At 45.1% G+C, this 69,480-nt stretch overlaps 6 protein-coding genes across 8 annotated transcripts; 5 read left to right on the top strand and 1 right to left on the bottom strand.

Annotated features, from left to right (window-relative positions):
* The first annotated feature begins 1,393 nt into the window (after positions 1-1,393).
* Positions 1,394-2,034, top strand: ly6d (lymphocyte antigen 6 family member D). Its single transcript, XM_056418014.1, has 3 exons — positions 1,394-1,439; positions 1,673-1,771; positions 1,886-2,034. Exons 1-3 carry the CDS (start codon positions 1,394-1,396, stop codon positions 2,032-2,034), a joined length of 294 nt encoding a protein of 97 aa, XP_056273989.1.
* Positions 2,035-3,805: 1,771 nt separating this feature from the next.
* Positions 3,806-4,566, top strand: LOC130197350 (lymphocyte antigen 6G-like). The gene is made up of 3 exons (XM_056419993.1): positions 3,806-3,887; positions 4,094-4,192; positions 4,300-4,566. Exons 1-3 carry the CDS (start codon positions 3,839-3,841, stop codon positions 4,446-4,448), a joined length of 297 nt encoding a protein of 98 aa, XP_056275968.1. The 5' UTR covers positions 3,806-3,838; the 3' UTR covers positions 4,449-4,566.
* Positions 4,567-12,190: 7,624 nt separating this feature from the next.
* Positions 12,191-12,989, top strand: LOC130197458 (lymphocyte antigen 6B-like). Its single transcript, XM_056420183.1, has 3 exons — positions 12,191-12,279; positions 12,520-12,618; positions 12,726-12,989. The coding sequence occupies exons 1-3, from the start codon at positions 12,231-12,233 to the stop codon at positions 12,893-12,895; spliced, it is 318 nt and encodes a 105-aa protein (XP_056276158.1). The 5' UTR covers positions 12,191-12,230; the 3' UTR covers positions 12,896-12,989.
* A 12,263-nt stretch (positions 12,990-25,252) lies between these two features.
* On the top strand, positions 25,253-26,075 carry LOC130197182 (lymphocyte antigen 6B-like). The gene is made up of 3 exons (XM_056419729.1): positions 25,253-25,357; positions 25,605-25,703; positions 25,811-26,075. The coding sequence occupies exons 1-3, from the start codon at positions 25,309-25,311 to the stop codon at positions 25,957-25,959; spliced, it is 297 nt and encodes a 98-aa protein (XP_056275704.1). The 5' UTR covers positions 25,253-25,308; the 3' UTR covers positions 25,960-26,075.
* Positions 26,076-33,343: 7,268 nt separating this feature from the next.
* LOC130197178 (myogenesis-regulating glycosidase-like) lies at positions 33,344-60,577 on the bottom strand. Of its 3 annotated transcripts, none has more exons than XM_056419725.1 (8): positions 60,533-60,577; positions 58,721-59,160; positions 57,586-58,117; positions 55,806-56,610; positions 55,594-55,712; positions 53,344-53,678; positions 35,329-35,417; positions 33,344-35,133 (listed from the first exon to the last, which is right to left on the bottom strand). In XM_056419725.1, exons 2-8 carry the CDS (start codon positions 58,996-58,998, stop codon positions 35,057-35,059), a joined length of 2,235 nt encoding a protein of 744 aa, XP_056275700.1. In that variant the 5' UTR covers positions 58,999-59,160; positions 60,533-60,577; the 3' UTR covers positions 33,344-35,056. The 3 variants fall into 3 exon arrangements, with proteins under 3 accessions (XP_056275700.1, XP_056275699.1, XP_056275701.1); XM_056419724.1 differs by lacking the exon at positions 60,533-60,577 and adding an exon at positions 59,298-59,591; XM_056419726.1 differs by lacking the exon at positions 60,533-60,577 and adding an exon at positions 59,298-59,590 and having other exon boundaries at positions 35,048-35,136.
* Positions 60,578-65,957: 5,380 nt separating this feature from the next.
* On the top strand, positions 65,958-69,223 carry LOC130196327 (izumo sperm-egg fusion protein 1). The gene is made up of 9 exons (XM_056418352.1): positions 65,958-66,159; positions 66,708-66,782; positions 66,914-66,997; positions 67,092-67,112; positions 67,408-67,497; positions 67,667-67,794; positions 67,917-68,067; positions 68,874-69,042; positions 69,163-69,223. The coding sequence occupies exons 1-9, from the start codon at positions 65,958-65,960 to the stop codon at positions 69,221-69,223; spliced, it is 981 nt and encodes a 326-aa protein (XP_056274327.1).
* Positions 69,224-69,480: the final 257 nt, after the last annotated feature.

Below are 69,480 nucleotides of genomic sequence, written 5' to 3'. Positions count from 1 at the left end.
GTGGTAGTTAGGGGCCAATCAAAAAGATATGTCAGAATGAATGGTAAAAAAATAAGCAAAGGAAGATATCTGTTAAATAATAAACCATTGGTTGAGAGTGCAGGATCTAGTGGACGAAATAGAAAAGAGGAGAGGGTTATGACAGGGATAAGGAACGGCCATACTGGTCTTAATAGTTCCCTCCATGTTCTTATCAAACATAATAATGGAAAGTGTGACTTCTGTGAAGAAGATGAAGCGGTGAACCATGTGTTGTTGTTCTGTCAGAGGTACGAGTCAGTGAGAGGTATTTTTAAAAAGGGGCTAAAAGAGATGGGAGAGGGAAATATAATTATTGTACAAAAGAAAAGCTTCAGTGAGGAATGTTGGAAAATTCTTCTGGAATATTTAGAGTCAACAAGACTCAAGACACAACCTGCATGCAGAGGGTTTGCTGAATGCGTGCACTTTGAGTGAACTTGGTTCATTTGTGTTTTGTTGTTTCTTGAAAGGCCAGCGCTGCAGACTGTTTTGCATTGATTTGTTTGAAGTTCATTTACATTTTTGTATAACTTTGATTTTTGTGTTTTGAAGGTATTCAACGTGATCGGCCAACCACTCAACAACAAACACATGAGGAACAAATAAACATTGAGTTCTGTTGTAAAGAGTTGTCCCGTGCGTATGGGGTTCATGTACCCGGACATTTCAAGTTGGCCAAGATGACAGTTGCTTTAAAAAAATGTTGCCAAAAATGTGATGCATAATATAAAGGGATAGCATTTTATTTTATTTTTTTAGCGATTTAAAAAAAAGAACATGACCCTAGGATTATTTATTTTTATTTCTAAAATGTAAAATATGGGTTAACATACCTCTTGAGTTGTGAAGCTTTTAACTGTCTTTAAAGAGGCGTTTGCTAAGAAGTGGCTCGTGAAGACTAAACCTCAATTCTAATTCATCGTTGGTGAGTGGAAATTCGTCTGCATTTAATCAATCCTTAATAATTAAGGCTGCAGTCAACCACACGGGAAGCAACTGAGAGATCTCTCTCTCTCTCACAATTTACTCACTTTCTCTAAAAAGTACTTTTACTTGTACGTGTAACTTTCTCATAATAAACAAGGAAAATATTGAACATAGGACAGCCACTGATTTCCAAAAAGCTTAAAATAAAAGCTTGACATTCTGATTGTGTGTCATCAGCAGGAGTTCTTTTCTTTTTTTCTTTTTTCTTTTTGACCACCTGTTTCATGGGATAATTTGCTCAGGCGGACGGGAGGGACCAGTTATGATACTGGTGGGTTGGGTTGGTCTATAAAGGACACGCTCTGGCAGAGGGGACATCTCGCTCCATCTCGCTTCATCTCACTCCATCTCGCTCCATCAATCCGTTTTCTTCTCTCTGTTCATGATGCATTTGTATGGAGCTCTGATCCTGTTTGTGACTGTGTCTGCAGGTAAGAACAGTCTCAGATGTGTGGGCCTTGGCTTGTAATGGGATGCGTTTGCTTTTATGTTGGGTGGGGTTCTTTTGTTATCTTTTTTCTTTTTCTTTTTTTAATGTATCATATTTCAAAGTTGCTTTGTTTGTTTTCCTGCTGGAATTGTTTCCAGTATGATTATATTAGATTGAGTGTTTAAAACGTGTGTGTGTGTGTGTGTGTGTTTTATATTCTGTATTTCTGTACAGCATGTGGACTGAGTTGCTACGTGTGTGCAGGCAAAACTTGCACTCTGAAGCGCACTTGTCCCACCGGCTATGACCGTTGTTCCACCTTCACAGTGAAGGGTGAGCGGTTCTTCCTGGGAAGAAAAAAAAACAAGCATTTCAAGTAGATTATCGGATGTGTGCTCGATGCCTCGTGGCTTCCATTGATGTTGAAACTGATTTTCTTTCCATCAGATGTCGTCACCAAGACCTGCATGAACAGCAAGACATGTGTTAAACCCATGAAGTGCTGTTCCACGGACTTGTGTAACAGCGCCATACCCACTGGGTCCAGCGTGCTCCTGCTGCTGGCGTCCTCAGCCATCATCACAGTCTTTCTGTGAGCCACCGGGGCGGCTACAGCGTAACAACATTCAGACCCAATGCGGGAGCCATTAGTTATATCTGTGTATTCTATGTTAGTGTGGAGCATATCTCAGGTTGACCATGGGTGGCAGTGTGTATTAGTGTGGCAGGTAGTTAATATTTTGGGCACAGATGCAGCTGACAGAGATAATGGTGCATGGGTAATGGGGAGATCGCACGCTTTTTACTGCAAGCAACACACAGTTGTATTGTCAGTAAATAAATGAAACCTCACACAAAAGGCTGGAATATCTCGTTAAAAGCATCTAAAGAACTGGTTCTTCTCCCGCACCCAGCCGAGTGGCCGAGGACAGAAATATGTCACTAGATACCCAATGCTTACAACTCAAAAAGAGGAAACAGTCTCAATATGTAAAAGCTGACCAATAAAAACACAATAAATGCTCGACCATTGAGTTGTTTCATTCTTCTGCATTTCACATCACTGTGTAGGCTACAGCTAAACAAATGGCTTTGTTATTAATCATTATAATGAAAATGTTAGCGCTAAAATAGGACACATTTTGAACAGTCGTGAGCAAATTAATACCTGACACGGTTAGATGTTGATTCTGAGGATTAGTGATCAGCACAACTTAAGATTCAGCACTTCCTGCTTTGAGTGCTGTAAAGTCACTTTTTACACTTAAGGTGCAAATATGCCTGCGAAAATATTCTTTTATCAGTCAAAAATAAAATGAGATTTTGCTTTATTTTTAGAGGTCGAAAAGGAATTAAAGAGCTGTGGCTTGTATATGGCACACTGATAATATCACAGCCCTTAATGAACTGAAAGCAATCTACAGATTACGTAAAAGGCCAATGTTTACAAAAGATAAATGTGAAATGATGAACGTTGGAAAATACTTCCGGAATACTTAGTCAACACATCTAATGAGTAGTATCTGCTAATTAATTTAATTTAAATTTGTATGTTTGTTTGTTTGGTTTTAGAGATTTGCTTTCCTTAAATCCACACTCCAGATGGGTGGGGGCCGTAAAAAGCAAAACAAGAAGAATGGAAGGTCTCTCTCAGCAGAGAGAACGAGGCAACAAAAGAAGCCACTAGTGCTGTCACAAGACTGTTGATAGTTCAGGATGGGAGTTTGAATTGTACACAACCAAGGAGCACACACCCAGCATGCACATGGGTTTGCTGTATGTGTTTGACTTTGGTGTTTTGTTTGAGTTGATTTGTGTTTTGTGCTTTCTTGAAAGGCCAGTGCTGCAGACTGTTTGCATTGATTTGTTTGAAGTTCATTTACATTTTTGTATAACTTTTGCTTTTTGTGTTTTGAAGTTTTTCAACGTGATCGGCCAACCACTCGACTAACAAATGAAGAACAAATAAATATTGAGAATGTGTTGTGAAAACTTGCAAAGAGTTGTCCTGTGTCCGTTGGGGTTCATGTACTCATGTCAAGTTGGACCAGACGGTTTTTTTTTTTTAAATGCCAACAATTATTTACTTTATTTTTATGGATTTGAAAAAAGATAATAATAATTAAGGCTGCAACTGAGACACCTCTCTCGCTCTCTCATCAATGTTAAAAATGTCAGTTGCTAAACAATCAACGTAATACTTTGCAGTGAACTTCTGATTTTTAAAACCCCAAAAGAGACGTCATCACCTGTTTCATGGGGAAATTTTCTCAGGCGAAAGGGAGGAACCCGGTTATGATCCTGGTGGGTGGAGTTGGACTATAAAGGGCACGCTCTGGCGGAGGGGACATCTCACTCCATCACGCAGTTCAATAAACATCAGTTTTCTTCTCTCTGTTCATGATGCATTTGTATGGAGCTCTGATCCTGTTTGTGACTGTGTCTGCAGGTAAGAACAGTTTCAGCTCATAATGGGATGCGTTTGCGTTCATGTTGGGTGGGGTTTTTAACTTTGATTGTTTTAATGTATCATTTAAAAATGGACGTTTCTGCTCAAGTTGCTTCTTCATTTTCCTGCTGGAATTGTTTCCAGTAAGATTAGATCAGATTGTGTGTTTAAAACGTGTGTGTGCGCGTGTTTTATATTCTGTACAGCATGTGGACTGAGTTGCTACAACTGTATAGGCAAAGGTTGCACTGACAAGATCACTTGTCCCAGCGGCTTTGACCGCTGTGCCACCGTCACAGTGAAGGGTGAGCGGTTCTTCCTGGGAAAAACAAGCATTTCAAGTAGATTATCGGATGTGTGCTCGATGCCTGGTGGCTTCCATTGATGTTGAAACTGATTTTCTTTCCATCAGATTTCGTCACCAAGTCCTGCATGATCAGCAACTTATGTGTTGACTTGATAAAGTGCTGTTCCACGGACTTGTGTAACAGCGCCATACCCACTGGATCCAGCGTGCTCCTGCTGCTGGCGTCCTCAGCCATCATCACAGTCTTTCTGTGAGCCACCGGGGCGGCTACAGCGTAACAATATTCATACCCAATGTGTACAACTCAAAAAGAGTAAACAAAGTCTCAATATGGAAAAACTGACTTAAATAAAAACACAATATATGCTCCACCATTGAGTTGTTTCATTCTCCTGCATTTCACATCACAAATAACTTTGTTATTAATGATTATAATGAACAAGTTAGCGCTAAAATAGGAAAAACTCTGAACAGTCATGAGCAAATGAATACATGAATACATGACAATGTTAGTGTTATGGTGCGGTGTGGAGGACCCAAACGCAGCCGGAGTTTTCACGATAAATCAGCTTTATTTCCAGGACAGGAACACGGACGAACACCGAACAGGAACAACAAGGACGATCCGACACCAGACAAACAGAAGGACACAGATTAAATACACAGGGGAACGAGACACAGGTGGAGACACAGGTGGAAACAATCAGGGCGTGGCTGGAAACAATCAGGAAAGAAACAGACAAGCACAGGGAGGGAAGTGCAGGGAAACAGGAAACGAGACAGGGACTTCAACATAAAACACACAGATCCTAACAGTTAGATGTTGATACTGAGGATTGGTGATCGGCACACCTTAAGATTCAGCACTTCAATGCTTTGAGTGCAGTAAAGTCACTTTTTACACTTATCAAAGTGCAACAAACTATAACATTTAAGGCAAAAGTATGTCTGCCGAAATATTATTTTATCATTAGTCAAAGACAAAATGAGATTTTGCTTTCTTTTTAGAAGTCGAACAGGAAATAAAGAAATGTGGCTTGTATATGGCACACTGATAATATCACAGTCCTTGTAGGTAAATAAACTGAAAGCAATCTACAGATTATGTAAAACGCCAATGTTTACAAAAGTTAAATGTGAAAGGGTCTAATATTTTAGTTGACTTTGTATCCAAGATATTTATATGTATTGTTTTTTTTATTTAAACACTGCTGAGCTTTGAGTCTGTTCCGTGATTCTGTTCCATGAGTCTGTTCCTTCCTCTACCTGGTTGTCACGATCCTAAAATTATAACTTCTATACAATACCTGCCATAAATATCATGATAGCCGATACCAGAATTCAACACAATACCATTGTGACAGGATTCCTGCTGTCACCCGTGGGTTTCCCCCCAGAGCACCAAGGATACTCCAACGAGGTTCTGTTCGATAACATTTATTTAATTCACACTCCAGCACAGCAGACCGCACGACGGCGCCTCTTCTCACTCTTCTCTCAAACTCCAGCTCTGCTGCACTTTTATGGCTGCAGCGTCGGCTGCTGACTGATCAACCAGAGCAGCTGACTGATGACCAGCCGGCCAGCAGCCGAGGGCAAATTGGCGACTCCACCCCCACAGCCGCCACAACCATAAATACCATGCTGGTATATTTATCTACAATAGTAATAAAATAAAAAACATTTTTTAAAGCCGAGAGATAAGAATTGGATGGTGAAAACTACAAAACAAAACAGTGAGAGGAACCTGGCAGATGATTCTGTCGTCAAGGTACATCTGTCCGTTGGAGGTTGGAAAAAAGAAGTTTCCAAAATGAAGAAAATTGTGATGGGGAGGAACAACTGTGATGTGACTGGACCAGAGTGGGGAGATTCTGATTTAGGAGAAAGTGATAATAGTATGGATACTAGCCAAAGTAGGCCTACTAAGGGAAGGAGTGTGACAGGAGGGGGTAATGTTGGTGCGACTAACACGAAGAGAGACAGTCACAGGAGTAGTAGAGATGGTGTTGGAGGATCAGAGGATCCAGACAATTCGGAGTTTTAAATCATTTTGAGTTTTGGAGAAGAGAGAGGGGTTTCTGCCATGAGCCCGGTGAAACTAACCACCGTATTAAAAAATCAGATTGGAGATATTCTCATGGCGAAAGTTTTGAAAGGCAGAAACTTGTTGATTGTAGAAATAAAGAGCAAAGAGAGCGAGCGGACAGGATTAAGGAAATAGGACGGTGCAAAGTAGTGAGCACAAGCCATATCCAAAAAGAAAGTACGTGGAGTAAGGGAGTGATTTGGGGGGTCTCGGTTGGAGTCACGATGGAGGAAATTAAAGAACTTTGAAAGGAGCCCGAAGGCTGCAGGTGACTCGAGTCGGTAAGGAAAGACAGTGATTACGTTGTGCTGGATTTTGAGGAGGAAGAACTTCCACAGAAAGTATCATTAGGCTACATAAGGTACACAGTGAAGGAGTTTATACCAAAGCCTATGAGGTGTTACAACTGTCAAAAATTCGGACATCCAGCTAAAGCATGTAAAGGCAGAAGGAGGTGTGCGAGGTGTGTAGAAGATCACGAGTACGGGCAATGGAGACATGAACACCCAAAGTGTTGTAACTGCGGGGGAGAACACAGCGTGGCTTACTATGGGTGTGAGGTGATGAAACGGGAGAGGGCAGTACAGCAGGTGAGGGTGCAGAATAAAATCACCTATGCAGAGGCAGTGAAGAGAGTGGGCCAGAGTGGAGGGACGGAGGGAAAGACTAAGGCAGTAAAACATTTCACAGGTGTCCTAGACCAGCCAAATGAGGGGGAAATAATGATAGATTTAAAAAAAGCTAGTCCCTTTCATAGCAGGGGTCGTGAATGCTACAATGGAGGTCAAATCCAAGATGGAGAGAATCCAGATAATTGTTAAAGCAGCAGTTAATAATTTAGATATCAGAGGATTAACGTGGGAGGAAGTAAGAAATGATCTCAGTATTCAAGCAAGTCAAGAGCAAGTAGGGGACGGATAGGTTTAAAACACAATGCTTTACCTACTACAATGGAATGCTGGGAGTTTGTTGGCTAATGGACAAGAAAAAAGAAGAAAAAAAATTCAATGTAATAAACCAGATGTCATATGCATACAGGAAACATGGTTAAGGCCAAATTTGGATTTCAGAATATTTGGATACACGTGTGTTAGGGGTGATAGGGAGGATGGTGTAGGAGGAGGATGTGCCACATTCATTAGTGAAGACATTACATTTAGAGAAGTAAAGATAGGAACTGAGCCAGAGTATGTAACAGTGGAGATCTGGGCCAGCGAAGAAAAAATAGTAATTAATTTATAAATCCTTGTAAAAAATTAGAGGTGAATAGATTGGCACAAATTGAAGGGATGGGTGGCAACAAGGTGGTGCTGTGTGGAGATTTTAATGCTCATAGCATACTATGGGGTGGAGTAAGAACAGATGCAAACGGAGAGGCAATAGAATTGTTACTAGAAGAAAATAATCGAGTGTTTAAATGATGGCAGAGGGCCTAGATTAGATGTCCACACGGGGAACACATCTGCACTAGATGTAACTATTGTATCAAAAAAATAGCAGTGATATGAGAGTGGGATATAGAGGACGAAACATCAGTGGGGTTGTGATCACTTCCCAATAAATTGTAAAGCGTCAATACAAAGGAGTAAAGAACAGAGACGGTAAGTGGGTATTTAGTAGGGCAAAGTGGGAACTTTTTGAATATATATGCGAGCGAGAAATGGATAAAATTGAAATAAATGAAGATATTGAGGAGATTGATACAAAAATGACATTTACAATATTGGAAGCAGCAAATCAAGCTATTGCTAAAAGTAAAAGGATGAAAGGTAAGACAGTCCCCTGGTGGACTGAGGAGTGTGGGAGAGGCGGAGAGCAGTAAAAGAAAGTGTTACGCCCCCTGGTGGCTCGAAGTGGGACGCAACATAAGGGCAGCAGGTTTGGTTAACTCTAAATCTGTCCTTCTGTACACATTACATCTATTGCATCTGTCCATCCTGGAGAGGGATCCTCCTCTGTTGCTCTCAGGTTTCTTCCCTTTTTTTCCCCCTGAAGGGTTATTTGGGAGTTTTTCCTGGTCCGATGTGAGGTTTTGGGGCAGGGATGTCTATGTGTACAGATTGTAAAGCACTCCGAGACAAATTTGTAATTTGTGAAATTGGGCTATACAAATAAACTGAATTGAATTGAATTAAATGAGGCTGCAGTCACAACAATTCAGGACACTAAAAGTGATAATTAACAAGAAGCAACACAGGGACCAACAAGGACCGTCAGTGGCACAAAAGAAAAGAACATAACAAAACCCACGCCCCCCCCTTGACAGGTGCTGTGCACCCAAAAGTACAGTGGGTGGTGCTCACTCTAACCTGGGGTAATAACAACAATTAAACCTACGTGTATGTAGTATGTAAACCACGGGGTATCTCACCTTTCCTCATTGACCCTGTGCGCTCAACAAAAAGGAATTAACAAAGACAAAACAAAAGTAGGCTGCTTACAAATGAAGCAGTAGAGTTTACCAAAAACCAAGCAATAAACAAAGCAGTATCAAAAACGAGCAGTCAGTGCTCACCACAGCTCAACAGCAACCAAAACCCGACCAACTGCTCCTCTGAACAAACACAGGACTGTTTAAAGGGGAATGGTTGATGGGTAATCAGGAACAGGTGTGATGATTTGATGACTGGAACCAGGTGTGCACGTCTGTGAAGTATGAGAATGACAACAGGAGGGGAAACAAAGCAACAACCAAAACACAATACAATACATGTAGACCAGTGTACGTAACAGAAAAGAACAAAGCTCTGAAGGTATTAAGAAGATCGCATAATTTCCAAAATGTAATAGAATACAAGCAAGCACAAGCAAAGGTTCGTAGAATCATTCGTAACGCAAAAAGGGAAAGCTGGCAGAATTATTGCAGCAGAATTGGAAGAGCAACACCTGTGGGAGAGATTTGGGGGATGATTAGAAGCATGAGAGGAACTAGGAAAGTGTGGCAGTATCCAGTGTTGAAGAGGGGGGAGGAAACAGCAGCATCAGATGGGGAGAGGGCAGAGATGATTGCAAAAGCACCAACAAAAATCCACAGCGCTGACAACCTGACAGTAAAAGGTAAGAGAGGACGGGAAAGGACACAATCAGCTCACCCCGATATTCTTGGAAAGAGAGACGATACTAGTAGTCCTAGTGATGCCCCATTTAGAAGAACTGATGCCCCATTTAGAAGAACTGAAAAGAGCAATAGAAAGAGGGGGGCTTGATTGCCAGGGAAGGATGACATTTGTTATATAATGCTTAAGCATTTAGGTAGTATAGCAATGATGAAATTGTTATTTTTTTACAAGAAGGTTTGACAAGTGGGGACACTACCTAGGTCTTGGAAAGAAGCTGTGATTATCCCAATCAGGAAACCAGGTAAAGCTTCATCAAACCCAATGTATTACAGACCCATAGCATTAACATCCCATAAAATAATGGAAAGAATGATTACAGATAGATTAGCATTTTATATGGAGTCCAGGGGAATGATATCACCTCATCAAAGTGGATTTCGGAAAGGTAGAAGTACTATGGACCCAATTATTTGTTTAGAAACAGAAATCAGAAAGGCCTAGGTGAATAAGGAGTCAGTGATGGCTGTGTTCTTTGATTCAAGTCAGTTTTTTTTTGTTTTCACCCTTTATATTCCAAGTATAGAAGGTCATAGGAAATTAAAAAATTCGAGGCCAGCGACAATTGCAGCAGACTAAAAGAAAAAGAAAAGAATAAGATCCACACACAAAAAAACACAAAAAAAAAAAAGTATTAACAATATATATAAAACACAATAATAGAATAATACATACATCAAATATATATAATATATATATATATAAAATATAACACTTTTTGAGACTATATATATATATATATATATATAATATATATATATACATATAATATATATATAAACAATGTAATAAAATATACACCATGGCCATAGATATTCACAGAATATGTTCTGGTGTATATGTGGACAAGGCTTATGATATGGTTTGGAGGGAAGGGCTATTGATTAAATTAAATATGATAGGAATAGGGGGGAGAACATATAATTGGATTAAAGATTTTTTGGTGAACAGGTTTATTCAAGTCAGAATTGGGGCAGCACTATTCTAGACGATACCTGGTAGAGAATGGTACACCACAGGGTGGTGTCATTAGTCCGATACTGGTCTCCATCATGATAAATGATGTTTTCCTTCAAGTCCAGGATGATATTGGCCGATCTCTATTTGCCGATGATGGAGCACTGTGGAAGAGGGGGAAGAACATAAACCATATTAAAGGTAAAGTACAAGAGGCTGTGAAAGTGGTAGAAAGATGGTCTTATTCATGGGGATTAAAATTTTCTGTGGGGAAAACTAAAACAATCATGTTTACTAGGAAAAGAGGAGTTGATGCTCAGATAAAGATGTACGGACAAAAGATTGAACAAGTGAGAGTTTTTAGGTTCCTTGGTGTGTGGCTCGATGATGAATTAACATGGAATGAGCATATTCAGAGGATAGTAAAGAAATGTAAAACAATTCTAAATGTAATGAGGTGTCTCACAGGGTCAGAATGGGGAGCCAGCAGGGCTGCGATTAAAAATATTTATATCGCTCTGATGAGGTCAGTCCTTGACTACGGCTGTGTCGTATTTGGATCAGCTGCAAAAACTTCACGAAAGAAGCTGGAAGTGTTGCAATCCCAAGCTCTGAGACTGTTGTGGTGCTTTTAAGACCAGCCCTGTGGCTGCTCTGCAGGTGGAGATGGGTGAAATGCCGCTGCATTTGAGACGCAAGCTCTTAACTATAAATTACTGGGCCAACCTGCAAGGGCATTCTGGAGATAATCATCCAACCAAAAAAGTGCTTCTGCCATGTTGGGAAAGAGACGGGGCCAAACAGGAATGTTTCGCATGGAGCAGTGAGAAATTAGCCAAAGATGTCATTGGATCAGATAACATTCACCCCTGCAATACCGCTATCAATGACACCACCATGGCTATTTCCCTCAGTGTCAGTTGATCATTATTTTTTGGACAAACCCCAAGCATTTAAAGACAATAATAACATGGCAGGAATGGTGGAGGATAGACTGGAGACGACATACCTAGCATTTATTCCAGCATTTACAGATGGATCAAAAGACTCTGATACAGGGAGAACTGGGTTTGCAGTCACCATACCGTCCTTAAGATATGAAGTAAAAAAGAGAACCTCAGAGCATCTGTCTGTTTGTACAGTTGAGACGTTGGCCATTTTAACAGCACTGCAGTGGGTAGAGGAGGTTCGGGTCGAAAAGGTCATTTTCTGTTCAGACTCTAGTTCAACACTATCCTCATTACAATCATTCACTTCACATAGCAGGCAGGATTTAATTAATGAAATATATGAAACACTGTTCCGATTAAAAAATATGGGTATTGTCGTAGCATTTATGTGGGTACTAGCACACAGAGGGGTACAAGGAAACGAAAGAGCAGATACACTAGCAACACAAGCGTTAGAAAGGCAGCACAAGACGGACATTTTACTCAGCAAAGCAGAAGTTAAAACAATTATCAAAAGAAACATTATTAAGGAGTGGCAGCATAGTTGGGATGTAGGGGAAACTGGAAGACATCTGTATGCTGTGCAGAGGGAAGTTGACCAAGGGAGGCCAGCTAGAAGAAGCACCGCAGAAGAAAACATCGTAACCAGACTGAGGATTGGGCACACAAGGCTGAACAAAACAATGCATCTAGTCAATAAACACCCATCAGGACGATGTGAGCACTGTCAAGTACCAGAATCTGTAGAGCATATCATTTGTCATTGCCAGGAATACACACTTGAACGACACATTTGCTCAAGCGGAAGGGAGGAACCCGGTTATGATACTGGTGGGTGGAGTTGGACTATAAAGGGCACGCTCTGGCGGAGGGGACATCTCACTCCATCACGCAGTTCAATAAACAGTTTTCTTCTCTCTGTTCATGATGCATTTGTATGGAGCTCTGATCCTGTTTGTGACTTTGTCTGCAGGTAAGAACAGTTTCAGCTCGTTATGATATGCGTTTGCTTTCCTGTTGGGTGGGGTTTTTAACTTTTTGATTGTTTTAATGTATCATATTTTAAAATGGCAGTTTCTTAAATATTTCCGTTTCTGCTCAAGTTGCTTTGTTCATGTTCCTGCTGGAATTGTTTCCAGTAAGATTATATTAGATTGAGTGTTTAAAACGTGTGCGTGTGTGTGTGTGTTTTATATTCTGTATTTCTGTACAGCATGTGGACTGAGTTGCTACAACTGTTTCGGCAAAGGTTGCACTGACAAAAACACTTGTCCCAGCGGCTTTGACCGCTGTGCCACCGTCACATTGAATGGTGAGCGGTTCTTCCTGGGAAAAACAAGCATTTCAAGTAGATTATCGGATGTGTGCTCGATGCCTGGTGGCTTCCATTGATGTTTAAACTGATTTTATTTCCATCAGATCTCGTCACCAAGTCCTGCATGATCAGCAACTTATGTATTGACCCGATAGAGTGCTGTTCCACGGACTTGTGTAACAGCGCCATACCCACTGGGTCCAGCGTCATACCCACTGGATCCAGCGTGCTCCTGCTGCTGGCGTCCTCAGCCATCATCACAGTCTTTCTGTGAGCCACCGGGGCGGCTACAGCGTAACAACATTCATACCCAATGTGTACAACTCAAAAAGAGTAAACAGTCTCAATATGGAAAAACTGACTTAAATAAAAACACTATATGCTCCACCATTGAGTTATTTCATTCTTCTGCATTTCACATCACAAATAACTTTGTTATTAATGATTATAATGAACAAGTTAGCGCTAAAATAGGAAAAACTCTGAACAGTCATGAGCCAATGAATACATGAATACATGACAATGTTAGTGTTATGGTGCGGTGTGGAGGACCCAAACGCAGCCGGAGCTTTCACGAGGAATCCGCTTTATTTCCAGGACAGGAACACGGACGAACACCGAACAGGAACAACAAGGACGATCCGACACCAGACAAACAGAAGGACACAGATTAAATACACAGGGGAACGAGACACAGGTGGAGACACAGGTGGAAACAATCAGGGCGTGGCTGGAAACAATCAGGAAAGAAACAGACAAGCACAGGGAGGGAAGAGCAGGGAAACAGGAAACGAGACAGGGACTTCAACATAGATAGATAGATAGATATATGCTTTATTAATCCCCAAGGGGAAATTTGTCGTTACAAGTAGCAGCAGCAATAAACCAAACACACAAGAATAAAAACAAAAACAAAACACAAATATAAAAAACAGGGATGAAAGATATAGAGGTATACAAAGTAAACAAAACAAAATATATATGTACATATACAACACATGCATACACAACACACAACATCAATGACAAATCAGATCAAATTCAAAAATATTAAATATAGACAGTGTGCAAAATGCAGAGTGTGTGTATGTGTGCAGTGCAAATGAAATGTGTGTGTATGTGTGTAGTGCAAACAAATGAAATGTGTGAAGTGCAGATCAACATAGTGTGGCTATGAAGTTATTATTGCAGTTATTGCACTATGATCTGGCAAGAGGTGATCTGTTGTAGAGCCTCATAGCCGTCGGCAGGAATGTTCTCCTGTATCTGTCCTTGTGGCAGCGGAGCGTGAGGAGACGTCTGGAGAAAGTCCTCCTCTGTCCCTGCAGGCGGTGGTGGAGAGGGTGGTCCGGGTTGTCCAATATGGACAGCAGTTTCTTCAACGTCCTCCTCTCCCACCACCTGTTCCAGGTGCTCCAGCTGGCAGCCGATGATGGAGCCAGCCTTCCTAACCAGTCTGTTAGACGGCTGGTGTCACCGGCTCCGATGCTGCTCCCCCAGCAGACAATGGCAAAGTGCAGCACACTGGCGACAACCGACTGGTAGAATAACTCCAGCATCTTGCTGCACACGTTGAAGGATCGAAGCTTTCTCAGGAAAAAGAGTCGACTCATCCCTTCTTGTACACAGCGTTGATGTTGGCCTTCCAGTTCAGTCGGCTGTCGATGGAGACGCCCAGGTACTTGTACTCCTCCACCATGTCCACGTCCACTCCCAGGACACTCAGAGGTGGAGGAGCTGTCGCTTTCCTCCTGAAGTCCACCACCATCTCTCTGGTCTTGGCCACGTTCAGCCGCAGGTGATTCTCATCGGCCCACTTTACAAAGTCACTCACCACTGCCCTGTACTCCTCCTCCCGTCCATCCCTAATACACCCGACCACTGCAGAGTCATCAGAGTACTTCTGCAGATGGCATGACTCCGTGTTGTACTGGAAGTCACTGGTGTACAGGGTGAAGAGGAAGGGCGACAGAACAGTTCCCTGTGGGGCTCCAACATCACTGACCACCATTCCAGACAGCACACGGCCCATTCTGACAAACTGTGACCTGCCTGTGAGGTAGTCAGTGATCCAGGAGATGGTGGACGCATCCACACCGACCACCCGCAGCTTCTCACTCAGCAGCAGTGGCTGGATGGTGTTAAATGCACTGGAGAAGTCAAAGAAAGTGACTCTCACAGAGACACCGGTTCCATCCAGGTGCGACTGAGCTCGTTGCAGCAGGTAGATGATGGCGTCGTCCACTCCCACATGAGGCTGGTAAGCAAATTGCAGAGGGTCCAGCGATGATTTCACCTGCGGCCGGAGGTGGGCCAAGACCAGCCTCTCCAGCACATGGGAGGTGAGGGCGACCGGTCGGTAGTCGTTGAGGCCAGATGGTGTTGACTTCTTTGGGACAGGGACCAGGCACGACGTCTTCCACAGCACCGGGACCTCCTCCTGCCTCAGGCTGAGGTTGAAGAGGTGCTGCAGGACACCAGACAGCTGGGTGGCGCAGGTCTTTAGGACCCTGGGGCTGATGCCATCAGGACCTTCCGCCCTGCGCTGGAGTAGTTTCTCCAGCTGTCTTCTCACCTGGTCGGTAGTCACAGAGAGAGGGGGAGGGTGGAGGAGCCCATTGATGTTGAGGGCTCGGTGGATGTGCAGCTCAACAGGGGGGACAGAGGGGGAGGTGTTTGGGAGGTGTGATGTGTGGAGGAGACAGGGGGGGGCTGTGAACTGAACCTGTTGTAGAAACAGTTCAGCTCGTTGGCCCTCTCCAGGGAGCCCCCTGGCTGTCTACCTCCCACGTTGAAGCCAGTAATCTGCTTCATCCCAGACCACACCTCCCTTGAGTTGTTCAGCTGGAGTTTGGCCTCCAGCTTCCTCCTGTAGGAGTCCTTGCCCTCCCTGAGCTTCACCTTCAGGTTGCGCTGGGCTCTCCTCAGCTCGTCCCTGTCCCCAGACCTAAAAGCAGCTTTCTTCTTGTTAAGAAGCGCCTTCAGGTCCCTGGTGATCCAGGGCTTGTTGTTGGGGAAGCAGCGCACAGTCCGTGATGGGATGGTGGTGTGTTCACAGAACTTGATGTATTCCGTGATGCAGTCGGTCATACTGTTGATGTCCTCCCCATGCGGTCCACACAGCACATCCCAGTCCGTTGACTCGAAGCAGTCCTGTAGAGCGTCGTCAGCCTCCAGAGACCACCTCCTCACAGTCCTGGTGGTCACCGGCAGCCTCTTTACCAGAGGAACATACCTGGGTGTCAGCCGGACCAGGTCATGATCAGACCTGCCGAGGGGGGGAAGGGGAGTGGCACTGTATGCATCCTTAGTATTAGCATACAGCAAGTCCAGAGTTTTATTGGTCCTTGTTGGGTAGTCTATATACTGATGGAAGGTTGGCAGAGCTTTATCCAATGTGGTGTGGTTAAAGTCACCAGTGATAGTCATGAATGCTCCAGGCTGTTGATTCAGCAGTGCAGACACAGTGGAGTGGATGGTGTCCACAGCTTCCTCAGCGTCAGCTGATGGTGGCACGTAAACGACAACCACAATGGCGGACGTGAACTCCCTCGGTAAATAATAGGGAAAACACACAGATCCTAACAGTTAATTCAATTCAGTTTATTTGTATAGCCCAATTTCACAAATTTGTCTCAGAGTGCTTTACAATCTGTACACATAGACATCCCTGCCCCAAAACCTCACATCGGAACAGGAAAAACTCCCAAATAACCCTTCAGGGGGGGAAAAAAGGGAAGAAACCTTCAGGAGAGCAACAGAGGAGAATCCCTCTCCAGGATGGACAGGTGCAATAGATGTAATGTGTACAGAAGGACAGATTTAGAGCTTAAATACATTCAATGAATGTGACAGAGTGTATGAATAGTTCATAGTAGGCATATTCCACGATGGAGACCTCCACGATCCATCAGGCAGATGGCGGTGGGGAGGAGGAGTGGGCGGAGTCTCAACAGTGGGCGGAGTCTCAACAGGACAGTGGCGTAGTCAGGAGCAGGAATTCCACGACCCAGACCTCGATGATCCATCAGGCAGATAGGATCTATGCCGTCTCATAGGGTCCGATGACCCCAGTGGCGGGCCGTCAGGGCCAGCAAGGCCTTCTCTGCTGGCCTAAACATCATCAGAATATATTTTTTTTTCTAAATATATTTGCCCACAAATATGTATTCACTTATTTCCCAGAGTAAGAGTTATTCTCTTAATTTCATAGGGTTCCTCTTGGTTGCGCTGCTGCCAGCGCCAAGTTGAGATTTGGAGGGCTGGTCTTTATCTTAGATCTTTTATCCAATCATATTCAGCCATCGTGTGTTGCCAGGGGGCTAACATCTGCCCTTAGGCCTTCAGAATCAACATTGCGGGCGCTGGTAGCTTCAAGTGAATGGGAATGACGATGTTGTGTCAACCAATCAGCTTTAGAGTTGGCTCCTCTAGGCCTTCGAGAAGGCCCCGGAACCGGCACAGGAGCAGCGAGCAGGCGGAGTGCTGCACGCCTTTTGATTGGATTACCAATATTGAGAGGCGGGGTCTATGGGCAGGTAGATGCAGAACCTCAGAACTAGGAAACTGAATTTGATAAACGAAATAATTCGCGTACTACTAAGCTGTTTGTTCAACCCACAATGGCGGAAGGAGGAGAAGATATCGATTTGGTCGAGGATATAATTATAAGGCCATTCTCAACGAACTTTAAGACCGACGCCGACGCTACAAAGCCCGTCTACAGGCGGGACAGGGTTCGTCGCCACTTTCAAAGTTCCAACTACGAGCGCTACCGATGGCTCAGGCTCCGAGAAGCTCTGCACACCGGACTGCTGGGGATGCCTGTTGCAAGTGATCGATTTGGTGTTGGGAGCCACACTGGCTTTGCAAACTTGAGTTGTCTAACCGAGGCAGCAACGAGACACTAGAGTACGACTCGGCACCTACAAGCACCGGTGCTTTGACAACTTTTGGGGACACGGAGCGGATCTACAAATCAACGAACAAGCGGCAACGGAGCTGCACAATGAACAGGTGAAGAACAAGAGGGACATATTGAAAAGACTCATTAATTGTGTCATGTGTTTGGGTAAACAGGAACTTTCATCTTCATATCGATGTATGTGTGTGTATAAATACACACACATACATCGATAGAAATATACATATACGATACGATTCTCTGAATTCTCAGTGTAACTGAGGGTTTTACGTTACTTAATAACACAAGAAACACGACAACTTTATCTGTTTCCGTCTGCTCCTTCACAATAAAAGCCCTGGTGAACTAATATCTTACATTAGGTTGTTCAGCTGTAGTAAGACGGCATTGAAGGCCTAGATAGAAAATGCACGGCCCGCCACTGGATGACCCCATGAGACGTGAAGTCAAAAGGACTCCGGGGAGAAAGCAGAGTTAGTAACGTGTGATTGAGAGATGAAAATTCATCCCTAAGGAGAGAAAAAAAGAGGAGATAGGTACTCAGTGCATCCTAAAACGTCCCCCGGCAGCTATAAGCCTATAGCAGCATATCAAGGGGCTGGACCAGGGCAAACCTGATTCAGCCCTAACTATAAGCTCTGTCAAAGAGGAAAGTCTTAAGTCTAATCTTAAATGAGGTGACTGTGTCTGCCTCCCGGACTGAAGGTGGAAGCTGGTTCCATAAAAGAGGAGCTTGATAACTAAAGGCTCTGGCTCCCATTCTACTTTTTAAGACTCTAGGAACTACAAGTAGTCCCGCATTTAGTGAGCGCAGCTCTCTAGTGGGGCAATATGGTACTACAAGCTCCTTAAGATATGATGGTGCATCACCAATCAAGGCTTTGTACGTTAAGAGAAGAATTTTAAAAGTGATTCTTGATTTTACTGGGAGCCAGTGCAGAGCAGCTAGTGCAGGAGTGATGTGATCTCTTTTCTTAGTTTTAGTGAGAACACGAGCTGCAGCATTCTGGATCAACTGGAGGGACCTAAGAGACTTATTAGAGCAGCCTGATAATAAGGAGTTGCAGTAATCCAGTCTTGAAGTAACGAACGCATGAACCAATTTTTCTGCATCTTTTTGAGACAAGATGTGCCTGATTTTTGAAATATTACGTAGATTAAAGAATGCAGTCCTTGAGATTTGCTTTACGTGGGAGTTAAAAGACAAGTCCCGATCAAAGATAACGCCAAGATTCTTTACAGTGGTGTTGGATGCCAGGGCAATGCCGTCTACAGAAACCAGATGTTGATCCTGAGGATTGGTGATCAGCACACCTTAAGATTCAGCACTTCCTGCTTTGAGTGCAGTAAAGTCACTTTTTACACTTATCAATGTGCAACAAACTAACATTTAAGGCAAAAGTATGTCTGCCAAAATATTATTTTATCATTTGTCAAAGACAAAATGAGATTTTGTTTTCTTTTTAGAGGTCGAACAGGAAATATAGAAATGTGGCTTGTCTATGGCACACTGATAATATCACAGTCCTTGTAGGTAAATAAACTGAAAGCAATCTACAGATTATGTAAAACGCCAATGTTTACAAAAGTTAAATGTGAAAGGGTCTAATATTTTAGTTGACTTCGTATCCAAGATATTTATATGTATTGTTTTTTTAATTTAGACACTGCTGAGCTTTGAGTCTGTTCCGTGAGTCTGTTCCATGATTCTGTTCCTTCCTCTACCTGGTTGTCACAATTCTAAAATTATAACTTCTATACAATACCTGCCATAAATATCATGATAGCCGATACCAGAATTCAACACAATACCATTGTGACAGGATTCCTGCTGTCACCCGTGGGTTTCCCCCCAAAGCACCAAGGATACTCCAACGAGGTTCTGTTCGATAACATTTATTTAATTCACTCTCCAGCACAGCAGACCGCACGACGGCGCCTCTGCTCACTCTTCTCTCAAACTCCAGCTCTGCTGCACTTTTATGGCTGCAGCGTCGGCTGCTGACTGATCAGCCAGAGCAGCTGACTGATGACCAGCCGAGGCCAAATTGGCGACTCCACCCCCCACAACCATAAAGGTATATTTATCAACAATAGTAATAAAATAAAAAACATTTTTTAAAGCCGAGAGATAAGAGGGCAAAACTCTCCCCCCACAACCATAAAGGTATATATTTATCAACAATAGTAATAAAATAAAAAACATTTTTTAAAGCCGAGAGATAAGAATTGGATGGTGAAAACTACAAAACAAAACGGTGAGAGGAACCTGGCAGATGATTCTGTCTTCAAGGCACATCTGTCAGTTGGAGGTTGGAAAAAAGAAGTTTCCAAAATGAGGAAACATTAAAGACATGAAGAAAATTGTGATGGGGCAGAACAACTGTGATGTGACTGGACCAGAGTGGGGAGATTCTGACTTGGGAGAAAGTGATAATAGTATGGATAGCCTACTAGCCAAAGTAGGCCTACTAAGGGAAGGAGTGTGACAGGAGGGGGTAATGTTGGTGTGACTAACACGAAGAGAGACAGTCACAGGAGTAGTAGAGATGGTGGTGGAGGATCAGAGGATCCAGACAGTTCGGAGTTGAAAATCATTTTGCGATTTGGAGAAGAGAGGGTTTCTGCCATGAGCCCGGTGAAACTAACCACCGTATTAAAAAAATCAGAATGGAGATATTCTCATGGCGAAAGTTTTGAAAGACGGAAACTTGTTGATTGTTTGTAGAAATAAAAAGCAAAGAGAGCGAGCGGACAGGATGAAGGAAATAGGACGGTGCAAAGTAGTGAGCGCAAGCCATATCCAAAAAGAAAGTAGGTGGAGGAAGGAGTGATTTGAGGGGGTCTCGGTTGGAGTCACGATGGAGGAAATTAAAGAACTTTGAAAGGAGCCCGAAGGCTGCAGGTGACTCGAGACGGGGTAAGGAAAGACAGTGATTACGTTGTGCTGGATTTTGAGGAGGAAGAACTTCCACAGAAAGTATCATTAGGCTACATAAGGTACATAGTTAAGGTTTATGCAAATGATGAGATGTTACATGACACAGTTACAACTGTCAGCTAACATAAAGCATGTAAAGGCAGAAAAAAAGAGAAGAGGTGTGTGAAGTGTGAAGGAACATGGAGACACATGGAAGATGCAAGGTAAGGAGTGGTAAAAGAACACAGAGACAGTACTGTAGGTGTGGGGTGGAGGATGAAAGAGGAGAGGTGAGTGCAGGAGTGAGGGTGAAAAAATCACCAGTGCAGGCAGTGAAGAGGGCCAGAGTGGAGGGGGAGAGGGAGGGAAAAACTACTAAAACAAAACAGGTGTGTCCTGTCAGACCCCAAATGAGGAAAAAAATGATGAATAAAAAAAAAGCCCCTTTCTAGCAGAGGGGTCGTGAATGCTACAATGGAGGTCAAATCCAAGATGGAGAGAATCCAGATAATTGTTAAAGCAGCAGTTAATCATTTAGATATCAGAGGATTAACATGGGAGGAAGTAAGAAATGATCTCAGTATTCAAGCAAGTCAAGACCAAGTAGGGGACGGATAGGTTTAAAACACAATGCTTTAACTACTACAATGGAATGCTGGGAGTTTGTTGGCTAATGGACAAGAACTCAAAAAAATTTGAAAATGTATCCAATAAACCAGATGTCATATGCATACAGGAAACATGGTTAAGGCCAAATTTAGATTTCAGAATATTTGGATACACGTGTGTTAGGGGTGATAGGGAGGGTGGTGTAGGAGGAGGATGTGCCACATTCATTAGTGAAGACATTACATTTAGAGAAGTAAAGATAGGAACTGAGCTAGAGTATGTAACAGTGGAGATCTGGGCCAGCGAAGAAAAGATCAAAGTAATTAATTTTTATAATCCTTGTAAAGAATTAGAGGTGAATAGATTGGCACAAATTGAAGGGATGGGTGGCAACAAGGTGGTGCTGTGGAGCTTTTAATGCACATAGCACACTATGGGGTGGAGTAAGAACAGATGCAAACGGAGAGGCAATAGAAGAGTTACTAGAAGAAAATAATCTGGTGTGTTTAAATGATGGCAGAGGGACTAGATTAGATCTGCACTAGATTTAACTATTGTATCCAAAAAGATAGCAGTGATATGTGAGTGGGATATAGAGGACGAAACATCAGTGGGGAGTGATCACTTCCTAATAAATTGTAAAGTGTCAATACAAAGGTGTAAAGAACAGAGACACAGTAGGTAGGTGGGTATTTAGTAGGGCAAAGTGGGAACGTTTTGAATATATATGAGCGAGAAATGGATAAAATTGAAATAAATGAAGATATTGAGGAGATTGATACAAAAATGACATTTACAATACTGGAAGCAGCAAATCAATCAATTGCTAAAAGTAAAAAGGAAGGATGAAAGGAAAGACAGTCCCCTGGTGGACTGAGGAGTGTGGGAGAGCAGTAAAAGAAAGTGTTACGCCCCCTGGTGGCTCGAAGTGGGACGCAACATAAGGGCAGCAGGTTTGGTTAAATGAGGGTGCAGTCACACCAATTCAGGACACGAAAAGTGATAATTAACATGAAGCAACACAGGGACCAACAAGGAATTAACAAAGACAAAACAAAAGTAGGCTGCTAACAAATGAAGCAGTAGAGTTCACCAAAAACCAAGCAATAAACAAAGCAGTATCAAAAACGAGCAGTCAGTGCTCGCCACAGCTCAACAGCAACCAAAACCCGACCAACTGCTCCTCTGAACAAACACAGGACTATTTAAAGGGGAATGGTTGATGGGTGATCAGGAACAGGTGTGATGATTTGATGACTGGAACCAGGTGTGCACGTCTGTGAAGTATGAGAATGACAACAGGAGGGGGAGACAAACAACACAAAACAAGACCAAAACAGAACACAATACAATACATGTAGACCAGTGTACGTAACAGAAAAGAACAAAGCTCTGAAGGTATTAAGAAGATCGCATAATTTCCAAAATTTAATAGAACACAAGCAAGCACAAGCAAAGGTTTGTAGAATCATTCGTAAAGCAAAAAGGGAAAGCTGGCAGAATTATTGCAGCAGAATTGGAAGAGCAACACCTGTGGGAGAGATTTGGGGGATGATTAGAAGCATGAGAGGAATTAGGAAAGTGTGGCAGTATCCAGTGTTGAAGAGGGGGGAGGAAACAGCAGCATCAGATGGGGAGAGGGCAGAGATGATTGCAAAAGCACCAACAGAAATCCACAGCGCTGACAACCTGACAGTAGAAGGTAAGAGAGGACGGGAAAGGACACAATCAGCTCACCCCGATATTCTTGGAAAGAGAGACGATACTAGTAGTCCTAGTGATGCCCCATTTACCTTGAGAAGAACTGAAAAGAGCAATAGAAAGAGGAGGACTTGATTGCCAGGGAAGGATGACATTTGTTATATAATGCTTAAGCATTTAGGTAGTATAGCAATGATGAAATTGTTATTTTTTTATAATAAGGTTTGGCAAGTGGGGAGACTACCTAGGTCTTGGAAAGAAGCTGTGATTATCCCAATCAGGAAACCAGGTAAAGATTCATCAAACCCAATGAATTACAGAACCCATAGCATTAACATCCCATGTAGGTAAAATAATGGAAAGAATGATTACAGATAGATTAGCATTTTATATGGAGTCCAGGGGAATGATATCACCTCATCAAAGTGGATTTCGGGAAGGTAGAGGTACTATGGACCCAATTATTTGTTTAGAAACAGAAATCAGAAAGGCCTAGGTGAATAAGGAGTCAGTGATGGCTGTGTTCTTTGATGTGGACAAGGCTTATGATATGGTTTGGAGGGAAGGGCTATTGATTAAATTAAATATGATAGGAATAGGGGGGAGAACATATAATTGGATTAAAGATTTTTTAGTGAACAGGTTTATTCAAGTCAGAATTGGGGCAGCACTATTCTAGACGATACCTGGTAGAGAATGGTACACCACAGGGTAGTGTCATTAGTCCGATACTGTTCTCCTTCATGATAAATGATGTTTTCCTTCAAGTCCAGGATGATATTGGCCGATCTCTATTTGCCGATGATGGAGCACTGTGGAAGAGGGGGAAGAACATAAACCATATCAAAGGTAAAGTACAAGAGGCTGTGAAAGTGGTAGAAAGATGGTCTTATTCATGGGGATTAAAATTTTCTGTGGGGAAAACTAAAACAATCATGTTTACTAGGAAAAGAGGAGTTCAAGATTCAAGATTCAAGATAAAGATGTACGGACAAAAGATTGAACAAGTGAGAGTTTTTAGGTTCCTTGGTGTGTGGCTCGATGATAAATTAACATGGAATGAGCATATTCAGAGGATAGTAAAGAAATGTAAAACAATTCTAAATGTAATGAGGTGTCTCACAGGGTCAGAATGGGGAGCCAGCAGGGCTGCGATTAAAAATATTTATATCGCTCTGATGAGGTCAGTCCTTGACTACGGCTGTGTCGTATTTGGATCAGCTGCAAAAACTTCAGAAAGAAGCTGGAAGTGTTGCAATCCCGAGCTCTGAGACTGTTGTGGTGCTTTTAAGACCAGCCCTGTGGCTGCTCTGCAGGTGGAGATGGGTGAAATGCCGCTGCATTTGAGACACAAGCTCTTAACTATAAATTACTGGGCCAACCTGCAAGGGCATTCTGGAGATAATCATCCAACCAAAAAAGTACTTCTGCCATGTTGGGAAAGAGACGGGGCCAAACAGGAATGTTTCGCATGGAGCAGTGAGAAATTAGCCAAAGATGTCATTGGATCAGATAACATTCACCCCTGCAATACCGCTATCAATTACACCACCATGGCTATTTCCCTCAGTGTCAGTTGATCATTATTTTTTGGACAAACCCCAAGCATTTAAAGACAATAATAACATGGCAGGAATGGTGGAGGATAGACTGGAGACGACATACCTAGCATTTATTCCAGCATTTACAGATGGATCAAAAGACCCTGATACAGGGAGAACTGGGTTTGCAGTCACCATACCGTCCTTAAGATATGAAGTAAAAAAGAGAACCTCAGAGCATCTGTCTGTGCATACAGTGGAGACGTTGGCCATTTTAACAGCACTGCAGTGGGTAGAGGAGGTTCGGGTCGAAAAGGTCATTGTCTGTTCAGACTCTAGTTCAACACTATCCTCATTACAATCATTCACTTCACATAGCAGGCAGGATTTAATTAATGAAATATATGAAACACTGTTCCGATTAAAAAATATGGGTATTGTCGTAGCATTTATGTGGGTACCAGCACACAGAGGGGTACAAGGAAACGAAAGAGCAGATACACTAGCAACACAAGCGTTAGAAAGGCAGCACAAGACGGACATTTTACTCAGCAAAGCAGAAGTTAAAACAATTATCAAAAGAAACATTATTAAGGAGTGGCAGCATAGTTGGGATGTAGGGGAAACTGGAAGACATCTGTATGCTGTGCAGAGTGAAGTTGGCCAAGGGAGGCCAGCTAGAAGAAGCACCGCAGAAGAAAACATCGTAACCAGACTGAGGATTGGGCACACAAGGCTGAACAAAACAATGCATCTAGTCAATAAACACCCAACAGGACGATGTGAGCACTGTCAAGTACCAGAATCTGGAGAACATATCATTTGTCATTGCCAGGAATACACACGTGAGCGACACATTTGCTCAAGCGGAAGGGAGGAACCCGGTTATGATACTGGTGGGTGGAGTTGGACTATAAAGGGCACGCTCTGGCGGAGGGGACATCTCACTCCATCACGCAGTTCAATAAACATCAGTTTTCTTCTCTCTGTTCATGATGCATTTGTATGGAGCTCTGATCCTGTTTGTGACTTTGTCTGCAGGTAAGAACAGTTTCAGCTCGTTATGATATGCGTTTGCATTCCTGTTGGGTGGGGTTTTTAACTTTTTACTTTTTGATTGTTTTAATGTATCATATTTTAAAATGGCAGTTTCTTAAATATTTCCGTTTCTGCTCAAGTTGCTTTGTTCATGTTCCTGCTGGAATTGTTTCCAGAAAGATTAGATCAGATTGAGTGTTTAAAGCGTGTGTGTGTGTGTGCGTGTTTTATATTCTGTATTTCTGTACAGCATGTGGACTGAGTTGCTACAACTGTTTCGGCAAAGGTTGCACTGACAAGATCACTTGTCCCAGCGGCTTTGACCGCTGTGCCACCCTCACATTGAATGGTGAGCGGTTCTTCCTGGGAAAAACAAGCATTTCATGTAGATTATCGGATGTGTGCTCGATGCCTGGTGGCTTCCATTGATGTTGAAACTGATTTTCTTTCCATCAGATTTCGTCACCAAGTCCTGCATGAACAGCAAATTATGTATTGACCCGATAAAGTGCTGTTCCACGGACTTGTGTAACAGCGCCATACCCACTGGGTCCAGCGTGCTCCTGCTGCTGGCGTCCTCAGCCATCATCACAGTCTTTCTGTGAGCCACCGGGGCGGCTACAGCGTAACAATATTCATACCCAATGTGTACAACTCAAAAAGAGTAAACAAAGTCTCAATATGGAAAAACTGACTTAAATAAAAACACTATATGCTCCACCATTGAGTTATTTCATTCTTCTGCATTTCACATCACAAATAACTTTGTTATTAATGATTATAATGAACAAGTTAGCGCTAAAATAGGAAAAACTCTGAACAGTCATGAGCCAATGAATACATGAATACATGACAATGTTAGTGTTATGGTGCGGTGTGGAGGACCCAAACGCAGCCGGAGCTTTCACGAGGAATCCGCTTTATTTCCAGGACAGGAACACGGCCGAACACCGAACAGGAACAACAAGGACGAGCCGACACCAGACAAACAGAAGGACACAGATTAAATACACAGGGGAACGAGACACAGGTGGAGACACAGGTGGAAACAATCAGGGCGTGGCTGGAAACAATCAGGAAAGAAACAGACAAGCACAGGGAGGGAAGAGCAGGGAAACAGGAAACGAGACAGGGACTTCAACATAGATAGATTGATAGATATTTCCTTTATTAATCCCCAAGGGGAAATTTGTCGTTACAAGTAGCAGCACCAATAAACCAAACACACAAGAATAAAAACAAAAACAAAACACAAATATAAAAAACAGGGATGAAAGATATAGAGGTATACAAAGTAAACAAAACAAAATATATATGTACATATACAACACACATGCATACACAACACACAACATCAATGACAAATCAGATCAAATTCAAAATATTAAATATAGACAGTGTGCAAAATGCAGAGTGTGTGTATGTGTGCAGTGCAAATGAAATGTATGTGTAGTGCAAATAAATGAAATGTGTGAAGTGCAGATCAACATAGTGTGGATATGAAGTTATTATTATTGCAGTTATTGCGATCTGGCAAGAGGTGATCTGTTGTAGAGCCTCATAGCCGTCGGCAGGAATGTTCTCCTGTATCTGTCCTTGTGGCAGCGGAGCGTGAGGAGACGTCTGGAGAAAGTCCTCCTCTGTCCCTGTAGGAGGTGGTGGAGAGGGTGGTCTGGGTTGTCCAATATGGACACAAGTTTCTTCAACGTCCTCCTCTCCACCACCTGTTCCAGGTGCTCCAGCTGGCAGCCGATGATGGAGCCAGCCTTCCTAACCAGTTTGTTGAGACGGCTGGTGTCACCGGCTCCGATGCTGCTCCCCCAGCAGACAATGGCAAAGTGCAGCACACTGGCGACAACCGACTGGTAGAATATCTCCAACATCTTGCTGCACACGTTGAAGGATCGAAGCTTTCTCAGGAAAGAGAGTCGACTCATCCCCTTCTTGTATACAGCGTTGATGTTGGCCTTCCAGTTCAGTCGGCTGTCGATGGAGACGCCCAGGTACTTGTACTCCTCCACCATGTCCACGTCCACTCCCAGGACACTCAGAGGTGGAGGAGCTGTCGCCTTCCTCCTGAAGTCCACCACCATCTCTCTGGTCTTGGCCACGTCCAGCCGCAGGTGATTCTCATCGGCCCACTTTACAAAGTCACTCACCACTGCCCTGTACTCCTCCTCCCGTCCATCCCTAATACACCCGACCACTGCAGTCATCAGAGTACTTCTGCAGATGGCATGACTCCGTGTTGTACTGGAAGTCACTGGTGTACAGGGTGAAGAGGAAGGGAGACAGAACAGTTCCCTGTGGGGCTCCAACATCACTGACCACCGTTCCAGACAGCACACGGCCCATTCTGACAAACTGTGACCTGTGAGGTAGTCAGTGATCCAGGAGATGGTGGACGCGTCGACACCGACCACCCGCAGCTTCTCACTCAGCAGCAGTGGCTGGATGGTGTTAAATGCACTGGAGAAGTCAAAGAAAGTGACTCTCACAGAGACACCGGTTCCATCCAGGTGCGACTGAGCTCGTTGCAGCAGGTAGATGATGGCGTCGTCCACTCCCACATGAGGCTGGTAAGCAAATTGCAGAGGGTCCAGCGATGATTTCACCTGCGGCCGGAGGTGGGCCAAGACCAGCCTCTCCAGCACCTTCATCACATGGGAGGTGAGGGCGACCGGTCGGTAGTCGTTGAGGCCAGATGGTGTTGACTTCTTTGGGACAGGGACCAGGCACGACGTCTTCCACAGCACCGGGACCTCCTCCTGCCTCAGGCTGAGGTTGAAGAGGTGCTGCAGGACACCAGACAGCTGGGTGGCGCAGGTCTTTAGGACCCTAGGGCTGATGCCATCAGGACCTTCCGCCCTGCACTGGTGTAGTTTCTCCAGCTGTCTTCTCACCTGGTCAGTAGTCACAGAGAGGGGGGGGAGGGTGGAAGAGCCCATTGATGTTGAGGGCTCGGTGGATGTGCAGCTCAACAGGGGGGACAGAGGGGGAGGGGGAGGTGTTTGGGAGGTGTGATGTGTGGAGGAGACAGGGGGGGGCTGTGAACTGAACCTGTTGAAGAAACAGTTCAGCTCGTTGGCCCTCTCCAGGGAGCCCCCTGGCTGTCTCCCTCCCACCTTGAAGCCAGTAATCTGCTTCATCCCAGACCACACCTCCCTTGAGTTGTTCAGCTGGAGTTTGGCCTCCAGCTTCCTCCTGTAGGAGTCCTTGCCCTCCCTGAGCTTCACCTTCAGGTTGCGCTGGGCTCTCCTCAGCTCGTCCCTGTCCCCAGACCTAAAAGCAGCTTTCTTCTTGTTAAGAAGCGCCTTCAGGTCCCTGGTGATCCAGGGCTTGTTGTTGGGGAAGCAGCGCACAGTCCGTGATGGGATGGTGGTGTGTTCACAGAACTTGATGTATTCCGTGATGCAGTCGGTCATACTGTTGATGTCCTCCCCGTGCGGTCCACACAGCACATCCCAGTCCGTTGACTCGAAGCAGTCCTGTAGAGCGTCGTCAGCCTCCAGAGACCACCTCCTCACAGTCCTGGTGGTCACCGGCAGCCTCTTTACCAGAGGAACATACCTGGGTGTCAGCCGGACCAGGTCATGATCAGACCTGCCGAGGGGGGGAAGGGCAGTGGCACTGTATGCATTCTTTGTATTACCATACAGCAAGTCCAGAGTTTTATTGGTCCTTGTTGGGCAGTCTATATATTGATGGAAGGTTGGCAGAGCTTTATCCAATGTGGTGTGGTTAAAGTCACCAGTAATAGTCATGAATGCACCAGGCTGTTGATTCAGCAGTGCAGACACAGTGGAGTGGATGGTGTCCACTGCTTCCTCAGCGTCAGCTGATGGTGGCACGTAAACGACAACCACAATGGCGGACGTGAACTCCCTCGGTAAATAATAGGGAAAACACACAGATCCTAACAGTTAATTCAATTCAGTTTATTTGTATAGCCCAATTTCACAAATTACAAATTTGTCTCAGAGTGCTTTACAATCTGTACACATAGACATCCCTGCCCCAAAACCTCACATCGGAACAGGAAAAACTCCCAAATAACCCTTCAGGGGGGGAAAAAGGGAAGAAACCTGCAGGAGAGCAAGAGAGGAGGATCCCTCTCCAGGATGGACAGGTGCAATAGATGTAATGTGTACAAAAGGACAGATTTAGAGTTAAAATACATTCAATGAATATGACAGAGTGTATGAATAGTTCATAGTAGGCATATTCCACGATGAAGACCTCCACGATCCATCAGGCAGATGGCGGTGGGGAGGAGGAGTGGGCGGAGTCTCAACAGTGGGCGGAGTCTCAACAGGACAGTGGCGTAGTCAGGAGCAGGAATTCCACGACCCAGACCTCGATGATCCATCAGGCAGATGGGATCTATGCCGTCTCATAGGGTCCGATGACCCCATGAGACGTGAAGTCAAAAGGACTCCGGGGAGAAAGCAGAGTTAGTAACGTGTGATTGAGAGATGAAAATTCATCCCTAAGGAGAGAAAAAAGAGGAGATAGGTGCTCAGTGCATCCTAAAACGTCCCCCGGCAGCTATAAGCCTATAGCAGCATATCAAGGGGCTGGACCAGGTGAACCTGATTCAGCCCTAACTATAAGCTCTGTCAAAGAGGAAGGTCTTAAGTCTACTCTTAAACGAGGTGACTGTGTCTGCCTCCCGGACTGAAGGTGGAAGCTGGTTCCATAAAAGAGGAGCTTGATAAGATAGATAGATAGATATATACTTTATTAATCCCCAAGGGGAAATTTGTCGTGACAGTAGCAGCAACACACAAGAGTAAAAACAAAACACAAAATATAAGAAACAGGGATGAAAGATATAGAAGTATACAAGTAAAATAAAAGTAAAATAAAATACAAAACAAAATATATATGTAAATAAATATACAACACACATGCACACAACAACACTGACAGATCAGATCAAATACAAAAAAATACAAAAAATAATAATAATATTAAATAGACAGTGTGCAAAAAGCAAAGTGTGTGTATGAGTGCAGAGCAAATGAAATGAAGTGTGTGTGTATGTGTGAAGTGCAAACAAATGAGATGTGTGAAGTGCAGATCAACATAGTGTAAGTATTCAGTAATTGTTGTAGTTATTGCACTATGGTCTGGCAAGAGGTGATCTGTTATACAGCCTCATCGCCGCCGGCAGGAATGTTCTCCTGTATCTGTCCTTGTGGCAGCGGAGCGTGAGGAGACGTCTGGAGAAAGTCCTCCTCTGTCCCTGTAGGAGGTGGTGGAGAGGGTGGTCCGGGTTGTCCAATATGGACACAAGTTTCTTCAACGTCCTCCTCTCCACCACCTGTTCCAGGTGCTCCAGCTGGCAGCCGATGATGGAGCCAGCCTTCCTAACCAGTTTGTTGAGACGGCTGGTGTCACCGGCTCCGATGCTGCTCCCCCAGCAGACAATGGCAAAGTGCAGCACACTGGCGACAACTGACTGGTAGAATAACTCCAGCATCTTGCTGCACACGTTGAAGGATCGAAACTTTCTCAGGAAAAAGAGTCGACTCATCCCCTTCTTGTACACAGCGTTGATGTTGGCCTTCCAGTTCAGTCGGCTGTCGATGGAGACGCCCAGGTACTTGTACTCCTCCACCATGTCCACGTCCACTCCCAGGACACTCAGAGGTGGAGGAGCTGTCGCCTTCCTCCTGAAGTCCACCACCATCTCTCTGGTCTTGGCCACGTTCAGCCGCAGGTGGTTCTCATCGGCCCACTTTACAAAGTCACTCACCACTGCCCTGTACTCCTCCTCCCGTCCATCCCTAATACACCCGACCACTACAGAGTCATCAGAGTACTTCTGCAGATGGCATGACTCTGTGTTGTACTGGAAGTCACTGGTGTACAGGGTGAAGAGGAAGGGAGACAGAACAGGCTCTGGCTCCCATTCTACTTTTTAAGACTCTAGGAACTACAAGTAGTCCCGCATTTAGTGAGCGTAGCTCTCTAGTGGGGCAATATGGTACTACAAGCTCCTTAAGATATGATGGTGCATCACCAATCAAGGCTTTGTATGTTAAGAGAAGAATTTTAAAAGTGATTCTTGATTTTACTGGGAGCCAGTGCAGAGCAGCTAGTGCAGGAGTGATGTGATCTCTTTTCTTAGTTTTAGTGAGAACACGAGCTGCAGCATTCTGGATCAACTGGAGGGACCTAAGAGATTTATTAGAGCAGCCTGATAATAAGGAGTTGCAGTAATCCAGTCTTGAAGTAACGAACGCATGAACCAATTTTTCTGCATCTTTTTGAGACAAGATGTGCCTGATTTTTGAAATATTGCGTAGATTAAAGAATGCAGTCCTTGAGATTTGCTTTACGTGGGAGTTAAAAGACAAGTCCCGATCAAAGACAACGCCAAGATTCTTTACAGTGGTGTTGGATGCCAGGGCAATGCCGTCTACAGAAACTAGATGTTGATCCTGAGGATTGGTGATCAGCACACCTTAAGATTCAGCACTTCCTGCTTTGAGTGCAGTAAAGTCACTTTTTACACTTATCAATGTGCAACAAACTATAACATTTAAGGCAAAAGTATGTCTGCCAAAATATTATTTTATCATTTGTCAAAGACAAAATGAGATTTTGTTTTCTTTTTAGAGGTCGAACAGGAAATATAGAAATGTGGCTTGTCTATGGCACACTGATAATATCACAGTCCTTGTAGGTAAATAAACTGAAAGCAATCTACAGATTATGTAAAACGCCAATGTTTACAAAAGTTAAATGTGAAAGGGTCTAATATTTTAGTTGACTTTGTTTCCAAGATATTTATATGTATTGTTTTTTTAATTTAAACACTGCTGAGCTTTGAGTCTGTTCCGTCAGTCTGTTCCATGATTCTGTTCCTTCCTCTACCTGGTTGTCACAATTCTAAAATTATAACTTCTATACAATACCTGCCATAAATATCATGATAGCCGATACCAGAATTCAACACAATACCATTGTGACAGGATTCCTGCTGTCACCCGTGGGTTTCCCCCCAAAGCACCAAGGATACTCCAACGAGGTTCTGTTCGATAACATTTATTTAATTCACTCTCCAGCACAGCAGACCGCACGACGGCGCCTCTTCTCACTCTTCTCTCAAACTCCAGCTCTGCTGCACTTTTATGGCTGCAGCGTCGGCTGCTGACTGATCAACCAGAGCAGCTGACTGATGACCAGCCGGCCAGCAGCCGAGGCCAAATTGGCGACTCCACCCCCCACAACCATAAATACCATACTGGTATATTTATCTACAATAGTAATAAAATAAAAAACATTTTTGAAAGCCGAGAGATAAGAATTGGATGGTGAAAACTACAAAACAAAACAGTGAGAGGAACCTGGCAGATGATTATGTCGTCAAGGTACATCTGTCAGTTGGAGGTTAGAAAAAAGAAGTTTCCAAAATGAGGAAACATGAAGAAAATTGTGATGGGGCGGAACAACTGTGATGTGACTGGACCAGAGTGGGGAGAGTGTGACTTGGGAGAAAGTGATAATAGTATGGATACTAGCCAAAGTAGGCCAACTAAGGGAAGGAGTGTGACAGGAGGGGGTAATGTTGTTGCGACTAACACGAAGAGAGACAGTCACAGGAGTAGTAGAGATGGTGGTGGAGCATCAGAGGATCCAGACAATTCGGAGTTTAAAATCATTTTGAGATTTGGAGAAGAGAGAGGGGTTTCTGCCATGAGCCCGGTGAAACTAACCACCGTATTAAAAAATCAGATTGGAGATATTCTCATGGCGAAAGTTTTGAAAGACGGAAACTTGTTGATTGTTTGTAGAAATAAAGAGCAAAGAGAGCGAGCGGACAGGATTAAGGATTAAATAGGACGGTGCAAAGTAGTGAGCGCAAGCCATATCCAAAAAGAAAGTACGTGGAGGAAGGGAGTGATTTGGGTGGTGTGGAGTATTCTGAAACTGGGCACTTCGCAGATGATGGAAAACAGGCTTCCGGACGCGCGTGAATTAAGTTATCGACATTTAATGGCAGGAAGTGTAGAACAAACATTCAAAGCGCTCCTCCTCGTGTCCCGGCTCCCCCGGACCCTCAGCCTTGCGGCCTCGGAGCTTACCTGTGGAAGAGGAAGCGAGTTCTCTAAACCAGGAGTTTCATACTCCTCACTGGCCCGGTCAAAACGTCACTTCCGGTCCAGTCGCTTTCACAATAAGAGTCCCGTTTTGTTATTGTCCGCATTAAAGTCACTTTCACAATAAAAGTCCCTTATTATTGTAAGTCACTTGACGGAATTCAGCCGGCCTCGTCAATCTATAATACTAACATACAGTCACTCTCATGCAATATACATTAATTCATAGAGTAAACATTACCTATATGCTTCATAATACATTAATAACAATATCAATATTCTCCCTAATATTTTCTATTATAATATCTTTCTATACGTATTAATTTAAAACATAAGACCTCTGCAGATGTTATCAAAATAAACTATTACAACTTAACAATCCCTCCTTTTATACTTATCCAATAGTATAAACAACCATGTAATAGCCCTTTTATTTTGACCCTCTATGTAAACAAACATTGTACAACATTTTAATTATTACTCATTATCATTCAGCATCCCTGTGGAAGAAGAACATCACTCCCTCCTTTCATCCCTGCTTCTCAAGGAAACTAAATAACACTAAGTGTCAGTGTGAATGTATTCATCACACAGGTAAAAATCTTACTGTCCTGATGGTTCCGGTTAATGTAACGTGTGCACTAAGTGTCTATCTGTGCAGGTGTCTGTGCATCCCTGTGAATCCAGTCCCTCCGCATACATGCTCTGCAACTCCAGTTCTCCAGTTCCTCATTGTCAATGATGGTTGTGATCGTCCCACTCAGCTGAGGGAGCATGAATCACTGCGTCCACAGACTGCAAGCAGTTAACTGTCTACCAGCAATTCACACTCACTAAATCTCAGCTGAGGGCTTCTCAAGGATCTCGGACTACATGCAGCTACCTGCATGCAGTGGTTCTCTGCCGTCATCCAAAAGGTCAAACAAGCCTTGTCTCTCTGGAACCTGTCTCAAACCTCCCGGGCGTCCCAGCCCCTGGGGAGATATTATTCCTCATGGTTCTCACTGGCTGAGCCGTCGGTCCGTCGGTGGATTCGCATATCCACATGATGTCATCTGTCCCTCTTCCTCTGCGTCGTTCTGTCCTCTGCTCCGAATGGCATCGCAGGGCTCCTCAGGGTGGCTCTCCGTCTGCTCCTCAGTCTCTCTGAGCCGGGTGATGACGCTGCACGATACTCCTCATGGGCAGCTCATCAGGGCAGGTCCTCACAGCAGGCAGCCAGCACACGATGGAGGTCGATGCTGGAGCGTCAGGTGTAGCTGTTGAAGAGAATGAGAAAACACAACACAACACAACGGCCACTAGGCTGGCTCTATACAGAATGTGACATTTGACTATGAAAAATTGTCTATATTTTAATTTCTATATTTAATAAGTATCTAATACTTTCTAGGATTGAATTCACAATCTTTAACTCAGTCGGAGGAACAGCTTCTCACCCCGTGTGGGAGGAATAATCTATTAAATGCGCATCTGTCGTCCAACAGAGTCTCAATTACTTATCCAATCCAATCTAACTTTATTTATCTTTACTGGTTATGATAAATGTAATTGATCCTATCTATGGCCCTTGACTAGGGCATAGAAATATTCAAATCCTACTAGGATCTGATAGCAGGCAGGTATTCGTCCAGCACCCTTCTCTCTCGTGCTCGAACCCTAAAACAGCTTCTGGGGAAAAACAAAACATTTGCACATCGAGGTGCCATTAATGACAGGAGACAGTGAGCAGTGAGAGTCGATGTTGTCTGCACACATCTTCCTCTGTTGCAGTCCTAACTCTCGCTCTAATGTCTCAGTATAATACAAATATGAACATTTTTACAAAATTGTGAAATGGTGTCACTGTGTGAGACCACTTACATCGAGGGCACTCTGAGGTCCTTGCAATGACTTCAGAGCACCCCGTTCGCCTGGACTTAGTCCACTGGCTCCTGGTGGGCTCCGGTAACCTGCTCAAAGAAAAACGTAACTCTGGTTAGTTCATTTCTCAAACATTCTCCAAAGCCACGCCATGAACTCTGCTATCCCCTCCCTGGGCGATAGTCTGCTCCTCTGTGAATGTGTTCTCTAGATATATGTCTTCATGTAGGTGCTTGTTTCTAAATGTGTTAAGTGTTTGGTTGCAAAGCTGTGTGCCAGTCAGACCTGATCACTCCTCGAACGCCATATCTCGGTATCAATTCATTTTTCAGCCGTTTTACGACCGACTTTGCATCTTCTTTGATCAGTGCAAATGTCTTTGAACAGTGCGTCTGGCACTTGGGAACTCTCCTTCTGGGAATCACATGAGAAGGACCATGTGCCTGCTTTGCAGGTGCCACTATGTGTCCATCATGTGATCTCCAGAGACCCTCTTTCTGGCTGGCTCCTTTGTGTGCCCACTGATTCTGCTCATAAACTCCTGCTTCTTTCTGCATGAGCTTAATGTCCTCCAATCCAAGTTTCGGGAGTTCCGGTGTGTCACTGGCTGTCATCTGTTTGGCATAACCTGCTGCTCTTAGCTGCTAGGTCGGCTGCGTCGTTGCCTCTTGCCACTGTCGTTGTCAAGTTCTGATGTCCTTTGCATTTCATTACTGCTACTTTGTGTGGTAGCAGGATGACAGCTAGTAGTTGCTCCAACTGGCTTCTGTGCTTTACTGGTGCATTTGCTGTAGTTAAGAATCCTCTTCTCAACCACTGGGGACCGTCGACATGCACGGCTCCATATGCATAAGCTGAATCGGTGTAAATGTTGACCGATTTCCCTTTGGCGTGTTCCAGTGCTTTTGTCAAAGCCACTAATTCTGCGAGCTGTGCAGATGCTGGTTGTGGGATGATTTCAGCTGCAATGGTTGAATGTCTATTCCCTTGTTGTTGATGTTGCTCTCTTTTCCTCTGTGGCAGTGTCCATCTGTGAACAGTGTTAAGTCAGGACTGTCCAGTGGTTCTTTCTCAAGTCCATTCTGACCTTGAGATCTTTTCTTGCTGTCATGGAGAATGTACTTGAGGTCAAAAATGTGTGAACACCTTGTTCTGTGTTGACCTCGAGCTTCTGACACATTACAGGGATCCCAGTTGCCTTGTGCAACCTGCTCACCCCTCTCTATGGTCTTGCTTGAGCTGTAGTACATTAGCTATCTCCTCTATCCCTCCTTTTTCTGAAACATTTGATTCAGAAAACTCAAGGTGGACGCATGTTGTGGTCGGCTTTTGATGTTTGGCCAAACTTCTTGCTTGGATCGACGTTCTTGTGATGTCTCTGGATATTCCACACTGACAGTGTTCAAGTGGAGAGTGGTGGTACTTCATGGTGCAATTAGGCAATGCACAATCCTGAGGTGCTGCTCCATTGATGGCTGTGATGACAGGTCCTCCTCAGACTCTTGGTCATGTGGCATTATTTGACTGTTTGGGCTGTTTTGTCCTCCTCTCGGTCGTCTATAGAGAAGTCCTCCTCTTCCTGGGCCTTCTTCTTGCTGGCAGTCCGGCATCCAGTATCCAAACTGGAGGAAACATGGCTCACTGTCTCTGGGATCCGCTTGTTACTGTTGCCAGAGAATTATGGCGTCTTGCTTCTGTTGGGAGGCAGGCTGGTGTTGTCCTCCCTCTTGCATGAAGGTGCTCATGGCTTCTGGTGGTGTTTAGAAGCTTCTGTATCTTTTTCTGCTAGTTGTAGCTTTAGCAGTGTCATGGTCATCTTTTCTTTGTTTGCCTTCTCCTTTTGTTCATCTTGGATGTGCTCGGCAATGAAGTGGCTGATATATTCCTTCCATATCTCATAGGTGACATCTCTGTCGTGTCTGGTGCCTGTAGCTGATTGCCAGACTTTTGCCGCTCGTGACAAGTAGGCCTCAGCATCTTCATCTGGTCTTAACTTGATGCCAGACAGGTTCAATTCAATTAAATTCAATTCAGTTTATTTGTATAGCCCAATTTCACAAATTACAAATTTGTCTCGGAGTGCTTTACAATCTGTACACATAGACATCCCTGCCCCAAAACCTCACATCGGACCAGGAAAAACTCCCAAATAACCCTTCAGGGGGGAAAAAACGGAAGAAACCTGGAGGAGAGCAACAGAGGAGGATCCCTCTCCAGGATGGACAGATGCAATAGATGTAATGTGTACAGAAGGACAGATTTAGAGTTAAAATACATTCAATGAATATGACAGAGTGTATGAATAGTTCATAGTAGGCATATTCCACGATGGAGACCTCCACGATCCATCAGGCAGATGGCGGTAGAGAGGAGTGGGCGGAGTCTCAACAGTGGGCGGAGTCTCAACAGGTCAGTGGCGTAGTCAGGAGCAGGAATTCCACGACCCAGACCTCGATGATCCATCAGGCAGATAGGATCTATGCCGTCTCATAGGGTCCGATGACCCCATGAGACGTGAAGTCAAAAGGACTCCGGGGAGAAAGCAGAGTTAGTAACGTGGTTGGCCATGTCAGGGGTAAAGGGCCACCGTGTTCTGATGGCAGCGAACAGGTGTATATTGACAGTGTCCACATCTTGGCTGTTATGGGCAGCTGAGCAGCCAGCATCTCTCTCCAGGTCGTGTAGCTCTCTCAGTGAGGACCATTTTGCCAGGATTGCACTCATGTCTCCTACTGCCAAGGGGATCCCGGTGGTGGCAGCATCGAGTGCCTTTATCCAGGGGACTCCTCCTCCCGATATGGGGGGCAGCTGGTCCGTGATGAAGTGCATATCCCTTGGGCTGTACGGCTTGTACTGGGTGACCCCGGTGCTCGGTGTTATGAGTGGGGCTTGGATATGCTGTTGTTCCGCTTTGTCTTGGGGGCACTCTGTCTGTCGTTGATGCTGGAAGTCATCTGTTGGCAGAGTCTGCTTGGCTCTCCGTGGGGACCTAGTTCTCTGGTCCAGCTTGTAGGCACGTTCAATGTGCCCTTGAAGTCCGATTGTTGGGATAAGTCTTGCATCGGGTGTCGTGGTGCAGAGGGCAGACTCATGCACGCTGCTCCATTGTTGACTGCAGGGGCTGGGGGGCAGGACTGATGGGTGGACATGGGGGCGGGGTGTCAAAGCATCTTGATGGGCCTGGGGATGGGGCTGCCTCTTTATGCGGGGTTCCAGTCGGGGGAGCTTCTTCTTTGGGAGCATTCTTGGGGGTGCTGTTCCTTGCTGCTGGGCTTGAAGCTGCCTTGCTTTGGTGATGGATTGGCATACCATGCAACAGACACCTCGCTTGCACCACAGCATCATTGGCTTTGGTGCTCTCTGCTGGTCGGGATCGGAACCACTTCTTCCCTTGCTTCTGTTCTTCTGCTGCTTTGACACGAAGTTTGAGCACTGTTATTAGCATAAGTTTCTGTTCTTATGTGGGCCCCTCCAGAGTTGTTACATCCAGTAAACCCTCTGCATGCCATTCCTGCTGCATGCCATTCCTGCACGTGCTTCCTCAGCTTCTTGTAGTGGTGCAGTCTGTCGGCTTTCTCTACCATATCCCATGGCAGCGAAGAGAACGTTCTCTATCCAAGCGACAGGGGTCTTGATTGACGTTGATTCTGACATTGTTAAAGGGATCAGATCTGATAGGCTTAATATATGTAAGGAAATGTAAATGAAGAGCACAGAAAATATCCTAAAATGTTTTAGATCAAAATCCCTCAAAAAATCGTAAATCGATTTAAAGAACTTTGAAAGGAGCCCGAAGGCTGCAGGTGACTCGAGTCAATAAGGAAAGACAGTGATTACGTTGTGCTGGATTTTGAGGAGGAAGAACTTCCACAGAGAGTATCATTAGGCTACATAAGGGACACAGTTAAGGAGTTTATACCAAAGCCTATGAGGTGTTACAACTGTCAAAGGTTCGGACATACAGCTAAAGCATGTAAAGGCAGAAGGAGGTGTGCGAGGTGTGGAGAAGATCACGAGTACGGGCAATGTAGACATGAACACCCAAAGTGTTGTAACTGCGGGGGAGAACACAGCGTGGCTGACTATGGGTGTGAGGTGATGAAAAGGGAGAGGGAAGTACAGCAGGTGAGGGTGCAGAATAAAATCACCTATGCAGAGGCAGTGAAGCGAGTGGGCCAGAGTGGAGGGACGGAGGGAAAGACTAAGGCAGTAAAACATTTCACAGGTGTCCTAGACCAGCCACATGAGGGGAAAATAATGATAGATTTAAAAAAGCTAGTCCCTTTCATAGCAGGGGTCGTGAATGCTACAATGGAGGTCAAATCCAAGACGGAGAGAATCCAGATAATTGTTAAAGCAGCAGTGAATCATTTAGATATCAGAGGATTAACATGGAAGGAAGTAAGAAATGATCTCAGTATTCAAGCAAGTCAAGAGCAAGTAGGGGACGGATAGGTTTAACCCTTGTGTTGCCTTCGGGTCAATTTGACCCGATTCAATGTTTCACCCTCCTGTCGCCTTCGGGTCAATATGACCCGATTCAATGTTTCACCCTCCTGTTACCTTTATATTTACTAACATATTTTACCCTTGAGGTCAATATGACCCCAGCTATTAAAATCTCCAGAAAATTATTAGAATTAATATTGTTTTCCAAGTTTAAGTGTGAGGTACTTTATGTTTGTTTGTTGACTCCCGAAAGAACACCGACATTAAACATTGAATCGGGTCAAATTGACCCGAAGGCGACAGGAGGGTTAAATATTGAATCGGGTCAAAATGACCCGAAGGCAACACAAGGGTTAAAACACAATGCTTTACCTACTCCAATGGAATGCTGGGAGTTTGTTGGCTAATGGACAAGAACTCAAACATTTTTGAAAATGTATCTAATAAACCAGATGTCATATGCATACAGGAAACATGGTTAAGGCCAAATTTGGATTTCAGAATATTTGGATACACGTGTGTTAGGGGTGATAGGGAGAGTGGTGTAGGAGGAGGATGTGCCACATTCATTAGTAAAGACATTACATTTAGAGAAGTAAAGATAGGAACTGAGCTAGAGTATGTAACAGTGGAGATCTGGGCCAGCGAAGAAAAGATAATAGTAATTAATTTTTATAATCCTTGTAAAAAATTCGAGGTGAATAGATTGGCACAAATTGAAGGGATGGGTGGCAACAAGGTGGTGCTGTGTGGAGATTTTAATGCACATAGCACACTATGGGGTGGAGTAAGAACAGATGCAAACGGAGAGGCAATAGAAGAGTTACTAGAAGAAAATAATCTGGTGTGTTTAAATGATGGCAGAGGGACTATATTAGATGTCCACACAGGGAAGACATCTGCACTAGATTTAACTATTGTATCAAAAAAATTATCAGCTATATGTGAGTGGGATATAGAGGACGAAACATCAGTGGGGAGTGATCACTTCCCAATAAATTGTAAAGCGTCAATACAAAGGAGTAAAGAACAGAGAGACACAGTAGGTAAGTGGGTATTTAGTAGGGCAAAGTGGGAACGTTTTGAATATATATGTGAGCGAGAAATGGATACAATTTAAATGAATGAAGATATTGAGGAGATTGATACAAAAATGACATTTACAATACTGGAAGCAGCAAATCAAACAATTGCTAAAAGTAAAAGGATGAAAGGAAAGACAGTCCCCTGGTGGACGGAGGAGTGTGGGAGAGCAGTAAAAGAAAGTGTTCCGCCCCCTGGTGGCTCGAAGTGGGACGCAACATAAGGGCAGCAGGTTTGGTTAAATGAGGGTGCAGTCACACCAATTCAGGACAAGAAAAGTGATCAGAAAAGTATTTATTAACAGAAGCAACACAGGGACCAACAAGGACTGTCAGTGGCACCAAAGAAAAGAACATAACAAAACCCACGCCCCCCCCTTGACAGGTGCTGTGCACCCAAAAGTACAGTGGGTGGTGCTCACTCTAACCTGGGGTATTAACAACAAGTAAACCTACGTGTATGTAGTATGTAAACCACGGGGTATCTCACCTTTCCTCATTGACCCTGTGCGCTCAACAAAAAGGAATTAACAAAGACAAAACAAAAGTAGGCTGCTTACAAATGAAGCAGTAGAGTTTACCAAAAACTAGTGTTGTTACCAGTGGCGGCTGGTGAATTTTTTTGAGCGGGGGCAGTTGGGCGACGCGGTTTAAATAGCACTCAACAATGAGAAGAAAAGAGGTTTTGAGTAGAATATTGTAAAAAACAAAGCTTTATTTCAAGAAAACACCGTGCTCAACACCAGGCACGTGCACAGACATTTTGGGGGGCAGGTGCCAAAACAAAAAAAAGGGCACCCATTGCCAGAAAGAAATTCTGACAGAGTTGAAGCATTAGTAGCAATACACTGATGATGCTGTCCTCGACCTGCGTTTCCTCTGGGCAGCATCAGACCACTAGCTTACATTTTCTTTATGAATAAAGATGAATTATTATATAGCAACAACAGTACAAGCGTTCTGATTGGCTAATGGCCACGTATTGCCCTCCTCCTGGTCTGATACGGATCCATATCGCCCTCTTACATCATTTTCAAAATGAGCGATATTGATAGACATCAACAGCCAAGAGCAGTGGTCCTCAAACTAAGGCCCGCGGGCCGAATACGGCTCGCCTCCACATTTGGCCCGGCCCTCTGAACAATACCAGAGAGGCCTTATGATTTTTTTTTCAGTCTGGCCACGCAAATCCTAGACTAGCCCCTGTTAAATAGAACGGAATAAGAACTCTCTTTCTCTCTCTTTTCTCTCTCTCCTCTCCCTTCTCTCTCTCCTCTCTCTCTCCTCTCCCTTCTCTCTCTCCTCTCTCTCTTCTCTCTCTCTCTCCTCTCTCTCTTCTCTCCCTTCTCTCTCTTTTCTCTCTCTCCTCTCTCTCTCTTTTCTCTCTCTCTCCTCTCTCTCCTCTCTTTCTCTCTTCTCTCTTTTCTCTCGCTCCCTCTCTCTATTCTCTAAACATAACTAACGTCAGTAAACAGCTGGACGAGGCTTTGAAATCACGGATTTCGTGAGTTTTTGTTTGTTTATTTATTTAGGAAATGTCGGACCAGTTGTGACGTCATGTTTTCAGCAGCGCTAATGTTGTGGTTGATTTATCACAAAACAACGTCAGGGGACAAATACCGTCATGACCTGTTTGTCTGGTGCTGCCGGTTAGAGGAGAAGGAGGTGCAGCCGTTTGGTGGCGCGAGGAGCGCTGCGGAGCAGGTCGGGGCGAAATTCTCACACAAACTCAAATAAATGCCCCGTCGGATATTAAAACACATTTGGGGGGACTTGATGACAGAGAGAGTAACTTTTATTCTTAAATACTGAAGAATAAAAAATGTGTCTCCAGCAAAAAGGGCACTTTTCTCATCCAGGGCAAAGGGGCTGGTGCTTGAGCACCACTAGGGCTCTATCTGTGCACGTGCCTGCTCTCCACCATCGACTTCCTTGGACACAGAGTCACCAAGGACGGTGTAGTCCCTCTCCCATCAAAGGTGGAGGCGGTCACACAGTTTCCACGCCCGCTCACCGTGAAAGCCCTGCAGGAGTTCCTCGGCATGGTAAACTTTTACCACCGTTTCATCCCTCGAGCCGCTCAGCTCATGCAGCCCTTGCACGAGGCCTTGAAAGGTAAACCCACGCACGCTGTGGACTGGACTGAGGGCAGGGACAAGGCTTTTGCTGACACTAAGGCAGCCCTGGCGCAGGCCACCATGCTGGCACATCCTTCAGCCACAGCCTCCATCGCCATCACCTCGGACGCCTCTGACTACGCTGTCGGTGCTGTCTACGAGCAGTGGGTAGGCGGGGCCTGACAGCCCCTTGCTTTCTTCAGCCGCCAGCTGCGCGCTAACGAGCATAAGTACAGCACTTTCGACCGGGAGCTGCTAGGTCTCTACCTCGCCATCAGACACTTTTGTTTCCTGCTGGAAGGTCGACGCTTCACCGCCTTTGTCGACCACAAGCCACTGGTTTTCGCCATGGCCAAAGTGGCCGAGCCGTGGTCCGCCCACCAGCAACGTCATCTGTCCAACATTTCCGAGTTCACCACGGATTTACAGCACGTGGCCGGTAAGGACAACCAGGTGGCGGACTGCCTGTCACGGGCGGTGGCAGGGGCAGTCCATCTTGGTTTGGATTATAGCCACATGGCAGCGGATCAGACCACAGACCCAGACGTGCACATCCTGAAGACCTCAACTACAGGTCTGAAAATAGAGGATGTGGTTTTTGGAGAAGCCGGCACCACGCTCATGTGTGACGTCTCCACAGGCAGTCCTCGGCCGATCGTTCCCACGGGGGGGAGACAACGCGTCTTTGATGCCATCCACGGTCTCTCCCACCCTGGTTCGAAAGCGTCACAGAGGCTGGTGGCGGCGAAGTTTGTTTGGCGCGGCCTCAAAAAGGACGTAAGAGACTGGGCTACCACTTGCCTTGAGTGCCAACGGGCCAAAATACACCGCCACACTAAAGCCCCGCTAGAGTTGTTCCCGGTGCCAGAGAGGCGTTTTGACCATGTTAACGTGGATCTGGTTGGCCCTCTGCCCTCCTCTCAGGGTTTCACCTACCTGTTGACCACGGTTGACAGGACCACCCGTTGGCCCGAGGCTGTGCCACTGACATCGTTGGCATCTGTCGAGATGACACAGGCATTTATCGGCACCTGGGTTGCCCGTTTCGGCACCCCTTCGGACATATCCTCTGACCGGGGCGCGCAGTTCACGTCTGAGCTGTGGAACACGGTGGCCCAGAGGCTCGGAGCCAAACTCCACCGCACGACTGCATACCACCCGCAGGCTAACGGACTCTGTGAACGATTTCATAGGTCCATGAAAGCTTCTCTTCGTGCCGGCCTCAAGGACAGCAACTGGGTCGACAAGCTCCCGTGGGTGATGCTTGGCATCAGGACTGCACCGAAGGAAGACCTACAGTCCTCATCCGCGGAGCTCGTCTATGGCCAGCCACTGCGGGTTCCAGGGGATTTTGTTCCCGCCTCCACCGTTCCCTGGTCTGCCACTCTCCAGCGGGCCGCGCTACGGGACAATCTGAGGCTTTTCGCACCGGTCCCTACTTCCCATCACGGCCTCCCTCAGTCGCACATCCCCGCTGGGCTTCAGACGGCTGAATACGTTTTTATTCGCCACGACGCTCACAGGGGACCGCTACGCCCGCCCTACGAGGGTCCATTCCGTGTTTTGGAGACGGGAGACAAACATTTTATGGTGGACATGGGTGGTAAACTGGAGCGACTCTCCATTGACCGCCTCAAACCAGCTCATTTGGACGTTGCTAGGCCCATTGAATTGGCTCAGACCCCACGACGCGGGCGTCCTCCAGCTCTGCACCCAACCCCCGCTACCCTCCCTCCCAAATCTCCCACACTCTAGGCCCCACACCCATGTCATGGTGGTACACCTGCCACAGTAGTGTCTCCTCGACCCCCTGTAAAGCACAGCCGTGCTGGCCGGTTACTCCGACCACCTCGCCGATGATCTTTTTCTTATTTGGTGAATTCTGGGGGGACGTGTGTAGTGAATGTGATATCATAATTCACCCTTGTTCCTGGTGTAGTTCTTTACACAATTATTAAAGTAATGAGTCACACACATCGGTGTGTGGGTTGTTGGTTGAGAGTTTAAGTGTTGTGTTGCTGTTTGTGACGTGGAGCCCCATGCGGGTTTGGTATCTGGGCAACGCCATCTTGTGTTCATTCGTTTTTGTGATATGGAATAAACGAGACACACGTGTGCTCAACTTGAGGAATTGTGTTTTGCGTTTTAATGCAACTTCCACACTACTATCATGATAGGGCTGAGTCAGAGCGGAGGACCTTTTGTTCTTAAACTGTTTATTATCATTATTTAGATTTGTGGTCAGAACAATAAAATGACTGTAGTTGTGGTTCTAAAAGCTTTGAGGCTGCGGTGACACCTGCACCCCCCCACCCCGTTGTCACCTTTTTCACCCCTCATGAGTTTGCAGGTATGAAACTGGGTGTGTGGCGTGTACCTGTTTCATGGGAACATTTGCACAAGCGGAAGGGAGGAACCCGGTTATGATACTGGTGGGTGGAGTTGGACTATAAAGGGCACGCTCTGGCGGAGGAGACATCTCACTCCATCACGCAGTTCAATAAACATCAGTTTTCTTCTCTCTGTTCATGATGCATTTGTATGGAGCTCTGATCCTGTTTGTGACTCTGTCTGCAGGTAAGAACAGTTTCAGAACCGTGGGCCTCAGCTCGTAATGGGATGCGTTTGCGTTTATGTTGGGTGGTTTTTTTTAAACTTTTTTCTTTTTTATTGTTTTAATGTATCATATTTTTAAATGGCCGTTTCTTAAAAATGGCCGTTTCTGCTCAAGTTGCTTTGTTCATTTTCCTGCTGGAATTGTTTCCAGTAAGATTAGATCAGATTGAGTGTTTAAAACGTGTTTGTGTGTGTGTGTGTGTGTGTGTGTGTGTGTGTGTGTGTGTGTGTGTGTGTGTGTGTGTGTGTGTGTGTGTGTGTGTGTGTGTGTGTGTTTTATATTCTGTATTTCTGTACAGCATGTGGACTGAGTTGCTACACCTGTGTTGGCAAAGGTTGCACTGACAACAAGATCACTTGTCCCAGCGCCTTTGACCGCTGTGCCACCGTCACATTCAATGGTGAGCGGTTCTTCCTGGGAAAAACAAGCATTTAAAGTAGATTATCGGATGTGTGCTCGATGCCTGGTGGCTTCCATTGATGTTGAAACTGATTTTCTTTCTATCAGATTTCGTCACCAAGTCCTGCATGATCAGCAAATTATGTATTGACCCGATAGAGTGCTGTTCCACGGACTTGTGTAACAGCGCCATACCCACTGGATCCAGCGTGCTCCTGCTGCTGGCGTCCTCAGCCATCATCACAGTCTTTCTGTGAGCCACCGGGGCGGCTACAGCGTAACAACATTCATACCCAATGTGTACAACTCAAAAAGAGTAAACAAAGTCTCAATATGGAAAAACTGACTTAAATAAAAACACAATATGCTCCACCATTGAGTTGTTTCATTCTTCTGCATTTCACATCACAAATAACTTTGTTATTAATGATTATAATGAACAAGTTAGCGCTAAAATAGGAAAAACTCTGAACAGTCATGAGTAAATGAATACATGACAATGTTAGATGTTGATCCTGAGGATTGGTGATCAGCACACCTTAAGATTCAGCACTTCCTGCTTTGAGTGCAGTAAAGTCACTTTTTACACTTATCAAAGTGCAACAAACTATAACATTTAAGGCAAAAGTATGTCTGCCGAAATATTATTCTATCATTAGTAAAAAACAAAATGAGATTTTGCTTTCTTTTTAGAGGTCGAACAGGAAATAAAGAAATGTGGCTTGTATATGGCACACTGATATCACAGTCCTTGTAGGTAAATAAACTGAAAGCAATCTACAGATTATGTAAAACGCCAATGTTTACAAAAGTTAAATGTGAAAGGGTCTAATATTTTAGTTGACTTTGTATCCAAGATATTTATATGTATTGTTTTTTTAAAATTTAAATACTGCTGAGTTTTGAGTCTGTTCCTTGAGTCTGTTCCATGATTCTGTTCCGTGAGTCTGTTCCATGATTCTGTTCCTTCCTCTACCTGGTTGTCACGATTCTAAAATTATAACTTCTATACAATACCTGCCATAAATATCATGATAGCCGATACCAGAATTCAACACAATACCATGTGACAGGATTCCTGCTGTCACCCGTGGGTTTCCCCCCAAAGCACCAAGGATACTCCAACGAGGTTCTGTTCGATAACATTTATTTAATTCACTCTCCAGCACAGCAGACCGCACGACGGCGCCTCTGCTCACTCTTCTCTCAAACTCCAGCTCTGCTGCACTTTTATGGCTGCAGCGTCAGCTGCTGACTGATCAGCCAGAGCAGCTGACTGATTACCAGCCGGCCAGCAGCCGAGGCCAAATTGACGACTCCACCCCCACAGCCGCCACAACCATAAATACGATACTGGTATATTTATCTCCAATAGTAATAAAATAAATAAATAAATTTAAAGCCGAAGACGGTCTCAAAAGCTCGGCAACTTAACGCCACACGCTGTGAGAGCTGTGCAGCGCAGTGCGTGCAGGCAGCATTTAACGGAGCGGAGCAAAGCGTGCGCTTTGATCGCTCTTTTAATGAAGTATCGGTGCTAAAAATATGCAAAATCATATCGTTTTTAACGTACGGATAACTTGTTAGTATCGATACACCGTGCAGCATGACAGCTGTAGATGTAGCGGGCTGACATTCAAGCTAACCCGAACCCCCCAAACGCTTCGACATCTTAACGCTGATTGGCCGAGACTCGACACGCTCCATCAAAGATGTTTTATTGCGAAGATCACATCATAGTTTCTCCGTGTCTCACTCCAATCTCATAAACGCCGGCCCCGATAGTAGAGTACGTGGAGAAACTTTCTAGTTCAAAAGAGGAGAACAAGCGACACCCTAAACTAGAAGAGGCTGTGTTCAACCCGGAAGTCCGGTTACAACGAGCAGACGTGCAGCAGCAATCTCAAATAAACTATTATGATGTAGAAAGTCGCACAACTGATTTGCGACCACTTTTTCAAGGATCTTGGAGAGGAAGGGGAGGTTAGAGATTGGTCTGTAGTTAGCCAACACCTCTGGATCCAGAGTGGGCTTCTTCAGGAGAGGTTTAATAACAGCCACTTTGAAGGAATATGGTACGTGGCCTGTTAGCAGAGACACATTGATAATATCTAATAGAGAGCTGCCAATTAAAGGCAAAACGTCTTTAAGCAGCCTCGTCGGGATGGGGTCCAAGAGACAGGTAGACGTGTTAGAAGTAGAAACCGTTGAAGATAATTGGTCACGGTTGATGGGAGAAAAGCCCTCCAAATATACACCAGGGCATACAGCGGTTTCCAAGGCCATTCCACTTGAGGACAGATTGGCACTGGTTAAGGGCAAGAGATTATTAATCTTGTCCCTAATAGTTAAAATCTTTTCATTAAAGAAGTTCATAAAGTCATTACCACTGAGGTTTATAGGAATACTCGGCTCCACAGAGCTGTGACTCTCTGTCAGCCTGGCTACAGTGCTGAAGAGAAACCTGGGGTTGTTCTTATTTTCTCTATTACTGATGAGTAATAGGCTGCTCTGGCATTACGGAGGGCCTTCTTATAAATTTTAAGACTATCTCGCCAAACTAAGCGGGATTCTTCCAGATTAGTTGAACGCCATATGCTTTCAAGCTTTCGTGACGTTTGCTTCAGTTTGCGGGTCTGAGGGTTATACCAGGGAGCAAACCTCCTCTGCCTCACTGTCTTCTTCTTCAGAGGGGCTATCGAGTCCAGTGTCATTCTCAGTGAGCCTGTGGCACTATCAACAAGATGATCAATCTGGGACGGACTAAAGTTAGTCCAGGAGTCCTCTGTTATATTGAGAATCAAATGCAGAAGGAATCGCTTCTTTAAATTTAGCTACAGCACTGTCAGTTAGACATCTGGTGTAGAAACTTTTGACTAACGGTGTACACTCCGGTAGTATAAATTCAAAAGTTATGAGGTTGTGGTCTGACAGAAGAGGATTCTGTGGGAAGACCTTCAAATGCTCAATGTCAACGCCATAAGTAAGAACAAGATCAAGCGTGTGGCCAAAGCTGTGAGTGGGTTTCTGTACTCTCTGACAGAAGCCAATCGAGTCCAACAATGAGATGAATGCAGCACCTAGGCCAGGGCTATTCAACTTCAGTAGCAAGTGGGCCGAATAAGAAAATCACAGGGGGTGTGAGGGCCGCACAGAATATTGATAAAATAATGGCTAAAAATGAAAAACAGTAATGTATATTTCCACAGGTAAACAGTCACACACGAAAATGCGTCGGTATTGTGTGGCAAAAGTGGTGCGAAAAAGCATCACTATAAACATGTTTCCAGGGCTCTCCAGTCTCACGCATTGAGCGTGAGACTCACGCATTTCGGTCTTATCTCACGCACTCCCGCCACACATCGAATTCCTCACGCTGAAAAAACCTCTCGGCTATTTAATGCTTAAATGCAGGGGTGCTCAATACGCCGATCGATTGTTCCGCTGCAGAGCTCCGACGCCGGTCTGCGCGCATTGGGATGGAGCAAAAAAATAGTCACTAGCCCCCCCCCCCGTCAACAACTCTTTTCGGCTCGATGCCGGCTCGATGCCGGCGCGCGCAACGGTCAGCTGTATCGGGTGCTGATGGAAATCTCACGCTTGCCTGTCTTCAAAACTTGAGAGCCCTGTGTTTCAAAGTATAAATATCCGCTCAAGGTAACCAGTTGTTTCAGATCCCTTCAACCAAACTGTTCCCATGAAAACATAAGAAATGTGACTTAATGCATCAATATATAAATTACTTGAGCTGAAACTAATATCTGGTGGCACAGCGCACAGACTGCATGTCTTTGAGTGCAGACTCCTTTTGCGTGAAAGGGATCGAAACCAGGTCGGGAGATCTTTTTATTTTTATTTTTTCGAAAATGTATTTCTTCATCCGTGGCTGTGATGCACTGCTCACTTATACAATCGTAATCGCCGACATGGATATGAACGGTGGCTTGAAGATCTCCAGCAATATGTTTGTGAATGTGTGACGAATCTGGTGAGCGAAACAGAGCCCCGCTGCAGATGTTAAGAGAACACAATGCACGCACTCGTAGGGAAACCAGTAGGTTTGAAAACCAGTCGGGGTGTAACACCGGCAACCAACACGGGTACGTAACATAAAGATGTAACCATACAGGTTTGGTTGAGGCAACAGTGAAACTCAATGGCTCTGGGTTAGATGTCTCAATGTATAAAAGAGGCGTGTCCGTCAGTTTTATTTTTTCTTACCAAGCTATACTGATTCGCAGGCAGTCTTGCGGGCCGTAGTTAAACTCAAACGGGCCGCTAGTTGAATAGGCCTGACCTAGGCAATCATTATCAGCATCCACATGGATATTAAAATCTCCTACAATAATAACTTTATCAGTTTTAAGAACCAAACTTGATATAAATTCTGAGAATTCAGATATAAACTCTGAATATGGACCTGGTGGCCGGTACAGAATCACAAATAGAATTGGCTATAGTATTTTCCAGGTTGGATGTGAAAGACTAAGAACAAGGCTTTCAAATGAGGTGTAGTGTAATTTAGGTTGAGGATTAATTAATAGGCTCGATTCAAAGATGGCTGCTACTCCACCTCCTCGACCGGTGCCTCGAGGAATGTGAGTATTAATATGACTTGGAGGAGTCGATTCATTTAGGCAGACATATTCTTCATGACTCAGCCAGGTTTCAGTTAGACAACATAAATCAATGTGATTATCTGATATTAAATCATTTAGTAACACAGCTTTAAATGACAGAGATCTAATATTTAGGAGACCACATTTAATAGTCCTGTTTTGTTGCACTGCTGAAATAATGGTGTTAACTTGTATAAGGTTATTGTGTACGACTCCTCTTCTGCTTACTTTTGATTTATTTAATTTAAGTGGCCGTGGGACAGACACAGTCTCTACTCAAGAGTCATGGGTGGGTAGCTGCTCGAATGGAAGAGCAGAGAAGGGTGTTAAACTACAACTCTGCTCCCGGTTCCTGATCTGAACCCTGGGTTGTCATGGATTAAGTCCGGTGATCAACTTGGTCATATTCGCAGAAATGAGACGCGCTCCGTCCAACGTGGGATGAATGCCGTCTCTCCTCATCAGATCAGGTTTTCCCCAGAAAGTCTTCCAGTTGTCTACGTAGCCCACATTATTCGCTGGGCACCACCTCAACAGCCAGCGGTTGAAAGACGACATTCGGCAAAATAATTCGTCAGTCAGCAAATTTGGGAGAGGGCCAGAGAAAATTACGGTGTCCGACAACGTCTTGGCATAAGCACACACCGATTCCACATTAATTTTAGTGACTTCCGACCGACGGGCTCGGGCGTCATTACCACCGGCGTGTATTACAATCTGACTGTATCTCCGCTTATCCTTAGCCAGCAGTTTCAAACAAGACTCCACGTCGCCCGCTCTGGCCCCCGGGAGGCACACGACTGTGGCCCGCGGCTTCGCTATTTTCACGTTCCTGACAATAGAGCTCCCGATAACCAGGGTGTGCTCCTCAGCGGGTGTGTCGCTGAGCAGGGAAAACTGGTTCGAAACGTGAAGTGGTTGGTGCACTATGTAGGCTACAATTAAACAAATAGCTGTGTTAGTAACCATGTGAATAATTAGAAAGTGACAAACTAGGTCATAACCTTTGAACCATCATGAGCATTATACATTAAGAAAACGAAATCAGGAAATGTGAATAAACTGAAGACAATCTACAGATTATTTAAAAGTGGGAAGCACATAATTGGTCGAATCTTAGTTAAATTTATTATATAAAGACAAATGTGTGTAGAATGGATACAATGCAAAGGAAGTAATAAATGGGGCCGCTTTTTGTTTGGCATTTCAAACTCTGTTGTGTCATACACAGACAGATTGCATCAAATAATTGCCATATATTGTCCAGAACATTTATTTTCTCGTGTTTTAAATGAAATCCTTGAAACGCATGCGAGTAATGAATCTAGTTCCTCCACGTGTCTGCCACGAAAGCATATACATAACATAATCCAAATCATGCAGTTATCATTTGAGAAAACTTGCAGTTAGTTTCCAAGTCAAAGCCACTGCGTTGAAGATCGGAACATGTGTGACGATGGCGCCACCTGGTGGTGAAAGACCACGAATGCAATTCACAGCTGATTCATTTTCAACAAACGAATACCACAAGAACAATTTGAAAGATATTCTAATCCCATAGTATTTATAGAGTGGCCTGAACATTTAGCAGTGATCACTCTATCATATATTGTATTATTCTTATTTTCAAGCAAGGCATTTTGATGACTTTACCAGTAGTGTGTTTCTACTTCCATGCCAGAGATCACTGTAAGAGCAGACAGACACGTATTCAGATTACTTTGCAATGTCAATGCTCCCAAACGTCAAATGGGCAAAGCATCAAGCATATTATCGCCGTGTGTTTCGGGACAGCATAGCTCAGTTCAGCCAATAAGGCAAATAAAGTCACAAGGCAGACACGGACGTCCCGTTAGAACATGGCATCTTTGAGAACAATACCTGTTCAACAAGGCAAACCATTAGCAACGGTGCAATACATCCATTTCACGCCGTGGATCTACAAAAATAATTCAAACTTCTTTTAAATTTCACCTGAGCGGATGGAAGACATTGATTAATGGAGAAGTACATTTTGGCACTGAAATGTCGGCATGCCTCGACAAGGAATTAGTCACAGGAATGTAGCCATACTAATATTTGCACTCTGGGTGTTAAAGTCACGGCAATTTACACACTCAAAAACTATCCTTCAAACCAAACTTTTTAAATATAAAAAGACGAAATGACACACACACACACATGCTGCCGTCAGCGCAATGCCAATGAATACATATTAACTTCAACCATAAGTACTAGGCATGCCCTCTGAGTGCATCTGTGCGTATTTATTGCCCAACCCAGTCAGCCCACAAAAAATAAGAAAAAAGAAATACACAGAATCGCTCAGGTATTTCATCTACCCCTTCATCAGCCTTAAAAAACAAAACCACTCGACCCGCGGGCCTTGGAGCGCTCTAGATGTCCATCGGGTGGAGGACTGCAGTGACTCTACAATCAGAGATCGGACTAACCATCGGCTGTGGAAGGCAGATGAGGATGAGGATCGGCTGAAGGATGGAGCGGGAGAATCAGAACAATTCTAATTATTTGGGTGGACGGTAAATCGACAGAAGTCCAAAAATATTGAATTTAAAAAAAATCCCACTCCCTTTTTGATCACTTTCAGTGGTCATTTCCCTTCGAAAAATAAACAAACATCTCCTGCTTTTTCTCAACCTGTGCGTGTGCGTGTGTGCGTGTGCATGTGTGTGTGTGTGTGCGTGTGTGTGCGATGCCTTCAGTGAACCCACGTGAAGAAAGCTATCTCGTCCAGGTCCACGGGGTAGTCGGTGAGGTACATGGGCCCCTTGTCAAAATGTACCCCCTTGTAGCTCCTCCAGTGCCCGGCAGGCAGGTAGATGTCCCTCTCCTGCTTCCCCGGCTCCAACACCGGCGCCACCATCAGGTCGTCGCCGATCAGGAACTGGGAGTCGATCTTGTAAGTCGCCTCGTCGTCTTTGGCGATCCACCACAGGGGCCGGATGATCGGGTCCCCGGTATCGAGCACCTTGCCTGCCAGCTCGAGAACCCTCGGGGCCACCAGGGTCTCGTGGAGCTCGGTGAACTTCTGCGCTATCTGCACCACCTGGAGGTAAATGCGGAAAGAAAGTACCGTGTTAGGGTCACGGTGTTAGGGTCACAGTGGTAGGGTCACAGTGTCAGGGTCACAGTGGTAGGGTCACAGTGTCAGGGTCACAGTGGTAGGGTCACAGAGTCAGGGTCACAGTGGTAGGGTCACAGTGTTAGGGTCACAGTGTCAGGGTCACAGTGTCAGGGTCACAGTGTCAGGGTCACAGTGTTAGGGTCACAGTGTCAGGGTCAGTGTCAGGGTCACAGTGTCAGGGTCACAGTGGTAGGGTCACAGTGGTAGGGTCACAGTGGTAGGGTCACAGTGGTAGGGTCACAGTGGTAGGGTCACAGTGTTAGGGTCACAGTGGTAGGGTCACAGAGTCAGGGTCACAGTGGTAGGGTCACAGTGGTAGGGTCACAGTGTTAGGGTCACAGTGTCAGGGTCACAGTGTCAGGGTCACAGTATCAGGGTCACAGTGTCAGGGTCACAGTGGTAGGGTCACGGTGGTAGGGTCACAGTGTCAGGGTCACAGTGTCAGGGTCACAGAGTCAGGGTCACAGTGTCAGGGTCACAGTGTCAGGGTCACAGTGGTAGGTCACAGTGTCAGGGTCACAGTGTCAGGGTCACAGTGTCAGGGTCACAGTGTCAGGGTCACAGTGGTAGGTCACAGTGTCAGGGTCACAGTGTCAGGGTCACAGTGGTAGGGTCACAGTGTCAGGGTCACAGTGTCAGGGTCACAGTGGTAGGGTCACAGTGTCAGGGTCACAGTGTCAGGGTCACAGTGGTAGGGTCACAGTGTCAGGGTCACAGTGTCAGGGTCACAGTGGTAGGGTCACAGTGTCAGGGTCACAGTGTCAGGGTCACAGTGGTAGGGTCACAGTGTCAGGGTCACAGTGTCAGGGTCACAGTGGTAGGGTCACAGTGTCAGGGTCACAGTGTCAGGGTCACAGTGTCAGGGTCACAGTGTCAGGGTCACAGTGGTAGGGTCACAGTGTCAGGGTCACAGTGGTAGGGTCACAGTGTTAGGGTCACAGTGTCAGGGTCACAGTGTCAGGGTCACAGTGTTAGGGTCACAGTGTCAGGGTCACAGTGTCAGGGTCACAGTGTCAGGGTCACAGTGTCAGGGTCACAGTGTCAGGGTCACAGTGTCAGGGTCACAGTGTCAGGGTCACAGTGGTAGGGTCACAGTGGTAGGGTCACAGTGTCAGGGTCACAGTGTCAGGGTCACAGTGTCAGGGTCACAGTGTCAGGGTCACAGTGTCAGGGTCACAGTGGTAGGGTCACAGTGTCAGGGTCACAGTGTCAGGGTCACAGTGTCAGGGTCACAGTGTCAGGGTCACAGTGTCAGGGTCACAGTGGTAGGGTCACAGTGTCAGGGTCACAGTGGTAGGGTCACAGTGTCAGGGTCACAGTGTCAGGGTCACAGTGTCAGGGTCACAGTGGTAGGGTCACAGTGTCAGGGTCACAGTGTTAGGGTCACAGTGTCAGGGTCACAGTGTCAGGGTCACAGTGTCAGGGTCACAGTGTCAGGGTCACAGTGGTAGGGTCACAGTGGTAGCGTCACAGTGGTAGGGTCACAGTGTCAGGGTCACAGTGTCAGGGTCACAGTGTCAGGGTCACAGTGTCAGGGTCACAGTGTTAGGGTCACAGTGTCAGGGTCACAGTGGTAGGGTCACAGTGGTAGCGTCACAGTGGTAGGGTCACATTGTCAGGGTCACAGTGTCAGGGTCACAGTGTCAGGGTCACAGTGTCAGGGTCACAGTGTTAGGGTCACAGTGTCAGGGTCACAGTGTTAGGGTCACAGTGTCAGGGTCACAGTGTCAGGGTCACAGTGTCAGGGTCACAGTGTCAGGGTCACAGTGTCAGGGTCACAGTGGTAGGGTCACAGTGTTGGCGTCACGGTGGTCAGCGAGGATGAAACTCTGCTCACCTCATTGTCGTAGGCCCACGGTGGTATGGAGAACTGCATGGCGGGCATGAAAGCAGACAGCTCCAACCATCGGATGTACAGCTCTCTGTCCGGCAGAACGCTGTTGCCGTCTAAACCAGCTGAACACACAACGCAGATATCAGACTGGGGACCAAAACCACATCAGCATGCGTCTGAAGCTCTCTGCGGCCATACGGCATGGAGGACCCTACCTGCGGTGCGGTTGGGGTATGCATTCCCTCCGATCATATCAGGTAACACAAACTGGTAGCCCAGGATGCTGATGGTGAGAACAGTCGGGATGATGGACTTGAGGCCGAGCTCATAGCCCCACACAGAGTCTCGGTCAATGATCCGGAAGAAGCAGGAGATGTCCTGACTGTGGTAGCCCACCCTGAGCTCGGCGCGCTCACTGAACGGGATGGCCATCTCCGTGTAGCGGCGGGTGAAGGTGGAGGGGTCCGACAGCGGCACCAGGGTGCTGAACTGGCGTGGCAGGTAGCTCGTCTCTCCCGCGTCGAACTTGAAGGACGTCACGCCGTAGCGGGCTTTGATCATCCGCAGCTGCGAGGAATACCACTCGCGGGCTTCCGGGTTGGTGAAGTCCAGGATCCCCCCGATGCCGTTCCACCAGCGCACCAGGGCGGGCAGCTCGCCGCTCGGCTCCCGGACGAAGAGTCCCTTCTCCACGGCGACGCCGAAATTAATGGAGTCGTAGTTGATGAACGGGTGCGTCCAGAGAGACACTTGAAAGCCGTCCTCTCGGAGCTTGTCGAACATGCCGCTGGCGTTGGGGAACTTCTGCGGGTCAAAGTCAAACTCCCCGTAGTCTGCGGTGTAGCGGTCGTCCAGCTCCAGGTGGGAGCACGTGAAGCCGTACTTGGTGATGTCGGCGGCGTAGCGCAGCAGTTTCTCCTGAGTCACCGCCGTCTTGTGGAGAGCCCACGTGGACCACAGCGGCTGTTTGAAGACTTCGGGAGACGGCACCTTGATGGGCTTTGGGAAATACCGACGCACCTGAGCACAACACATTGAGAACAGAGGCTTACTAGGGTTAGGGTGAGGGGGGACGTGCAGAAACAGTTCAGTTGTTCCCCCCCAAACCAAGAATGCACGGTGAAACCGTGAGTTCCTTACGTTCGCCTTCTAGACAAGAGTGAGACGATAAAAGGCAGAACCGACTCTCGTACGTGACGATTAAATATCAAGCTATGTGCCAGATAGTTAGCTTAGCTTAGCGTAATGGGGGTGGAAGACTCTGGAAGAGGTCAGTACTAAATTATCGCACCGCTCATTAAACCAACTTATTTTTCTTTTACTTCACACCATGGAGATTGGTTTCTCTTTGCTTTCAGTTGTCGTGCTAAACTAAGCTAAGCTAAGCTAAGCTAAGCTAAGCGGCCATATAACGCACAGATATGCGAGCGATACGGATCTTTTCATCTCAGCCTTTGAGAGAAAACAATTGAGCATATTTCCCAAAATATCAAACTACTGCTTCAAATCATACTTTACAGAGACGTCGGCAATCGTGTGGAATCAAAACTAATCAGATTCAAAACGTTGATACTTAAGCAGCTAGTCTTTTTTTCCTTTATCATTATTGGGCGAGGTTACATCTTCATGGGAATAGTTTTCACAGTGGAACTCGAACCAGAGACTTTTTGGTGGCTTTGGCTGATAATTTACTCAAACTACTGTTCTGTCTTTACACCTCTTATGAATACATTATGAACATCCAGCCAAAACGGATATTTCCTGTCATCTTTATGTCAACTTTGCTCTTAACTTAAACCTATTCTGCTGCTTCAGACTTTCTCATCGGCCTCAATCTTTTAAGTGCACAACAATTTGCCGGGCAGACAACCAACGCATGCGTTTTTAAAAGGTTCTTTTGTAGTTATTTTGTGCGTATAAACAATTCACACTTAAAAACGTAAGTATACTGCACTAAACTAATAATAAATGCGATTGCTCTCTGTCTCTACTCACCATGTATTTGTGAATCGAGGTAACATCCGACCCGACACACACTCTATAGCTGAGTTCAGGTAAGGCCTGCTGACCCTCTGGTGGTCTGAAGGGAGAGTCCTCGTATCGGGCCTGGAACCTGAGTGTCCCGTCCTTCTCCGACCAGCCCAAATGAAACGGAACAGAGTCATTAATCTTGATGGCAGTCGCATTCGAGGACAGCCAATAGCGCTCCAGGATTCCCCCAAAGGCTTTCCGATTGGAGTAGACGTCACTAGTGATGAAAGGCTGCGGCTCCTCCTCGCCCTGGATCCTGATAGGCCAGTACTGGGTGGCCATTTCCGCCCCTCCGTACCAATGGGAGTCGTTGTAGGCCATGGCGTGCTCCACCGAGCGCTTGCTCTGCAGCTCCTCCCAGCGGACGCGGTAGCACATCACGGTGTCCTTCAGCCGAACCGTCTGGATGAAGAAGTTGAGCTTGCCGGAACCGGACCGGGTGCAGCTCAGAATGTTCTGCTCCTTTTTGCAGGAGTCCAGATCCAGAGTGCCAGACCTGGGAGGGTCAAGAAAATATAAATGAACGGGTCAGTCAAGGGACAAACTAAACATGAAGAGATATTATACATTAGACTTAATATTAGACATATTGTGATTATTAGTATGCAAAGTAACACAACAGAGGAGAACATGCAATCACAATACAGAAGACACTGTGTGCTCTGGTCCATTTCTCTCTCTGCAAAAGCAAAGCTGATACTGTCGATGACAGCTGTGCTGATAAGGGACTTAAATCGGTCTTCCCTCAGGGTGTAATCATTATACATCCACAGTTGTATAACGACACAGCGCTTCAGTACGGCTCGGCATGCAAAGTGCACTGTGCTGAGGCCGTAAAAAGGTGATAGAATTTAATTATTAATAGTTGTGCAAGCCACGATTTAAATATATACCAAATACTCTCTGCAACAAGCTTCTTAAAAAATCTCATGAATGTTCTTCAACCCATTTTTATTTTATCTTATCGTGATGGATGAAGAATTTGAATCCGTGTCACCTTGATAACTGGAAAATTTTATTTTATAGCCAAAAAGAAGAATCAAAACAATAATAAACCGATTGATCTGGGATGTAAAAACCACCCCGACGGCAAACCCACCTGAAGGTCATACTGAAGACGACAGCCCCCGCCTGGTTATGAATAACAAAACCGTCTTTGTCGAGTTCCAGCAGCTCGGCCTTCAGCAGCTGCGCTTTGCGGAGGGACGCCGAGTAGTAGCACCAGGCAACCACAGCGGCCAGCACCAGCACACAGCCCAGTAAGCCCGCCGCCACCAGGGGCCGGCCTTCGTGACTCAGTTTCTTCTTCAGTGGAGAGCCACCAGCTCCCCGGGCCGTCTGCTGCTCCCCGGGAGCCACGGGGACGATGTGATACATCCTGAAGACGAGGAGTGGGACGAGTGGACAGCTTCAGCTTTCACTCGCCGTCAGTGTCATCGAAGACGGAAGACGTCTTTCTTTACACTGGCAGCCCGACGCCTACCCGCCGACCTTCAGCAGAGTCTCCATTTCTGAATTGGGGGGCTGATTTGTCCAAACCTGCGCGACAGGACAGAGGCAGACGTGGATCATCATTCAGTGTGGCCTCAGATATCATCACGTCAAACACTAGTCAACCCAGATAAAAGGGGAGAATATATCTGAGTGGGTTTGTTTGTTTCAGTTCTAGTCATTACCCCCGACAGTCTCCAGGATCTGTAATTCTAAAGTAGCGTCGTCTCGCCAGCAATGCTCCACGTCTCTGTACCGGGTCTGTGTGCACTCGGCGTTTGGCGTCCTGCAGCGTGGTTCAGCAGCGAGAGCACAGGAGCTTTAATCTGGTAAATGGTGGGTAGACGTGCCGCACATCGGCACCGACGGTAACGGAACCGATGACACCATGAAAACACAGGCTATGATCAGAGAAAGTACAGACCCCGTGTCAGCCACGGGTTCAATTACGTTCACCTCGCAGGTGGGAAAGAGCACCTCGGACACGAGTAAATAACATTTAAAGACCAGAAGCCCTCAAATAACGGCACAGCAGCAAGCCCCAGGGCTTTCAGACAGAGCCGGGCCAATCATCCACAACAGAACCATATTTAACCTCACAGCAGGTTATCATTAAGCTCAACGTTCTCATTTTGATGGAGGGTGTTGTGGCAATGCAGCAGGAGAAGAACTGGGTCTCCTTCACTGCTGCGTCACTCGTCTTCCTCTTGAAAGACATATTGCACAATCCTTTACAAGTCCTAAATATTAGCCTAAACTGCCTTATGAGGAAAACATTCTTTATTAACCACCCAAATAATGCCAGTTAGGCATTGCTGCAGAAACACAATGTTGTATTATGCAATGAACAGAACAGCCATTCTGTTCGTGGCCGTTTAGGACAAAAGCCTCATTATTGTGCTTTTTATGGGGGGCGTGAGGATCAAATATATCCAATGAAAAGTGCTGACTGTTTAGATATACAGCAGTTCAACTGCCTTCTGGTGCTCACACTGGCACTGCACGCTGTGTTCACGTTAGTTTTGAATGCCTGAACTACTACACAACAGACGCTGTCGGTCAGACGAAGAGAGCACGAGAGAGCCGAGGTGACATGAAACTAACGACGTGTCAGAGCCCGATCGATAACACACAAACACACAGACACGCGCGCGCACGCACGCACACACACACACACACACACACACACACATATACACACAAACGCGCTCCGGCGCGCACACGCACGCGTCGACACCAACTATTGACTGGCTACGTTGAGACCTATTGGGACATACAGTAACCGGTTCTCACTGGCTGGGCTCGGTCCTGTTCGAAGTGAAAAGCTATGCTGGCCATGGCAATAAAGCATACATGAGTTCAAGAATACATTAAAACTGTCGCCGTTTGCGCCGTAGTCGTAAAAGCAGAGTTATCTTACCTCCGCATCGGACTCTCTTGGGTGAATGTGTACAGCTGTGAGCGCAGGAGCCCACTGCGCAGGCGCAGAGCGGTTTGAACTCCCTCGACTCACCCTCCCGCGACCCACGATTCGTCCATTAATCTGTCGCTCATCACCTGATGCGCTTCTGGGAGATGTAGTCTTTAAAACTATTTCTAAAAAGAGACGACTGTCGTTTTTCTATGCGCTATCACTATATTACTATTACTATAATTTACTATTATTCACTTTATGTCGGACAAAAATAGACACATATACTTTCGTTTTTCTGTACGTTCAACATTGAAAAATTGACAATAAAGATGACTTTGACTTTACCTCCTGTTTTCCATGGAAAACTAATCTTTGTAGCATTTGAGCTCTCATTAAAATACTATAAATATAGCTATGTAATTTAACCTCGCTGCATTGTGTTGTTGTTATTCACTATTTGTCCTTGAGGAGGGGCGAACAGACCAGTAGCTTGTTGCGGTCGTATGTCACAATATAGGAAACACGACGCTACTCAATAGAATAGAAGTGCTGTGTCTGTGTGTCATGTCCTCCAGTCACCACTAGGGGGCAGCAACACGCTACAATCAGCGGGGACAGCGCTGGAAACCAAGCTCTGGTGCGTCCTGGTTACCTTCTTTCCATACGGATATCGCCGTAATTTGACATCTGTTGGCGAATAATTTAGTGCCAACTGTAGAAGAGGGTAGAGTCATTCAGCTAGTATAACTATTTGTCTTTTTAATTTCTTTAAATGGCGACATTTATTGGTGGCTGTGGCACCAACTGCTGAATGAAGCTAACCTGGCAAGTAACGCTCTAGTTAGCAGTATTTTGAGCAGTATGCTAACCTAGTAGCACTCAAGCAGAAGCAGCGACATTGTTTTTTAAAGCCGCTAACCTAATAACTGTAAACACAAGTATTAGTACACCAGCAGCAGTAGTCAACAGAAGGAAAAGAGCAAAGTCAGGTCAGTTGGTTTGGGTCATTTAATGAGTTGTTCTCCAGTAAGATGTGACCTCTGACCTCTGGGCCCTGTGGAAGAGGCCTGGATCCAAAGGTGTTCTCTCCATTGCTCTTGTTTATACCAGGCTTAAGTTACATGATTCAATCTCGTTAGATATATATAAATAAGCCTGTTAATTGAATAGATGATATACAGTATTAATTATCTTATTTTATTTACATATTTAGTCTCTCTTGTCTTATGTGACAGCTGACTGAATGTGTTTATGTTTACCATCATCAGAAACACGTTTATTGATAAGCAGGGTTTCACCGGCAATACAATACACAATTTAAGAGAACATTTTAAAAAGCAAAACAGAAGAAGCATGAATGAACAAATTACATTAAAATATGAGAAATTATTTTCTGAATAACTTATTGGTCAGCAGAATAAATGGCAGATAAATCAATATTGACTGTAAATGTTAGTTTCACGACTAAATTGTATACATTCCTGTTAAATAAAATGACCAAAACTACATTAACTGTACTTTAGACTGTAACCCAGACGACATGAGCCTTAAATGAAACACAGCAGCATTGTTACAGTAGTTGAAACAGTAGTAAGTAAGTAATTTATTTTCCATAAGTACATACATAACGTGTACATACTGACAGACATTAACAACAGAAAAAATGTACGAATGGAGGACCGTCCAAAGACCAGGTCTGTAGGCTCCTCTGAGATGAGGAGTTGGACGGCCCCTCCCCGAACCCTTTAACCCCCCCCCCCTCCCAACTACTACAGGCACACAGACAGTACACACACATATGGATCAAAACATAAAATGTCGTACAAGCAACAACAACAACAACAAAACAGGAAAAAGAAAACGAAAAAGAAAGAGACATGGTAAAAATAATAAAAGGCAAATGTGAACTCCTGATAACTTAGGGGAAGAAAAAAAATATCACGAACATCAAATTATGTTTATACATTTTATTTTAAATATATTTCCTCTATTGTACTGTGCCGCCAGGCTGTATATCAATATTAATAACTTTCAAAATGAAGTGAGATGGCGTTTAAGGCGAGAACCAAAAGCCTTGGTGGTGAATGCTGATTTGACCTCGTCCGGAATTTGTCTCCAGAGATTTGGACCTCTACAGATGAAGCTTTTAAATACAATGTCGACTGTATGTTTATTTATATGTATGCCACCACGCAGCCGCGTGTTATGGTTGTAGACATTTGTGTTCCTTGTGAACATACGTAACAGATTGTGGGGCAGATTATTATTCATAAATCTGTACATAAAAATTCCTTATGGTAAAAGTAAAAACAGGAGTTATGGGAGTAACACCAGTACTTGTGGAACTGTATGAATAGTAAGGTGAGGGTTTTTTTCTGTTTCAGTTTGTATTCAAAGTTTTAATGGTAATGGGAAGTCACACATTTACTCTAAGTATTACCACTTAATGCTGCGTTATATTCCAAAATAGTTTTTTTCTTCAATTCAATTCAATTCAGTTTATTTGTATAGCCCAATTTCACAAATTACAAATTTGTCTCGGAGTGCTTTACAATCTGTACACATAGACATCCCTGCCCCAAAACCTCACATCGGACCAGGAAAAACTCCCAAATAACCCTTCAGGGGAAAAAAAGGGAAGAAACCTTCAGGAGAGCAACAGAGGAGGATCCCTCTCCAGGATGGACAGATGCAATAGATGTAATGTGTACAGAAGGACAGATTTAGAGTTAAAATACATTCAATGAATATGACAGAGTGTATGAATAGTTCATAGTAGGCATATTCCACGATGGAGACCTCCATGATCCATCAGGCAGATGGCGGTGGGGAGGAGGAGTGGGCGGAGTCTCAACAGTGGGCGGAGTCTCAACAGGACAGTGGCGCAGTCAGGAGCAGGAATTCCACGACCCAGACCTCAATGATCCATCAGGCAGATAGGATCTATGCCGTCTCATAGGGTCCGATGACCCCATGAGACGTGAAGTCAAAAGGACTCCGGGGAGAAAGCAGAGTTAGTAACGTGTGATGGAGAGATGAAAATTCATCCTTAAGGAGAGAAAAAGAGGAGATAGGTACTCAGTGCATCCTAAATTGTCCCCCGGCAGCTATAAGCCTATAGCAGCATATCAAGGGGCTGGACCAGGTGAACCTGATTCAGCCCTAACTATAAGCTCTGTCAAAGAGGAAGGTCTTAAGTCTAATCTTAAACGAGGTGACTGTGTCTGCCTCCCGGACTGAAGGTGGAAGCTGGTTCCATAAAGAGGAGCTTGATAACTAAAGGCTCTGGCTCCCATTCTACTTTTAAGACTCTAGGAACTACAAGTAGTCCCGCATTTAGTGAGCGTAGCTCTCTAGTGGGGCAATATGGTACTACAAGCTCCTTAAGATATGATGGAGCATCACCAATCAAGGCTTTGTAGGTTAAGAGAAGAATTTTAAAAGTGATTCTTGATTTTACTGGGAGCCAGTGCAGAGCAGCTAGTGCAGGAGTGATGTGATCTCTTTTCTTAGTTTTAGTGAGAACACGAGCTGCAGCATTCTGGATCAACTGGAGGGACCTAAGAGATTTATTAGAGCAGCCTGATAATAAGGAGTTGCAGTAATCCAGTCTCGAAGTAACGAACGCGTGAACCAATTTTTCTGCAAATTTTGAGACAAGATGTGCCTGATTTTTGAAATATTACGTAGATGAAAGAATGCAGTCCTTGAGATTTGCTTTACGTGGGAGTTAAAGGACAAGTCCCGATCAAAGATAACGCCAAGATTCTTTACAGTGGTGTTGGATGCCAGGGCAATGCCGTCTACAGAATCCACATCACCAGATAATTGATCTCTGAGGTGCTCAGGGCCGATTAAAATTACTTCGGTTTTGTCTGAGTTTAACATCAAGAAGTTGCAGGTCATCCATGTTTTATGTCTTTAAGACATGCTTGAATTTTACCGAGTTGGTTGCTCTCCTCTGGTTTTATCGATAAATATAGTTGAGTATCATCTGCATAACAATGAAAGTTTATGCAGTGTTTCCTGATAATATTGCCCAAAGGAAGCATGTATAAGGTAAATAAAATTGGTCCAAGCACAGAACCTTGTGGAACTCCGTGATTAACGTTGGTGGTCATCGAGGCGTCATCGTTTACAAATACAAACTGAGATCGATCTGATAAATAGGATTTAAACCAAATTAGTGCCGTGCCTGAAATGCCAATCGACTGCTCCAGTCTCTGTAACAGGATGTCATGGTCAATGGTGTCGAATGCAGCACTAAGGTCTAACAAGACCAGGACAGAGAGGAGTCCTTTATCTGCTGCCATTAAGAGGTCATTTGTAATTTTCACCAGTGCCGTCTCGGTGCTGTGGTGTTTTCTAAATCCTGATTGAAATTTCTCAAATAAACTATTATGATGTAGAAAGTCGCACAACTGATTTGCGACCACTTTCTCAAGGATCTTGGAGAGGAAGGGGAGGTTAGAGATCGGTCTGTAGTTAGCCAACACCTCTGGATCCAGAGTGGGCTTCTTCAGGAGAGGTTTAATAACAGCCACTTTGAAGGAGTGTGGTACGTGGCCTGTTAGCAGAGACACATTGATAACACATTGATAAAATGTCGTACAAGCAACAACAACAACAACAACAAAACAAGAAAAAGAAAGAGACATGGTAAAAATAATAAAAGGCAAATGTGAACCCCTGATAACTTAGGGAAGAAAAAAAAATATCACGAACATCAAATTATGTATATACATTTTATTTTAAATATCTTTCCTCTATTGTACTGTGCCGCCAGGCTGTATATCAATATTAATAACTTTCAAAATGAAGTGAGATGGCGTTTAAGGCGAGAACCAAAAGCCTTGGTGGTCGATGCTGATTTGACCTCGTCCGGAATTTGTCTCCAGAGCTTTGGACCTCTACGGATGAAGCTTTTAAATACAATGTCGACTGTATGTTTATTTATATGTATGCCACCACGCAGCCGCGTGTTATGGTTGTAGACATTTGTGTTCCTTGTGAACATACGTAACAGATTGTGGGGCAGATTATTATTCATAAATCTGTACATAAAAATTCCTTATGGTAAAAGTAAAAACAGGAGTTATGGGAGTAACACCAGTACTTGTGGAACTGTAGCATTATGAATAGTAAGGTGAGGGTTTTTTTCCGTTTCAGTTTGTATTCAAAGTTTTAATGGTAATGGGAAGTCACACATTTACTCTAAGTATTACCACTTAATGCTGCGTTATATTCCAAAATAGTTTTTTTCTTCATTGTTTATGTTTTTCATTCTCCACTTCCAGGAACAGCAGCTGTAGGAGTGATGATGAGGCTCGCAGTAAAAAGTGAACGTAATGTTCGTAGGAGTAACAATGTTTGACGACTCTGTTCCAGGAGCCTTCAGGAGCCGAGGGGCAGGACGCTGGGCGGGGGTCGGATGCTGCTGCTGCTGGTGTCCCTGCTCTGCTGTGTCCCTGCAGCCAAGGCCTGTCTGCAGTGTGACCGCAAGATCAGGCTCCTGCTCGAGGACTTCACCCTGTCCGCTCCCACCGTGTACAACCAGATCGAATTGAAAAAGATCTGCGACCATGCTTATGTGACCTACAAGGAGACCAGCCGGGAGCGAAGGGGAGTCATCGGTGAGCTGAGACCCGGTCCATCTCGAAAACAACATGGCGCAAGCTGGAAGCTCACGTATCGCAACTCATGTTCCTTTATCTTGCCTGTTATTACCTTCGCATTGAAAATGCGGAAGGTTATGTTTATTTAATTATTTATTTGTATGCGTGTTACTCGCATAACTCAAAAAGTGTTTAACCGAATCGCATGAAATTTGGTGGGATGATTGGTTATTATCCGGGGACCATTTGATTAGATTTTTGGATTGACCGGGTCAAAGGTCAAGGTCAAGGTCATGAAAAGGTCAAAATCTTCTTTCTACCATAGCGCGGTCAATTTTTATCCAATTGGCATGCAACTAATGCCAAAATGTTCATAATGCAATGCCCAATCTTGTGGTATGCGAAGGTATGCGCTCTACCGAGTGCCCGTTCTAGTTTTAATTGCATTTCACCCCAAATATGGTAACTAGGGGTCTCATTTGGTGTAAATAAAAAATATGAGTGAGATGTCTAAACTGTAAAATAGTATAAACCAGTTATAAATGACTGTCTTTCCCGCTGCTCAGATCCTACCACTCTGTACAGAGCCAGAACTGAGTACCACAGTGAGTTGGACCGCTTCTTGAAAACCAAGCACACTGGTGAGAAACAAAACGGGTTCCCTTGCATCATCACAGAATATATTTAGACATGACACATGTTATCAGAACAAATGCTACGTCCGCCGGATTTAAAGGCAAAGCCTGCTATTCTTTTGGGTTTATTTGTTCAGGATCCGTAACATTTGAGGCCATTCAGATCCTGGAGAAGGGCAGGAAGATCTTAGAGAAACACTTGGACACGTTCGTCCGTGACGGTAGTGAATGAATCCCAGCGAGTGGTCTGCACGGTGTGAGGCGCGGCGCTTTGTGGACCAGATGTTACTGATCACTTCTTATTCTCTCCCCCAGGGTTGTGCCCCAACAAGTGCGGTAAGGGTTCCTCTGTTGCTGTGTGAATCCTCATAGAGGCACAATGTGTTCCTGCTATTTCTTTTCCAACAAGTGTCAGACATAATTTCTTTTGTATGAATATTAAGTAACTTTTCTTTATTAGCTGTATTCCATGGTGAACATATTGTCGTTTTACATGTATGACCTGTAGAGAAGTCAGATATCCCATCAATGCATGTTTACAGGACACGTGTTTGCATGTGTGTGCGTGCGTGCTTGTGTGTCTGTCTGTGTGTGTGTATGTGTGTGTCTGTGCTCGTGGTTTGGTGTCCAGGGCTTTTGAAACGAAGAGTGATGGATTGCTTCTCCTGTCGTTACAAGATATACATCTGTCCCTCTCCCTCCGGCCAGCAGGACTGCGGTGGTATATTTATATTTACTCGTCTGTGTGCGGGTGAACTGGGAGCGCCCCGTTCTTCAGCCTGTCACGAGTGTGCAAGCGTGTCCCCAGGCACAACACTTCAAGTAATCCGTACGCAAATGAACGAAGCGTCTCTCTGTCTTGTCCTCTCCTCGCTCCCCTTTCTCTCCAGAGCTCCCCGTGCGGGCCGAGGAGGGAGGCCAGGCCGTGCTGAACTGTTTCCTCCCGTGGCATCGTCTTCTGTTGGGAGCACCGGAGTACCACTACGCCTGGGCCCGCGGCGTGCCAGGCACCGAAAAGGTCCCCCCCCCCCCCCCCCCCTCAGACGTGTGCTCAAACAGAAGCACTTTAAAACCACTTTGCATACTTCCCATGATTCCCACCTGTTGTGTGTCTGTGTGTGTATCTGTGTGTGTGTGCAGCTGAACGAGAGTGATTTTAAAGCCTTGGTGGTGACGGACGACTCATCCGTGGTCCTAAATCAGCTGCGCGTGGATGAACAAGGGACGTACCGCTGCTCTCTGCAGGGCCGCGATGGAACCGTCTTCTACCGGGTCACGTACCCGCTCGCCGGTAGAGTTCTGAGACTTCACAGACGTAACTCTGTCAGATCGTTTGACTCACGCGGGGCAAAAGGAGTTAATTCAGCACTTTTTAACGATTGCCACTAACACCCCATTAAACGTGATGTCAATTCAGGAAATTAAACACTTGAAGATGAAATGTCTCTGGTGTTGTAATACAAGCGCTCGTTAAATCGTAAATGAGATCCCGGAGGCCCCGAGGATCATTAGAAACGCAGTTCATTTCAAAGAAATGAAGGCATTTTCAAAAGGTAAATTAGAGGCTTTTAATTAGTTCCTGCGTATGTCAACAAATATATTCAATTCAGTTTATTTTATACAGCCCGATATCACAAATTACGAATTTGCCTCAGAGGGCTTTATAATCTGTACACATACGACATCCCTGACCTTTGACCTCACATCGGATTAGGAAAAATTTGGGGAAAAAAGTGAAGAAACCTTCAGGAGAGCAACACATGAGGATCCCTCCAGGATGGACAGAGGAATGTCATGTGACCAGAAGGAAGCGTTACAGAGTTACAACACATGAGTATCACAGATGTGTTTGTGGTTGCATCTGTGAGGGCGGATCGAGGGCGTGTCAATTTCTTTCAGTGGGTTGCTGGTTTCTTTCTCTATTATGTCGCTGTGTGGGCTTTCTTTTATTTTATTGAGCATATTCTTCCATACATGTTCCTTATTGCTGTGTGGCTTTTGATAAAAAGATCACGGGGTTGACCTGCATAGAAATCTGCTTTTTAAACTATAAACTTCTGACAACATCTCCATGAGCTCATCTCTCTTCCTGCACAGTCGCTCTTTCTCCTGACCAGACACGCCGCCCCGTCATCACTCCGCCCTCCCTGCCTCACGGAGACGACTCCGCGCATTTTCAACCCACCGCCGTCCTGCTGGTGCCGGTCATCGCCGTGGTTACGGCGTTGAGTCTGGCAGCGAGCGTAGGCGTCACGGTGGTACTGGGGTAAGAGAAAGAGACGGTTAGCGGGTCTGGAGGTTAGCAGGAAGGCGAGGGTGGTAAAGAGTCAGAGCATGACACAGGAAACAAATGCAACTTTTCTTTTGCTTTTTTTAATCTTCATAGAATGATGATGAGTCAGAGGAGTAGGCGGACAGAGAGGAGAACCACACAAGACCCGGTGTGACGAAGAACACTGCACAGTGAACACACACGCGGGTCATGCCTGGCACAGAAGTGAAAACACTTCTGATCAATACATATTTGTTTTTCCTCAACGACCAACTGAGAGTTGTCCATGTGAATCCAACACCGAGATCTCACCAATAAAACAGAATATTTGTGGTGTAATGAAACCTGAGTGTACAGCACACACACACACACACACATATAAAATCTCCCAGAAAGTGCTCAACTTTCCGTAACGTTAAGCACCAGCTCGCC

Source organism: Pseudoliparis swirei, chromosome 7, assembly GCF_029220125.1.
Source record: "Pseudoliparis swirei isolate HS2019 ecotype Mariana Trench chromosome 7, NWPU_hadal_v1, whole genome shotgun sequence".
NCBI lineage: Eukaryota > Metazoa > Chordata > Actinopteri > Perciformes > Liparidae > Pseudoliparis > Pseudoliparis swirei.
This window is presented reverse-complemented; position numbering and strand designations above follow the sequence as displayed.

Bases quoted from the DNA above. Each gene is read 5' to 3' on its own strand.
- LOC130197350 (XM_056419993.1), top strand. From the start codon at position 3,839: ATGATGCATTTGTATGGAGCTCTGATCCTGTTTGTGACTGTGTCTGCA. The intron at 3,888-4,093 runs GTAAGAACAGTT...TATTCTGTACAG, and splicing joins GTTTGTGACTGTGTCTGCAG to CATGTGGACTGAGTTGCTAC. The intron at 4,193-4,299 runs GTGAGCGGTTCT...TCTTTCCATCAG, and splicing joins TGCCACCGTCACAGTGAAGG to ATTTCGTCACCAAGTCCTGC.
- LOC130196327 (XM_056418352.1), top strand. From the start codon at position 65,958: ATGCTGCTGCTGCTGGTGTCCCTGCTCTGCTGTGTCCCTGCAGCCAAG. The intron at 67,498-67,666 runs GTATATTTATAT...CTTTCTCTCCAG, and splicing joins CGGCCAGCAGGACTGCGGTG to AGCTCCCCGTGCGGGCCGAG. The intron at 68,068-68,873 runs GTAGAGTTCTGA...CTTCCTGCACAG, and splicing joins GGTCACGTACCCGCTCGCCG to TCGCTCTTTCTCCTGACCAG.
- ly6d (XM_056418014.1), top strand. From the start codon at position 1,394: ATGCATTTGTATGGAGCTCTGATCCTGTTTGTGACTGTGTCTGCAG. The intron at 1,440-1,672 runs GTAAGAACAGTC...ATTTCTGTACAG, and splicing joins GTTTGTGACTGTGTCTGCAG to CATGTGGACTGAGTTGCTAC. The intron at 1,772-1,885 runs GTGAGCGGTTCT...TCTTTCCATCAG, and splicing joins TTCCACCTTCACAGTGAAGG to ATGTCGTCACCAAGACCTGC.
- LOC130197182 (XM_056419729.1), top strand. From the start codon at position 25,309: ATGATGCATTTGTATGGAGCTCTGATCCTGTTTGTGACTTTGTCTGCA. The intron at 25,358-25,604 runs GTAAGAACAGTT...ATTTCTGTACAG, and splicing joins GTTTGTGACTTTGTCTGCAG to CATGTGGACTGAGTTGCTAC. The intron at 25,704-25,810 runs GTGAGCGGTTCT...TCTTTCCATCAG, and splicing joins TGCCACCCTCACATTGAATG to ATTTCGTCACCAAGTCCTGC.
- LOC130197178 (XM_056419725.1), bottom strand. From the start codon at position 58,998: ATGTATCACATCGTCCCCGTGGCTCCCGGGGAGCAGCAGACGGCCCGG. The intron at 58,118-58,720 runs GTGGGTTTGCCG...TGACCCTCCCAG, and splicing joins GTCTTCAGTATGACCTTCAG to GTCTGGCACTCTGGATCTGG. The intron at 56,611-57,585 runs GTGAGTAGAGAC...TGTTGTGCTCAG, and splicing joins CCTCGATTCACAAATACATG to GTGCGTCGGTATTTCCCAAA.
- LOC130197458 (XM_056420183.1), top strand. From the start codon at position 12,231: ATGATGCATTTGTATGGAGCTCTGATCCTGTTTGTGACTTTGTCTGCA. The intron at 12,280-12,519 runs GTAAGAACAGTT...ATTTCTGTACAG, and splicing joins GTTTGTGACTTTGTCTGCAG to CATGTGGACTGAGTTGCTAC. The intron at 12,619-12,725 runs GTGAGCGGTTCT...TATTTCCATCAG, and splicing joins TGCCACCGTCACATTGAATG to ATCTCGTCACCAAGTCCTGC.